This window comes from Perissodus microlepis, chromosome 12, assembly GCF_051167445.1.
Source record: "Perissodus microlepis isolate ML-2025 ecotype Zambia chromosome 12, ASM5116744v1, whole genome shotgun sequence".
NCBI classification, from domain to species: Eukaryota; Metazoa; Chordata; class Actinopteri; order Cichliformes; family Cichlidae; genus Perissodus; species Perissodus microlepis.
The window spans coordinates 27,313,337-27,385,425 of record NC_140472.1 but is presented as its reverse complement, the minus strand read 5'-3'; the positions used below and the strand labels follow the sequence as shown (position 1 = coordinate 27,385,425).

The window sequence follows — 72,089 nt, the reverse complement described above, 5'->3', positions numbered from 1 at the left end:
CATGGGCGGTCAAGTGAGTGAAAGAATGGCGTGTTTCTAATTTAACTGCCATTGTCTTTGACAGCCATTGACCTTTGGCAGACAGAGGTCCTTAAACACTATTACAGGGTTTGGGGGGAAATAGAAGTTGTTTAGCCTAATGCCTGGCACAGACACTTAGAAAATCCAATAAAGCAGAAGGTTACAGACTGTCCATTCAGCTCTACAACAGAGAATCTGAAGAACACTAGCTATGTGCTGTGTGTTATCATGCTAGGTGTCCTGCAATTCTAACTGATTTGACAGTTCAAAATCGAAGAACAGTCGTTTGATTTAATGTAAGAGAGCTTTGAAGCCCTAATAAGCTCAGAGGAAAGCCTATTTGTTATCCCTTTTCATAAAAAGAACTTATTAGGTGGGTAGTAAAACTGCAGAGCAAAGGCACAAAGGATTCCTAATGAAACCCTATGCCATCAACCCTACTAAACCATATCATTATGTTAAATTCACTGTAACCTCTTGAGAAACTCTTCCCCACACCACCGATGCTAGCTTCAGTTGCAATTACAATATTTTTTAACCTTGTCTTATTCCCATATAATATTCAAATACCTGATTCAGACTAAAGTGCTTTCTGAACTTCTTTAAGAGAAAATAACATCTCTTCTGATCGTCAACTGCAGCTTCCTATATGGCTCGCATAACCTTGATACCGTTTGTTTACTGATGAGGAGCACAGACATATATATACAGTGTATGTTATTCTTTGGCAAACATATTCTTTGTTCTCTGAAAGCAAATACATGCTGCAAGGCAACTGCAATTGTTTTTCACAGACTACTTGAACAGGAGTATCCTGGCCTCAAAACAAAACACGGTGAAGTGGAATATGTGCAAGCTGTCTATGAAAGAGTGTGTAGGAGGCGCTGTATATTTTTTAGAATTTCAAGTCTGGTTATGTGTGTAAATAAATGCAAAAAATATTTTCTATCAATACGAAATGGTAAGTGAATCAGACGGTGGCGGGGGTAAGACGTCAGTGATATTATTTAGTTAATACCAGTGGTATGTCTGTGGTAAACCTCCATACTGTAAATTATTCATCGTGTTGTTTTTATGCAGGGGCCTGAAGTATATCACCACTGGGCAGGCTGCCAGTTAATAACAGGGCTGGCAACAATAGACAGTCATTCAAACTCTCACTTTTGGACCAAATTGTATTTTCAGTACAAACGGCTTGCATGTGTTTGGACAAACTCCAAAAAGTATCCACACAAGTGAAAATATTAAAATGCAGCACAGCAATTGAGTCACTGTGTCTCCATTTTCCATATACTGCAAGTCAAACCTTTGAGAAGCATCTGTTTTAAGAAAGAAGAAGAAGAAGGACAGCATCAAGGTTAATGGCCTGGCCTTTATGACTTTGGAGGGTGATTACTTTTTGTGGTAATTTGCTGTTTATATAAATAGCAAAGCCTATTAATAATGGAGCCTTGCAGAGTAACAATGTGATTATGGCTTTGGCAACTCAAGATAAGCAAGCTGCGTTGCTCTAAGTAAAAGCTTTCCCAGGATTCACTTTCCTTGACCTAGAAAGTCCCGTCACTCCCACTCATCCACACACTTATTTTCCCAAGATGGTTTAAGAAGTCAGTTACGCTCCAAGGCACCAGGTACTTTATTGCCCAAAGTAACCTAACTCTTGAATTTTTTTTTTCCAACTACATGTAGCTCTCACACTAAGACTTCTACAAGGGTAATAAACATAAGAAACAATCTATAGTATTGAGACTGATTGAATTTTCTTTGAGTGAATTTCTAAATGGCTGTCATAAAGTCGTTGCCAAACAATAATCTAGACCAAATATCTCAGTGGGTGTTCTCTGTGATTGCCAGAAAGGATTATTAGTCAGATTTCTGAGAGAGTTATTCCTTAAATTATTAAAAACTGAAAATGTTTGATAATATTGTCCTTGAATAATGCAGCCAAACTGCTAACAGCATCTCTGTTGTTTTGTCTGTTAATTCCTTCCTAAATTAGTCAGGGCTGAAATACCTCAACAACCACTGGCTGGTGTGAGATTTAAGAAAGTCTGCAATTCTGTGAAAAAAAAAAAGACTAAAAAAGGAATACAAAGTTGAAGTTAGAATATGAATCCAAAAAGGTGAAAATGCAAGTTATTTAGTGGGATACAATTTTAAATAAGTAGGACACAAACTGGACTGCAACATAATTATTACAATTGCAGCATTGTGATGAAAACTGGCACACTTCCCAATACTTCACGACAAGCAATTAACATTGGTAAGCCAATCAGCACCAATAGGGGGTCAAAATTTTAATTTGTTAACATTTTGGTTTCTGAATAAATACCCAGTGTTAATGGTCTGTGCCTGTCTTGGTGAAAGGATCATGAATTCACAGAGCTGCTAGCACAGCATTAGGCTTACTCTTGTTAAATAATAGGTCTCCTATTAATTTACAGTCTAACATAAATGTAAGTACTTGCTACAGCCATTATTTCACTGCAGATAGTTACCCTGCAAATAACAAAAGGAGATGTGTTAGACACTTCTAATTTACAGTGTGTTCTTGCAGAATGGGGAAAATGGCATTTTGGATTAAAGTGTATGAAATTATTCCAGCAATTATGTTTCCGTATCATTAACTAAAATGACACAACTTTAAATTGACCGCACAACACTTTTAGGGACAATTTGTTGTGTCAGTGTGTTTTAATCTTTTGCACCGAGAAGAGATAACCTTGAATTACCTGACAATCAAGTGTATCTTGTATGCTGTAGCAAAAGCAGCAGAGCATTTGCCTCTTCTTTGCAAGATAAGCAGGCCTGGCCTTAATGACTCCTGATGGCCACTTTAATATTTTGTTGCCTTTTGAACCCCCTATTCCTGAAATGAATCCAGCACTCTTGTGTTCTCTTTCCAACCTGCCATTTACCTTGTCAAGCTTGAAGTTGTTATATATGTGTGAAAAGCAGTACTTTGGTCTGAAATTCTGGAGCAGCACTTTAAAAGGTTAGTTCCTGTGAAGAAAATGATTGACTTTTACTGATTTATTTATGACGAGCTGTGGAGCCACAATAGCTTGATTTGGCTCCATTACTCTTATGTAATGCAGCTTCTTGTGAAACATGCAATGTTTTTAGTTTCAAGCGAGTGATATATGTTTGCCTCTCAAGTGAAAAACCTGTGTGACTCATAGAAAAATCAGGGTTCAGTGTTCAACATTTACTTCTTATTAGTCATCTAACTAATAACAAATAAATGTACTGCATAAATTACACGCTGAACCTGCTTTTTTGAGAGCGATTTCGTCAATGCAATGTTTTTCAGCACAAGGACAGGCTCTGCCACTATTGATCATGTTTCCTAATTGTAGGCATCTAGTGATGTGAACTGGTTCGCATTTTGGGATCTGTCCATAATCTGTCTTTGCTTATTCTACAGGGGCTTCAGGGGCAGTGGAGTCTATCTGAGCTCAGTATTGAACTGACAACACCGAGCATTACATGAAAGAAGCTGGTTCAGGTTTTACAATCAACTTAGCACCTTAGGCAAGGAACACATTAAAAACTGCTCACAGTGGACTGAATCCATTGACTCAGCCACAGTGAAACATAATGAGCTGAAAGAAACTCTTCTCACTTTAAACGACAAAAAATAATTAAAAATGTACATACATGCAACAAACAGTGCTATATTACATCATTGTACTGCACTATATACACTATATATACTTTTTGGTATCACAGTGATGAAACAATAGTGTACTAAATTCAGTAGTCTCATTACAGTTACACTTATGTCACTACTTGTATTGGTAACATTGATTCTTCCATAAATTGTGGATAGAGAGAAAGAACCATCAAGCATTCGTTTTTTCTTGCTGTGGACTTGAGCTCCAATCAACGATTTTAGTTCATGTGCAGGAAGCATTGAAACCTTGAAAAAGTACAGTTCAAAGAAATCTAAAATGTAAAAAAAAAAAACCAAACTTACCGCAACATTCATGTCCATGATCAGAGTATTTAAAGGTTTGACCACAACTGTGTGTAATCATCAGGACAGGGATTCAGTGTGCCCGACTGCAGGCTAAGGTTTCTGTGGTTCACTGGTAACAAATTACAGAGTACTGCAAAAGTAATGTAAACAGTAGTGTAACAATTTACTTTTTCTTACGAGTAATTGAGTAGCATAATGCATTACTTAAAAAAAGCTACAAACAATGTGTATTACATGACTTTTCTGAGTAACCATCTTATTGTAGCTGTATATACCATATATCATATCTAGTGATATAAAATGATATGAAATAAAATGCCGCAATATATGCACACATGTGTGATTTACAAGGTTCAATCTTTACATTTTTTGCTCCTTTCTAAACACTTATGTTGACTTAAAAATAAGAAGAAATTAGGAAACACACAAGCAGGAAGACAAATATAAAATTAATCAAAAGCTTAAACTGTCCATAAATGGTAATAACTTGTTGTACTAAAGGAAAGAGGTGAAATAAATTTGAAACCCGGACAGCGTGGGAGTAAAGTGTTTTTAGCTGTGAGCAAAATACCTCCATTTCCAAGTAGCTTTTGCAGATTTAATATCTACCTGATGAGAGTGAGTGATCCGTCTGTCATCATGGTGGTTTTGCATCTGTCACAATCACTCGATCAGTACATAAATGACACCAACAGATGGAAAGTGTGTTTCAGAGCTGTTTAATGCGCCTGTTTTTAGCAACCTGCTCTATAGGCCTTCTGTTTTCAGCAGTATATCTTCTCACTAGGCTGTGATATGGAAATAATGATTGTCAGCACCATCTTCTTCAGTTTCTAAACTTTTTTGGAGTGGCTGCACATTAAAGACATGCAAGACTCTTTACGAGTGTCTTTTCTACTGGTTACCTTTAAGTCAGTAATGATTTGCTTCATCGTGTTTGCATTTAAATCAGCTTTATTTTCACTTCACTACCCTGTGAGTCACACAAACTCCTCAATGTAAAAGCGACTCATCATTATCTTGAATTCCCTGAATCAGTTTTGCTACTTGCAAATTTAATGATGTGGTCCCTATAATATTTTTCAGTGCAGTCATGGGTGAAATGTGAATAGAGAGGGGAAATAAGAATGCATCTCTGGGTCACACCTGCGTTCATTACCACTGCAGATGAAGTACAACGATCGACTCTGACTTCATGTTCTCTTATAATAAAACAGGGTCACAAAATTTATGCGTGCTGTGATGTACTGTCTGTTTTTTTGTTGTTGTTATTGGTAGCTACAGTTAATAAGAAGAATATGTGTTTTGTACTGGATGCGTGACCTTTTATAGAGTCTCATTCTGTTTTAATAACATGCTGATGTGCGCATCTGCACAAAGGAAATCAAAGTAAAGCACCAAAATGTTCTCTACCTGACGCTACTTCTTTTCATCAAATTGTTGTCTCTATAGCCAAAGGAGTCCACGCTGGAAAAACACATGCACATTTTTAAAGCAGTATTTCTTTTTGAAGCACATATTTTAACCCCAGAGTAAAACATTTTTGTCCATGCGAAAAGGCAACACAACTGTAAAATAGAATCAAGCATTTTTCTTATCAGCTTGACAACAAGACAGAGATAAAAACGAGTCTGTATATTTAATAATGACCCTTGCCTTTAAATGATTTCCACCCTGCAACTCAAATACTGAGTCTTTTTTGTCTCACACCACTGGTACAGAGAGGAGTACTTCTGCCTCATCATGCCCCCAGGGGGTCTTAAGACTAATCTGAAGGGTTACAAGTATAATACAGGCATGAAAGAAAATCTTTCAAGTTAAAATAAATCATATCAGGCTTAAACATTTATTGTAAGGATAATTGCAAAGGTCCCCTATCTTTAGTTGTGCTTTTTCTAACTTAAACCTTAAATTTAATACAATCTTCACACTGCCAGATCGCAGTGCAGATTTATTCTTCATTATTAATTTTCACCAGTTCTGAAAACAATGCCAAATTAAAAATGGCAAATTGTGCCATTCTGATAACAACATTCGAACATGCTGAAGGGGAGTTGCAAGTGATATTTTGCTGATTACTGTAAAGGACTTTGTTGGGATTTCCAGATAATTTTACATCTTACAAAGTCTGAAATGTATTCAAAAGACTCAGTCTGGGAAACGTAGATAACTCAAAGGATTTGAGTAGAGAGGAACTCTGTCAGATTTGATTTTACAGATACAAATACGGGTTAAATAAAAGGAAGTTTTGTGTTATGTTCACATATGTAAACCGAAGTGTTTGAAGCCAAAGGGAATCGTTGTGTACAGGGTGGCTAACACATTTTCCTTGGCTTTTGTCACCCACAGTAGTTTAAGTTTACTGTTTGCTTCACCTCACTCAGTTATTAATGAACACATTCAGGCTTCATTTTTAACCCTGCCAACCACTTACCTTGTTCTGGATTGTTTCCGACTTAATTTCCCCTCGCTTATCCTAAGCAGATGTCACCCTCTCAGCAAATGACTTTGCTGAAAAACAACATCAATATCCCTGAGAGCTAATTCCAGGTGAACAAGATGATCGAGGCCTGTGTGAGATAACACTGGGAAATGGAGCCAGAGTTTTATATACTGCTGTCTTAATTTCAAAAGAGATCCATGTTGCAGCTTAAGCAGATGTTGGTACTACCCCATCATTTGCACTTTTCCACATCTAAAAAATAAAATAAAATAAATGCGATTCTCTACTGTGTGAGTCTCTTTGATTTCCAAAACAGCTGCACACTGTCAAAGATGATGAAATTTGCCTCACAGAACACTTGCACATTTCATTTCCACACTACTGTAGAACAATAACACATCATCTTCTCCACTGAGCGGCCCACAGAAACAAGCAACAAGCTATACAGAGCTGACCAGCCTCAACCCAGTGATTGACCCAACCTCCTGTGCTCCCTGTCCCTCACCTCCTACTGCAATACTCTGAGCGCCTAATTGGGAAGACTGTGGGCTTATAGCAAAGAATGAGCCAATCAGAATGTCTTCTTCTCCACAGGAGTGGAACTGCATGCTGGCTGTGGAGCTTGTTAAGCCATAGTTACTGGTAGCATCATGGGAGCAGGAGCACACAAACACACACCAGACGTACAGCACAGTTACTCAAATCACTGTCTATACACCATTAAAAATCACTGAGTGTAAATTTTATGTGGCACATTTGAGAAAAGTACATAACATCACAGTGAAAGAGTCTGTGGTTAATCATAGTAGGCTACCTCTCCAACCTTACAAATGAACAGGGGGTCAAATCAAACAAGGATTTCAGGGTGACAGATTTACAATAAAGGAAGGCAGCATTTAACAGCACAATTAGGGATTTCATTTTAAAACATGGAGCTAATGCAGTGTTTACACTAAGCAGCTACACTTCTCTGGTGTTTAAAGGCCTGTAAAAATGAGACTTTTGGAACCATCACTGACCTAGTTTTAGTTTGAAAACTCTGTGTTTTAGACTTTTTTTTTTTGGGGGGGGGGGGGGGGGGAATGATGCAGCCACTTACATTTACTTTTTGACTGGATCTTATCAGTCACAAAAATTAAGCCAAAACATTACATCTAGGCTCACATATCTTTTGTGGTTTCATCTATCTTGTCTGGGTACTCTTTTTCCAATCTAGTGGCTTTCTTCTCTCGCTCATATCTCTCTCTCCCTTTGCTTCCCAGTGACTACCAATCTATTTTTTTCCGCCAGAGAGCCTGTTTTATACTCATGTATTACTTGTAAACAGACCTTATAGGTCTAAGCTAAGAAATCTCTGGTCTTACTGTTTGTCATTGTATTTCCTCATCCATAGTGTTTTCTATAAACCCCAAATCCTTTGTTTGCACGCATGTTAGTGTTGAGAGATCTTAATTCTGAAATTGTACTAAAAGTCTGACAGAGATCATCATTGGATTAATTTGGCCTTTAATCTAATCATTTAATCATTGGGATATACAAAGTCAGAAAACTGCAATCAAGCTGCAGTTTTCAGAAATTGTACATCACTGAATTCATACACAGATATTTGGACGAAAGTGGTCAGTCAACTGACAGATTTAAAGTGTGTAAAAGATCCACCTTTTGTTGAAATCAGTCTAAAAACAAAATTATAAGAAAACCTAAAATATCAAGTCATTTGAAGGAATGTGACCTCACATTTCAAAAGCTGTGAAACAATCCAAACCCCCCAGAAATACTGAGGGTGCGAGAGACAAAAAAAAACCCCATATCTGTCATACTAATTTTAATCTTCTCATTTTTATGATTCCTGTACGAGTCAACCCATCCACCAGGCCGGATTTTAAACACTAAATAATAAATTGTCTTCTATGACTCAAGAAATAAAAGATGAGTCAAATAATGCCGATGTATGTGATCACAGTTTCCAAAAACAGGACATAGTTTAGCATGAAGGGGTTAATTACACCTGTCGACTTTGAAAAGAAAAGAAAAAAAAAACATGTACAACAAGCACTAATGAATGACAGCCTCACAGGTACAAAGTTTGTTAGCAAAGTTTAGTTCTTTTAATCATGTAATTTAGAGTGATTTTCATAATTTCACAACACTCAACAGCTGGCACAGCCAGCATGTGGTGTGCTGATACTATTTAGCATAATGCATAACACCTCTGGAAGCTACAGGGAGGACAGATGTCTCTCATGATATGAAATAACTCCCAAAAACCAGAGGGATATTTGTGGCTCCACTGCAATTATAACGCTGCAGAACTTTTAGGGAAAGCTGGAGTCTAGCAGCAACATGCTTTTAAAAATGGAAATGAAAGCAGTGGGCTAAATGATATCAGAGTGTACAAAAGTTGCAGCAATGTGAGAGCTGGTTGATATATTTGGGAATGAAAGTTCATTTTTGGTGGCATGTGCAACACAATAATCTCAGCTCAGGGGTCCACTAAGCAATTTTGGATATTTATATTGTAATGTGTATCTCACAAGAACATTTTAAACTGTGCATTTAGGTGCGATTTCATTCAGGTCTTCATCTGTTCTATAAATGGTGCTGTCTAAAAGTACACTGACACCACAAAAGAATTTCAGCTACTTTCAATATTAAAATTTGAGATCAAAACATGACAGGGAGATCACACTTTTACAGCATCTATTTGTGCAAAGTTTGTCATTGCTCGAGGAGAAATTTTAATGTCCTCTTTTTTGATATGCACAAGTAAGGGAACACATGAAAGGAACACAAATAAAAAGGAATGGAGTCTAATATTTTGTCCCTCGATGCAATGACAACACAAGTCTGTGGTGCACTGTCTTCACTAAAAGTTTACTAAATGCTGCTGTTTTTAGTTGATGTTTGCTGCATCCCTATTTTTGCATCCACTGGTAAGATGCTCAGTTGGCTTTAATTATGATGACTGCCTTGGTCTGTCTACCACTTTCCAGTTTAGATCAACAGTAAAATATGTTTTGCACGGGATGCAGATTTTGGACCATTGTTTTTGTTATAAGACGCAATCAATAATGATAAATGAGCCTCTTCCAAATGTAGCCATGTGCAAACCACGACATTAAATCTTTCCATATTTCACTTATAAGATGGAACGGTTTGAACATGGGCAGCCCCCACTAAGAAAAAAAAAAATCACCAGATTTACAGAATTGCAAATATTTTTGAATAAAAACTTTCCCTGAAAAAAACATTAATTTGACCTATTCAACCCAGACTACGAATTCATGAATTTATCCATTTTTATCCATTTTTTCATCTTTGAATATATGATCAATTCATTAATGAATCAGTCTTTTTATTTCTTATATGTTTGTTAATATTATTCTGCATAAACAGTTGCGGCAGATGACTGTCTCTCCCTGAGCCTGGTTCAGCTGGAGGTTTCCTCCTGTGAAAAGGGAGCTTTTCCTTCCCACTATGACCTAAGTGCTTGCTCACAGGCGACTGTCTGATTATTGGGATTTCTCTGTCATATTGTAGGGACCTTAGAATATTAAGTGCCTTGAGGGGACTGTTGCTGTGATTGGGTGCTATATAAATAAAATTGAATTGAATTGAAAGTGTTTGTTTTGATAAAATACCAGAAATCAACCTTATGTTTGGTTCAGCATTGCACAATTTAATAATCAAAGGAAGTATTACATTGTTGTAAAATGTGGAAAGGGCAAACAATTTAAGATATTTACAAAATTTTTCACATGACTGTCAGCCATTTGTTTGTCAATAGAATCCAGAGAAGCATTTCCTGAAATATAATGCAGATCTATACTTGGCTTTGGTTAGTTTTAGGCATACCAGAACTGTATTTTAAAGGTAAAAGGTCAGCATTTATGCTCAAATTGGAGCCAAACAGTACAAACCACAACTACAATGGTTTAAAAACCAACTATTTATCGTGCTCTTTTCTCTGTGTAGACTTTAATGTTAATTCCGTAATGTTTCCTGTCATTAACTATCATGGCTGCTATAACCAGTGTTGGGACTAACGCGTTATTAAGTAACGCGTTACAGTAACTACGTTATTATTGTGGTAACGAGCACGGTAACTAGTTATTATGCCAAAACCGGGAACGCGTTACTCGTTACTGGGATTTAAATAGGCTCGTTATTCGTTACTTCGTGTGGTGTCTATCGCGGAGCTTCCACAGATTCAATAACATTAGCAAGTGGTGGAGGCCAGCAGGTGGATGAAGGAAAAGGGAGGCAAGAGGAGAGACCCGAAGCGGCCGGTGGTCCGAGAGTGTCAGGTGAACTGAACTTCATGTAAGAAGTTATAACCTGCAGTCCATCTGAGTCAGATATGAACCAAGTTTAGGTGGAGTTTATTTTCGTTATGCTGACTTTTTCGTACTGCGTGCTAGCTAGCATGACGGAGTTTCTATACAGCTGGGTGGGTGCTATGTTACTGATGTTGAACCTTATTTTGTTCATAAGGTTAATTATTAGAGTTGCCAACCGTCCCGTAAAAAACGGAATCGTCTCGTATTCAGAGAAACTATTACGGGTTTCGTATTGAGGTGAAAAGGAACACAGTTTGTCCCGGACTTCAGCTACAATGAAAAAGACACAAAGCTGGAGTTATTCTGTGTTTACGCTGCACAGCTGCCTCTTCTTCTCTCATTCTCTCCTCTCCTGTTTCTACTTCAATCATGAAACTGATCAATGATCAGCTGATCGGCTTTTCTCTCTTGTTTATTTATCGCCCACTTTGCGCCAGAAAGAGGAAACCGCCGGATGTCGCGGTAAACAACAGCAGCACTTTTAAGCTTGATCAGCTGTTGTTAGAATTTATTTAATATTAATTTCTAGTATCAGCTGATGTTTGCTGGAGCCACAGCTGTAAAGCTGCTGGTCATGATATCGGTTTGGTTATGTGGTGAGAGGGAAACATGCAGATGAAACCAGGAGATGTCCTTACTGAATCATCAGAGCTGTGATGGAGAAACAGGTTTACCTTTTAGGTGACATGAATGAGTTGAAGGGAAGTTATGAACTGTTTCTGAGAGACAAATAACACCAGGATCCTTTTCTAAGTAGCTGACAGCTGGTAACTGTGCAGGGGCGGGTCTAGCAAAGTGTTGCCAGGGGTCCATGTCCAGGCATTAAAAGGGAAAGGGGGGCACAAGGAAATACTTTCTTATTCTCATTTAAAATGTCTCACTTTTAAAAAAATAATTATCTGAGTCTTACAACAAACAATTGATAGATTGATACATATATACCATCAGAACAGTGTACATCACTGTCACAACAGTGTTTGTTTTCATTCAAAGGCTTTATGATTTTTCCTATAATGGTGCTAATAGTCAAAATGCCGATTTTTTTGTCCCAGTCCAGCTCTGTAAGCAGCTCATCTTCAGTCTGGTGTTACCTATATCTTCCTATTCAGAAGGCAGAATTTCCGAGTTCTGAGTACAATCGAAAGCACCACGACTGCAGTTTTTGTGTTGGATGTAAAAAGCAGGCTAGAATAGAATCAGGCGTGGGATTTCTCTCGTGGAAATGTGCACATTATTTTTTCCTTTCTATTGGTAGGTGGCACAGTGCACTTGTGGCAAGTAAGAAAGCTAGAAGACTGGCAATCTTGCTGGGTATCCAGTTACGGAAGCAACACATTAACAAGAGAATTCTGAGTAAAACCAAAGTTACTTTCCCTAGTAACTAGTTACTCTGAAAGTAACGAGTAACTTGAAGTAACTGAGTTACTTTTGATAGAAGTAACTAGTAATGTAACTAAGTTACTAATTTAAAGTAACTTACCCAACACTGGCTATAACCCACAGTCACATAAACTGCTGGCATTTAAATTATTTGTCAGAGGACAAACAGTAATTTTGCAGGCTAGAAAGCTAATCTATGACTAGAAAAAAAAAACTCAATAAAGCTGAGGGAGTGAAGCAATAATGCTCTATTGATCATTTGCACGTTGTTTTTACTTTGTCATTTCATACACTGTTATTATGAAAATATTGATGATCACTACTTAAAAAAATCTCAATAATTTCCACCACTGCAAACCCATACTTGATGTTTTACAGGACATCAAGTATGAATACTGATTATATGAAGACTCCATTTTTAGCTGTTAATTTGGATAAAAATGTGATAAACTTTGAAACTCATTGAAAGAGTTGGCATCTTAACAGAAACCACAGAGTGCTGACTATGAAGAGTTATATTTCTTTCTGACTAGCAGCAGTCAAGGTTGAGACTCCTAATTCACAACTCCTAATATTATTGCTTGTTAAACTACAAGCATCATAAGGACTCTAACAACCCCGGGCTTTTTACTGTTTCAAAAGACAGTCATCATTTAGTTTTTTATGACAGACATCTGTGTGGGGCTGCACATTGCCTATACCACAACAGACTTTATTAAATCTCACAGCGCCAACATTCAGCCGATCCCTTTCTACACAGCATCTGAAATGTAGCATGACCTTTCTGGTCCCATCAGACTGCCAGGCTGTCTGCTTGATGTGTTTGGGTCCAGTGTGTGCTGACAGGAATCTGGAGGAGGAGCAGAGCGGAGCCAAATCAGAGATGTGAAGCTACTTATTCAGAGCAACCCTGTTTTGACAGTTTTCTCCCCCTTCTATATCCCTGTATTAAGGACACCCTTTAAATCCTCCTTGCTTTAAATTTAAAGTGACATTGACTGATCAGTATGTAAAAGATTCAGACCACTCAGAAACATAGACTCTATAAGGAACCCAAGATGTCTTTATGATGATCCATCAGCTTTCACTTTTATCTCAGGGTAACATGGCCTAAGTGTTCATGGGACACAGATTTGAGATTATCTGTATTCAATGCGCATAGATGTCATTAAATACTCCATAATTAGACCCCTACTTCCTTTTTAAGTGTCAGCAACGGATGAATGCACACTCTCATGCATGTTCAATTTGTCTCATTTCAGTTTAGTACTTGAGGCTGATGGCTTGCAGGCAATTTCCAAATCTTGTGTACCAGGCTAATCATGGATTATGGAATAAAAAAAAATGATAGGAAATAGGCAACAGGTCTTTAAAAAGCATTTATGCCAAATCATAATGACGCCACACTTTTTCTCATATAGATTTAATTAATATTACCAAGTATAATCATAGCAGTGACATAATTAAGTAGAGTTTATATTAAGAATACACACTATGATTCAAATCGATGCAAGTCGAAATTTACCTTACACTGTTGCATGTGTGCACAATCATGTGCGCCTATTGTAGCAAATTATTTCATAAATCTCAACCTGAAGTTTCAGAGAACACTGCGTGCTTCACTGGACTCACCTGGAGATATGAAATATGATGATATTTAAAAACGCACTCTCTGCCATCAGAGTTAAAATACAAAAAAAGTTCTAGTTATAATTTATAATAAGCCAGAAGAGTTATCAATATTAGGTGATATTAGCTAATAATTTTACTTGCAAAACAAACCATACCTTTGTTTTGCACATTTATTTACATGCATATAACTAATTACATTTTATTTTCACTAGTTTCAAAAAATGCACTAGTAGCTCAAGATGTAGCATTGACTAAACAAAGCTGTGTGAGAATGTTATGAAAAACTGTTACACTATAATTCAGTATTTTTGGAGTAAGCACAAGGAAACATGGGAATCTAAAGGATTAAGTTTAGTCTATTAATTTAGTAACATTGTGATAATTTCCTCAGGCTTCACTATTATTTTGAATGTGTGATGTGGTTTTCAGTTCTATAGTTTAGGTAGCAGTTGGCCACCGTGACTGTGACTCCTATAGTGATCAATCACACCCAGCCAGCATTGTTTAGGCTGTTTATTAAAATGTTGAATACAGCAGTCTCTTATAACCATGAGCAGCAGGGGAATAACCATGACAGGGGAATTGCAACAAAGCTGATAACACTCAATCAAGACAAGAAATGAATTCAAGCTGCATGGTCGAGGATATTAAGCTACAATAAAGTAATAAACTATTTACAGTAGCAAATGACAATAATGGCTGGCAACCAAACCACTGACAATATCATACTCTAAAAAATCATATATTTTATAATGTATGTTATCAGTAATAAAACAGTTGTTGTAGATTACAGATGGCAGTACTTGTATGTGCATGCGGTATTGTAATATCACGATAGGGAACCGGGCGGAAACACCAAATATTAAAACCCGATTCTTTGATCCCCATGATAGAACAGAGAAAACCCGACTCAGGAGTGGTCAAAACATTTATAATTCTTTATTCAATCATCTTCCGGAAGAGAGAGCCCTGTACAGCCCAAAGCCAGTTGCAGAATCTTTAACATTAGAAGCTAAAAATGTGTCTCATATAGGTGTTATTTTGGTACTTTACACGTCACACATAGTTTCGATACAAACAACTCCTTATATGTTACTAGTTCCTCTTTTTGTCTGGTTTCCTGTTTTTATTTATATGCTTGTATAGCTCTACACTAACTTCCTGTTTTCCAGTCTGGCTGAGCACTTAGTTTATGAGTCAAAAGTGGCCTTGCTTTACAAGCCTTTATTACTAAAATACATAAAACAATATAATCAGAAAATAAGCACTAAGAATGTATGTTTATTCCTTAACACTACATTGTATAAAAACAAAAATAAATCCAGATTTCTAACAAGACAATACAAATCTGATGTGTTGAGTCTCCTGTCATTCCCCACTGAATTAATGGACATTTGTTTGGAAGTAATACAACCTACCATAAAATATGGATAAGCTGTGGACTGATTAATATAGCTACACTCACTGGACACTACCCAGTGCTACCGAGGTACACCTTGGTAAACCTTGCTAGCTCCATTTAGTCTACAGTACTGAATAGTTTCAACAAACTCCTACAAACATTCAGTGATTTTTGTCTGTATTGACACAATAGCATCACACAATTGCTGCACATCCACAATGCAAATCTCCTGTTGTCCCACATCCCAAAGGTGCTCAATTGGATTGAGATCTGGTGACCGTGGAGACCATTTGAGGACAATGAACTCACTGTCTTGTTCAGGAAACCAGTTTGAGATGATCTGAGCTTTTTGATGTGCTGTGTTTTCCTGGTGGAAGCAGCCAACAGAAGACTCATGTTGTTTACAGTTCTCACCCTACCACCTGGAAGTTGCAGCAGAAATTTAGAGTCATCAGACCAAGCAACATTTTTTCAGTCTTCTTTTGTCAAGTTTTGGTTAGCCTGTGCAAACGGTAGCCTTACTCTGCTGTTCTTAGCTGAAAGGAGTGGCATCTGGTGTGGTTCTGCTGCTGTAGCTCATCTGCTTTATGGTTTGATGCATTGCATCTTCAGAGATTCTCTTCTGCATGGATGCAGGCATTACTTGAGTTCTGACAGACTGAAGTAATCTGGCCGTTCTCCTCTGACATCTGGCACCAACAAGGCATTTTTTCTCAGAGCATTGACATTAACTTTGGTTTCTGAAATACTCAAACCAGTGCATTTTGCACCGAGAACCATACCACGTTTAATGTAACTTAAATCACCTTTCTTTCCTATTGTGGTGAGTGTATGTGAATAACAACATGTAATATCTAATACAGCAGAAACAAACACTTTGGGACTTGGCATGGGTGTTTCTATATGTAATATTGATTGCCTGCACACTGAGAGCAGGTGGCCAGTAGGCAGTAGCGGTAAAATGGGCTGCCAATAGGGACTGGACAAAATAGTGTCAAACAGTGTTCCTTTAAGAGGTCTGAAACTCTGTTGACTTCTTTTCCCTCCACCTAATACTGTGGACTTGTTCCCCAGTTCAGTATTTAACCTGCTGCCCCGAGGTCAGTAGCTGAGATAAAACTCAAGACTCTCAACTTTCCCTGCAGTCTCCGTACTGTTTGCTCCTGCAGTGAAAGAAGAGCCTCTCTTCCTCCTCCAACTGATAGAGTAGCTGTAACAAATTAATCACTAGTTCTGCTCTCTTTCCTAACTTTTAATCTCCCTCATGGACATACACTAATCTCTCATTTATATTTAAATCACAACTTTATGCAGAATGTGTGGCTCATGAGGAAAATGAAGCTCATTACTGTTTCAAGCTCAATTTAAGTGAGTGATACAGTGATGAGGATGCTGGAAAAGTCAGTGTTTCCCCCCCCCCAATGGTTACACAGGAACACTAGCTTTGACCTCAATGAAAAGGTCAGTGAAACATAGAAATAAGAATAAAAATGAGAAAGAATAACATTTTCTTTGTGTATTTTCACTGTAATTGAATTCGTCTGTTCAAAATGTAATACATTCTTTATTAATAAACTAACATCATTACGAGCTAGCATTTGCACCCCAGAGTGCATCTGGTTCTGTAAAATGGGCTCATTTCCTGGTTGCTATGCAGTCATGGAGAACAGACACTGGACCTAATGACCCCTACCCAATGGACATCTTAACCACTGGAGACTGACCAACATGACGTTGTGGGTTAACTCGCTCTTTTCACTTTTTTTCAAATTTAAACCCTTCTGAACGAAAAGCTACTTAGTCACGAGCCCTCCGGCATTTCAACTGCTTCGACCACATTATGCATCTTTGTGTTGACCTTGTATATAAACTGTGCTCAGACTGCCTTTCTGTTCCTACTTTGGGATGCTCACAATGTGCAGCTCTGTTGACACCGAGGTCAAAATTTCTAACATGAGTAAAGTTGAAGGCTAAACTGTTGTTATTGCTGGGGCATTCAAAACACATAAAAATGTGCTTTGAATAAGTTTAATCGTTTCAGCAGTGTTCCCTGAAGGAGTTCTTCTTCGTTCCTTCAAATATGCATATTCTTCGTGTTATTGACTCATGCTATTAGCTCTGTGTAATGTTTTTATGTTCACATTTTCTGCACTGCTGTGCTGTTTGCATGATTCATTTTTATTTTTAATGTTTTAACACATTATTTAAATTTATGCTCTCCATATGATTTGTGCATCTGTTATAATTTATAGTTGGAAAAGTGCTCATTATAGTGAAACTATTGTCGATTTCCTACAAATGAAAATCCAATAGAATCAACTTGATGGAGAGCCTACAGACATGCTGATGCTTCATAGGGTATATGTTAAAAAAATCACAGTTTGTGTGTGTGCCACCATCATCTACCAATTAACACACCCTGTGAACTCCATATTTTTAAAACGTTTATGTATATTTGGGGGAAAAGTGAGATAACTGGCACCTTTGGGTTTAGGTTGCATTGCTTTGGAAAATATGAAATAACACAGCAGGCAATCATTTGTCAGTCAGTCCAAATCACAACATTGCTGCATGTGCACTTTATTCATTTAATTTTTGTTTGGAATCATTTGTATGAGATTCTCTCTGGATATACTCCAAAAACCGTGTAGTCCAAAAACATACTTATCAAGTTAATTGGTGAATCTAAATTGGCCGTAGGACTGAACATGAGCATGAAAGATTGTCTTCTTCTCTGCGTTCGCCCTGCAGTACACTGGAGACCTGTCCAAGGTGTACCCTGCCTCTCCACCGTGACAGCTGGGACAGGTTCCATCCTCTCATGACCTTGAATCAGAAAGCGGCTAAGAAAATGAATGGATCATTTTGAAAACATGACTCTGTTAGCCAAATAGCAAGCAGAGATATTTGGCATGATCGCTAGATCTTATTTTTTTCGTCAAATTTCCTAGTACTTTGTCTTTGCATCACATACCTCCTCAAACTGCAGAAACTAACCTTGGAACAGCCATGTAAATAAGTGAAGACTAAATAGCTCTCCCACTGTAGGTTATGGAGATGTTTTAAAGTAATAATAACCCTCTTATGTTAGCCAAGAATCTATGAATACAAAGATGCCTCTTGCAGCTTTGATTTCATGTGTGATGGAAGTAAAAGAATATCCAGTGTTTGAAATTTCAATATCTAAGACCTTGTCATTTTGGTCTAATTTGTCTCATTAAGTATAGTCTGAGGCTTTTTATTCCCGCCAAGGGGTGCACTCTGCACTTGGAATATTGAGTCTCTTATTACATGAATTTCCATTTCTTGGCTTTTCATTGATGTGGCAAGGGAGTGACTGAGAAAATGCCCTGAAATATACACAGCTTCACAAAGTTTCGTGTTAACTTAACCATTCTTTCATTTTGAATTTAAAAGGCACTTTATTTTCCTGTTCAGTGCCAACAAGATTTTTTAAGAATAGTGCCTCTTAAATTCTTAAAACTAATAATAATAATACAGAAAAAGAAAAAAAAGGATGCTTTGATGTTTTGATGAGATGACGAGTGCAGCAAAGGCTATAGGTTGTCTAGGTTGTGTGGAATATGTGGGCTGTACCTTTGTGCATTTAAAAATCCCTAATGAAATCTATATAAAGAATATGAATATAAATATGATTCAACAAACATTTTAAGCATAAATAACTGTATGAGTCATTTTGATACTGTTTCTTATTTAATAGCACCGTAGCAACACAGTGTAGACATTGTGCTCCTGCGCCTTTTCCCCTTCGAACAAAGAGAAGAAAATTCAATGTAAGGACTTTATATAGCCTTCAGAGACCTCATTCTGTTATATTTTAAAGCTCAATAGTCTCTCTCAGACACACACACACAAACATGTGTTTTTATGATTTTTTGGAGGTCTTATTTGGACATATCCTGACACAACTCTGTTAATGGGCACAATCGTGCCTCAGTTTGTGAGAGAATAATGTAACTGTATGCCATGAAATTCTGCATGGACCTTCCCAGGGGACAAATTGCCATGTTTGCTGATTTCCTTGCACTATATGCTAGTCTTGTTATTTAGCTGGAACATAAAAACATACACAAACACACACACACACACACACACACACACACACTTGAGACATAATTAGCTGCAGTAGTGGAGGCTTTAGTAGAATCTTCTATCTTGAGCTGTAAATAAAGACTTTGCTTTTAAAGGTAGAATTTAAAAAAAGACTTGTTATTCAATTATAAGTGTTGTTAATAAGGTGAGTTAACATTTTAAAACAATAGAAGAGGTCATGTGTAGGAAGTAGCCATAAAAAATAACAAAAAAGAAAACATCAGGTGGCAGGTTTTCTTTAGAAATATTAGTTTCCAGTTGCTGTGAAAGTCTCCTTTGGTAAGTTCTGGGAATCCTCCGTTCACACATACTGTAGGTGGAGTTAAGCAACAGAGACAGGCATGCTTATAGAATTCATCTCATACATTTTGCATGCCGGGCACATGTACTGTACATAAAAGATGGACATATCCACAGTGACATCATCTAATAGACTTTAGAGATTCTTTTGAAACCTTTTCTTTGACATTTTGGCTGTTGGCATTTGTTTGTTTGTTTTCTAAAAATTCAACACAACCATATTTGGATCACGAGGTAGTACCGAGGACCTAATGCTAGTACTAGCTTAGTTTCCAAAAAATCTAATGTGTGACTCTGTTGACTGATGATAAATGTTTTAGCTGCCCAGTAACAGTCTTAATCTTGTTTGGTGTTCAGGTGTTGGACCTGTTTCCAATGCTTACCAAAAGAAACATTATGTGATTTGATATCATTTCAACCTCAGACACCTTGTCTCATTTATGGCAAAGGACATATAAATTATAATATAAGCACATATACAACGTGTGTTTTTCTTGTGTGTCTGTGTTCCAACCCTCCAACTCTCTGCTCCTGCATTACTGCACATTTTACACTCTGTTTTGTGAGAACTACTCTGTATTGTTTCACATTCTGTCACAACTGTAAATCAGGGACAGGAAACAACAAGTAGCTGTGCCTGTGCCTGCTTTTCAATCAAAATGGTGAAAATATTCTCTAAGAGAACTTTGCGATTTCAGACAAAAGAGAAAGTCTGGAAGAAGATTTTTCAGTACAGAGTCCTTTTGCCTTTGTTGGATCCCAACCCTTCTTTATTGGACAGCAGGGTTGGGAGAGGAGGGGTTTAAAATACAGGAAACAGTCTGGGGCAAACTCAAACTCGGCCCCTGTGGTAAGGACTCTAATGTTCAATATATGGCTCACCTACTCAATCAAGTGATCTACAGCAGGACCATTAATTCAGAGTATAACAGTGAGTTTGAAGACGCGGATGAGACTGACCATAATTTTGCTCCCAAACAGTCCCATCAGCAGCCATCAAGGGGGGGAAATGGATGTCAAAAATGGTGAGAGCGAATGGTCTTCATGCCCAAGAAATAAGCCATCCCGCATGACTGCCCCCATGATGCAACCAGCTCCAGCACAAATGGTGTGACGTGAAATCTTTAACTTTACATCCAAGATGTCATCTAGAAAATCATCCTGACCGTGAGATGTTGCTTGATATAAATTCTCCTCCTTATCAAGGAGCAACAGAAGCATGTAAGAGGTGTGTGGGTCCAAGATAGACAGAAAGATAGATAAAGTGCATGAACTAACTATGCAACACACAGAGCAAAACTCTGTCCTTTGTGTGGTTTATATGCTGGCACCAACAGGCTATTTATTTAATGGGAGCTGAACTATAGACTGAGATGAATTGTTTGGAATTGGGACAAAGTAAACATATGTTAAGTATTTTTACAGACTGTTATGACTAAATTGAATAAAAAAGACCCAAAATGCAAAAGTTGGCCAGGTATCAAAATGTGAACATCACATAAGGGTTAAAGGAAAATGCAATCAGTAGAGAAATTGAACTGATAACTGCATGGTCTCACAATGTCTTCTGACTGAGTAACAGGCTCATAATCATGAGATAGCCTTCACTCTAAAGCATTCCCTTCTTTATCATATATTTTATTCTAAATGAGGATCATAATGTACAAAATGAGGATCAGGCTGCACTGATGAAGCCTTGAAACTGGCAATGGTGATTATAAGCTCATCAGGAAAAGTGTTTACTGAGGCCACAAATCAAGTGAAAACTAGGATCATTTTGTTATAGACTTCTTTACAATTGGACTTATGTTTTTATACAGCTAGCTCTCTGCCTCCCCACAGGTTATATTTATCTTTATATAAAGTCTAAGGTCCAAAGACATGAAAGTGTATAACGGTAAACAGATATTTTGTGTGAGGGCAACAGCAGTGAGAATAACCTAATATACTATATAACTGCTTTGCTTTTAAACTCTCAGCTGACTGCATTTACATGTAAAAAACATCTGATACTGTATGTTATCAAGCTAAGACTCAAAGAACTCTTATATTTGGTTATTTAATATGATGTAAAACAGTTTTTCCAGGTTTTCTGTCTTTTTTGCTGTAGCTAACAGCTTCATCACCTTCTTGCTTTATACCTACGGGGATGCTGTATCAGTCAAAGGATTAAATGAGCGTACTTTCAAAATGTCTCTCACTCTGAGCACTGTGATCATATCTTATTGGAGGGCTATCAAGGCCAGGTACAATTTTCACTTGTACACCTGCCAAAACAATAAATTATTTAATCTATTCTGAAATAAAAAGAACAAAAACCTGAAACCACCCAGAACGATAAATATTGAAGAACGACTGATGGATCATACCTAAAAGGAATACAGCAAACAGTAATAAAACTTTCACAGCTTTTCTTTTCCTTATATAAGAAGCGAGTCTACATATAAACAGTATGGACTGAAGAGGCATTCATGCTCTCGCTCTGTAGGAGAATTATTTATCTTTAGCTCTATTCCTGGGAGGATGCTTTTGACAACATCTCATCTCACTGTCTGAAAACCACTGCCATCCATTAGGGCCAGGAATTGCACTACGATGTCTTTGTGGGAGGCTTTGCCAGTTGCACTACGTTTAAAAGCTTCGAAAGAAGCAAAGCAATACTGAGGCAAAGAAAGAAAACATTTATTGTTCATGAATGTGGTGTCACACAGGTCCTGTCAGAAAAGAGCAGGGAGGTGAGGTCTTGGTTTGAGGTCTCTGAAGTAATCCTGCCTCCCCTTCTTCTCTAAGCACAGGAAACTGGACTTTGGAACTGTTCTTTTTCAAGAACAATCAGCACATTCGTGTAAAAGCAGTACATTGCAAAAGACAGTCTAACATTCCACATGACAGCTAGGTTTTACATTTGTGATGCCCACTGTAATTTATATCCTTATAAAAATTTACAGAATAACATTTTTGTGTCTCAGTGCAAAAGATATATATTCCAAAAGAATTTCAGAAAAGCCGTGCCCTTGTTAAATGTCCGTCCATATCCCTCCCCTTATCTGTACCCCTACAATAGTATAATTGGCCTGTTTACTGTACAAGACCACCAATAAATAACTAACAGAAGCAGTTTTACAGTCACTGTCAGGTAGCAGCAGTGTTTCAGCTTAGACTTTAAATACATATTCACAAACAACAGTGTGTCACTGTACACCCACAATTCATCAGAACTTTAACTATAGATATTAATAATAATAATAATTACATTTGTATTGATAGTAATTACCATGACAATAACAACAGAAAAAAAGAAATACATAGTGTCACATCGGCATTAAAGTATTTACATTGTTTTTTCAAGTTCTGTGGCTTAATTTCCCGTGTGTGAATTTCCCAAGTAAAAGAAGGCAATGAAGTGTCTCTAAGGTAAAAGGTTGACAGTGGGGAGTTTATCAGCTGGTGCAGATGCTATTGATGGAAATGATGCCTGGGTCCACCAGGCCAAGCTCCTCATGCTCATTCACGCACAGCTGATAGCCACAGCCCCGCCTACGCTTCAGTGGGGTCACCTTGGCATCAGGCTTGGCTCGAGGTGGCAGGAGAAAGCCCACACTCCCTGCAATCAGCATGTGCCAGATGCTGTGTATGTAGAAGTAGTTCTCCTCCGTCTCCACAAAGGCGTAGAGCGCCACGGCAGATGTGGCAATCATGGTGCCCGGGAAAAGGAAGAACACCCAGCGCTTCCAGGTGGGCGGGTAGCAACGTCGACGCCGGATGGTGCGCACAGTCTGACAAGGTCCACAGACACATAAAAAAAAAGATTATCAATATCACTATTTACACCAGTTTTTTTCTGAAAGCTCACAAAGTAACATTTTCCAATGGGAACAGTTTAATACCCACTCATAATTTCATACAGGAAATGACAGCTTCCAAAGAAATTCCATGAAAAGAAAAACACAGCGCCAATCCTTTACTGAGATCCATTTACAGACCAAGAAAAAGACTTAATTTATTCCCATATGTGCTGTGGTGCCTGCAACCAATATAACCCTAGTAACAACCACTAAGAACCTGAAAAAATCTATTTTTGTATTCATGTGTATCTGACCTCATCACCACAGACTAGAAAGCAGAGTTATAATGTGCGCTTCCCAGGGCTGTGTGTAAACACATGTTTGAACACATTGTCATGTGTGTTTCTTTTATGCTCACATGTTAACAGCATGATGTGTGTCAAAGGCAGCAGAGTCTCGCGTAGCAAACCACAAAGTGTTTTATATAGTGAAGTTTATTTTCATAGTTCATAGTTTGTTTTCCACATGAATTGATCTCCAAGGCCTTGTGTTTAACGGTCTTACTAATTTAATTTAATGAACTTTTTTATGTAGAAAGAGCATATTGAAGTGGGAGATCACACAGGGAGAGTCATTAAAGAACTGAGACCAGTGGGATTTCAGCGAGGGACCACTAGACATCTCTATTTTATTGCAGGTGAAGAGGGATGGTATTCTCCGTGAATCTCTTGTGGTTTTATTGTATGAAATTTTGTATTCATGCCTAGCGCCGCAGAAAAAGTCTATCATCTGGATCAGCTGATGGATTAGTGACGTGCCTGTCAATGCTTTATCTGCTTTTTTATGTTTCTTTGCTGGAGCTGGATACGAAATCTATTTTTGAGAATATGTGCTAATGCTTTCTGTAAGTGTCCCATGATTGCCTCTATTACAGCGCAAAGAGAAATGAACATTTAATTTCATTCAGTCTCTATTTTCATCGCTTCATAAACACTGATTGCTTGAATGATTTTTTTTCTTTCTCAAAAGGTTATTATGAAGAATTTGACACAATATAAGGGGAAATGTAAGCTGGTCGTGAATGACAAAAGTAATTACATGCACGAAATGGCTCTGTATGCATTTAACAATGAAGAATGCAAAATCCTTGCATACTTTTGTGGTTAAGCCAAATAATTCTAGACCAGGATTGTGTTTTTATGTATGAGGCAGGGACCTCATTTAGTTTGAAGAATTAGGGATATTTGGCATTGACAGAGTTGAACTTCCCCCCTTCCTCTTGCTGCTAATGACACCCCTGCACAGCAGTAGACGCTCTGTGCCCTCCGCTTGACTGATCTAATTCGGTTGTGTCTGAGAACATTCAGAATGCCAAGCTTTGCAGAAACATGACAAGCTGAAATGAAAGGGCTCTTGTAGAAAATGTGCAGTGCTCAGACTCGGAGTTGGAGTACGGAGCGGAGAATGTTGAAATGCAGATATACGCTGTTGAACCGCTGATAAATTATTAAGTGTCAGGTAATCAAAGCAGAATCCCGGGTTTATCTTTAAAAACTGCAACATTAGCATGAGATTCAACTGCCTTTTATGGAAAGGTTGCTGCGAGGAGTTTATTCCTATGCAGTCTGTTGTTTCATTTGCCAAGGGAGGATGAGATTATCTGTCTCTGTTTATACTTCCAGTCCGTAGACACTGTCACAGTATATCATTTGCCACTCGTCAAATAACATATGTCAACAAACCATCTATAATTGAATTACAAATCAGCCAAAGACTAAAGAAAATCAGCCAAATATTGAAAGCCGGTAGCTTTACATACATTTGCAGTGATTTATTTTAAAGCATTTAGAAAGAAGACATTTTTGACAATAGTAAAAAATACACTTTCCTACTTATTGTGCTAAAGCCTGCAGGGTTTACATGGTGGAATTAAACAGTACTTCGTCTTCCAATATTTCTGTAGGATCCTCCAGCTCGCAGATAGATAACTCTCAGAGCTACAACTCCCACACTTTATTCAGCACAAAGCTTTCTCCAAGGAAACCACAAACCTTGTTTTCAAACTCATGTCAGAGGTTTGGTGTTAAAGGCTTTTTTTCCACAAGAACCTTGCCTGAAAGACTATTATTTTTTATCTTCTCAGTTCAGGGAGCACATTATGACTCGAAGAAGAGTCAGTGAAAGTACAAGCTGAGTTATAATGGAACTACAACCCATGACTAATACCCACAGGCTGCAAAACTTTTAAAGCCCCTTCAATACTAATGTAAAATAGCTTCATTGGTCAGAAAACCACCAGTTTTTTATGCATGCACATGTTCCAAGCCTATGTTAGCTTACATGACAGATTTAATCCTTTTATACTTACTATCATCAGGGACTAGAGGGACTGTGGAGACGCATTTTATTTGCATGTCTGAACCAGCGTGAATGTTAAACACAAATTATGTATTAAAGTAACAGTTTCATGTTGTGCACAAATATAAAATAAAAAATCTCCTATTGCACAATAATTTTACACCCTATAAATACATGCAGAAATGCTTTTACACCTGATTTATACGGGTTTAATTTAATTTTAATAAGCATACATATAATGTAATAAAATACATTTTGGCACAAGAAAAAATTTTTACCCAGCCCACTATAAATTTTTAAAGGTTATATATATATTGGATAAAGATTTTTGTAATATCCACATTTTTATTTTACTTTATATGTTCTTACCTTATATCATATCATATTTTTATTTTTACTTATTTATCACTTTAGACTGTTTCTCTACAGTTCCTATAAATAAGGAGATCATTTTTCTCTTACCCATGCCACGGCCATGATGCCCAGAGCAAACAGGCTGGGTCCCAGCAGGTTCCACAGACCATGACGGTCCAGCTGCAATGCCATGGACAGAGACATCGCCCCCAGCAGATACAGAACCTGACAAAAAAAACGTGGATCAATAACTGCCCTCCATAAACACAGTCAGCATTGTTACATGAACAAGCAAGAACATATTTGTGCGGTCAGGCGATAGCACAACTCTACCTTTGGAGAGGTAAAGACTATTGTCAGTGTGGCAAAGCTGTAATCTTTTTTCCATACATATAGGAAAAATGGCTTTGCATCAAATCTCTAAACCATCAGGTGATTCATGTGTGGACTATACTTTCACGTTTTCTCTGTTTTGAGCTGGCATCCTGTTATTTGGCTCTCAGAGTTATACTTTTCTTAACACACGTGGTTTTTTGCCATCAAGTTCTATTGGAGAACATAGATGTGATGCTGCACAGAAATAAGTGCCTTACTAAAAGAAATGTTGTTGTGCTTTGTCAACAAGTTCAACAAGGCTTTGGATGTTGTTATTTTCTACTAGTCACCACAATAATATATTACAAATTTTAGTTTTCAGTTAATAGTCTGCTGTTGCATGTTTACATGTAATATTGAGCTATTATTAAAGATGTCCATGTTATGAAAGAACAAACAGGTTCGTGGTTGAGAATCATAGACAGTTTGACAGTATTGACAGATGGTTTTAAGGCACTATAGAAGTATTTGTTCATGTTATCTATTCAAAACAAGAAAATATAAAATAATGGCAGCTATTTACTGCATTGTTAACTGCCACAACAAGCTACCTTTAGCACACAGCATGCAAGTCTGTGCTCCAAAAGGTAAAAGCCTCTCATTATGTAAATATACAAGCACTTTAATGTAGCTGTAGGGAAAATAACTGCAGATTTCAGGTGAAATCAAAATGGGTATTTTAAAGTGCTTATAGAAAAATACACTAGACCTCTTTTGAAACAGCTGAAAGCCCCAATAAAACAGTGAAAACAAAATGCTAACAATAGAGCCACATGATATATAAAATCAGTTATTTTATTTTATTTCATTGCCAAGCTCACAACTGGACATAAAGCCACAGGATATAAAAGAGATAAAGTGAGAATGAAAAAAATCAATAAGCTGTGCTACACAAGCTCGGGGAGAACTTGAGCCCATCCAGAATGCCTAGGGTCTAGTAGGCAATGTGAGGAGGAATCGGGGATTTTTGAGCTGGTAAGAGATGACCTGTCTGCAGGAGAATAGAACTAATTGGCACACACCAAGGAGGAAAGGAGCAGCATGGTGCAGCCTGAGGACTCTTTGCAGCAACAGTCATCAGTCATGCTGCTCTGGTGGATCACACAGTGGCACAGAAACAAGCATGCATTGCATGCATAGTGACAAATGAGCCTGCAGGAATTCTAAAAACAAAAAAAAACAAAAAAAATCTATTTTTATCTGCAACTTATATTTTCATGCTTAATAAGATATACAGTGTGTCAGATTTAATGTATATAGTATTGGTGCATGTCTAATGACCGTACCACACTGAGGTGTCATATAACGGCCAAGGAAACAGTATGTGATGAAGTGGAGCTAAGTAAAGGTCAACTTATCATCTTTCAAATAAGAATTTCATAATTAAATAATGCTGGAACCAGTAATATATTAACATATGTCTATATAAAACATTTTTACAAGGTTGTACAGACATTTGATGTACTAAGATTCCTGTGGATTACTGCTAATAACTGCTAAATTATTAGCAAGGTTACATACTCATTCATTCTATAGTATATTTTCAAATTTGCAAATTATTTGTGAAGTCACTTTACAAATATTAGGAATAATATCGGTTTAATTTCATATCATGAAAAGCAAACGGAAACAGAAAATTTGGAGCATCAAACACTGAAAGAGAAACCAGCGCTTCTATTTGCAGCAGATATTTCAGGCATAGCTATTTAGCTACTAGTAATTAAAATCATGTGGCTATTTTTTTTCTGATTGACTGAACAAACATGTTTGATGTCCTACAGTGCAATTACATTGGTGAGAACAATGTTGTCAGAACTGTTCAGTAAGGAAGGGGCAAAATTACAAAGATGTGATGAAGTGTAATTATCTTCATAATTGTGATCCAGAACTTTGTTCAATCTTTATGTGAACTAGCATAAAATGATTTTCAGCCAACATTTTTGTGAGACATTAAGAGCTTTGGGGGTCCAAAAGTCGCATACTACACAGCGAGACAAACAATATTCCATGCTCTTAGGTCCTTTATCCTCTAGTACTAGTGTAACATACAAACAAACACACACATACACACGCTCAGTGTCTCTTTCAAGTACACAAACGCACAAAGTCCCACTTGCCAGTCCTGACATGTGCGATTTGATTAGTGACTGCGTACTGCAGCGCTAAGCAAAAATGAAAACTCTAGAGGACAGCAGATGTTCATGCACTCCCCACCCTCCTCCTACCTCACACCCTCTCTCCACTCTCCCCCCTCTCTCTGTCTCATTTATGGACATGAACACACATTTACACATACGCACACACTTTCCCTCAGACTGCTCCATCTTGGTATGCAGCCAGGGAGTGACCCATGGAGAAGGTGCACCTGTTAGTGTTTACCATTACCCACGCAATATGTCAGCAACCAGAGAATTTAGTGCCATGCAATGCTGATTTTAACACATTGATCTTTTCATTTATAACTGAAAATTGAGGCATATGAGGTACTCGTTTATAGCGCTACAGCCTCTCAGTCCTTTAATCTAATCTAATCTAATCTCTCTTTGTTCATGGTCTGGGAGAGTGCAAAGGCATCAGGGTCTGGAAATGTCTGTTTCCGGATGTCTGAATCTACTGACATCTACCTACGACTAACATTTTATTAAGTAGCAAATGTGACAGGCTGAGTTGTTTTTCTAAATGGCTGTTTATCCATTTAGAGACATAATCTCCACATAAAAGGGTATGACCTAAGCTGCACTTCATGTGTCCAGGCTGAAGTGCTGCTTATTACTTTGCAGCTAGAGTGGGGAAAATTAGTGTGTTTATAAATATGCACTGTTAATGATTACATGCATTTTCTCAATTAATTTGTGTTGAAATCAATGTATCGAAGAACTGTTGATATCACCATGCAAGCCTTACATTTTCATCTTTATAAAAGGAAAAGTTCCTATTACAAAGGGACTTTTCAGTTTTATAGAAAGACAACGAATATCCAGTCTGAGTATCAGTAGAAACAGGCTTCGCTCCAAATTACACATACCTGTTTGATGATGGATTTTAGCCTAGCCATTGCAATGACGGTGACCCACACTGACATGAGTGAGCCGAGGAAGTCACAAAACTGCAGAACATCATACTCCATGATGCAAAACACCACAATACCTGGCTGGTCACATGCATGGTAGAACTGTGAGAAAAGAAGAGAAAGGCACAAAGGTTACAAAAACACGCAGATGTGTCAGAACAATAGACGGCACAACAGCACAAAAGTATTGATTCTGTAAAAAGCACGAGCTGAATGATAAGCTGAATAAAATAAGCAATACCCGCATACAGGTTATTGCTGGTTACTGACAAAGAAGCTATACAGACCATTCTTTTAGAAACTCATCTCAGATTCATTGCAACACAGTGGCATGCACATACTGGCCAACTCTATTTATGTATGAAATCCCACTAGCATATGTTTGCAGCTATATTTCTTGCAATTTTATTTTTACAGCTTTGTTGAAAGAAGAAAAAAAAAATCCGGTACGAATACATTATCTATAAAATGTCTACTCACTACTGTATACACTATCAATAAAAAAGCGATAATGATTATATATATCACATTATCGTAGTAAGACATCATTCATTTTAAGGAGAACTGGGGTTTTTTTTGTCATTTTATAAAGGAGGATTTCTTTTGTTAAATAATATTTCAGAAAATTACACAATAGGCACTTTCTCAACAAAAGCATGTGAAACCTTTTCTTCAAGGAGAAATATTAAATTAGTCCCCTGAGATATGAAAAAGCATGGTCTGCTTTTAAATGTAGTTTTCTTTCACTCTATAAAACGCACTCTTCTTGGTTAGGAGGCGGATAAAATGCAGCAGATTATTAAAAAATAATGATGCCATATTGAGCATTGTTTCTGGCTCCAGCAAGATTTCATCCTTAGCATCAATAGTAACGTTTATTGTCAGTCAGTATTTCTTAATTGTAATTCTGTGCTAATATACTAGATGTAGCTTTTTAAAAGGTAGCTGAAAGAAACAAAACAAAAACAAAAAACTTCATTTGATTCTAACAGTACTAGTTGCCAAACAGTACTTTTGGTGGGGGTGAAATAATTTACCCAAACTTAATTTAGTCGTCATTTTTGCAGTGAAAATGTTTTCTAAAACTCGCTGTTGCCTGGGGGAAGTTCCTGTAGTGGAAAAGTAATAAAGTTATGGCTCTGAGCAGGGGAACCTAGTAGGGATACTGGAGCATTTTTGTTTTAATGAAGGACATTCATTTTAATGCTTCCAATGCAGAATAGAATTGTAAGCATAAGTATTTCTGACTGTGGTGTAGTTTGAGAAATAGGAGTATGTCATCTGCATACACGGGGATTTGATGCAGAATGTGTTTCCTATTAAAGCTAGCCTTGCCACAATCTGATGACTTACAGAAAACATCTGCTTTTGTGATTCTTTCTAAATTGTTGTTTCAAATTCAAATTTTTTTTTTTTTGATTTAGCACCATGATTGTTTTCTTTATGCTTACTTTTGTGCATTACTGATACCAACTGCTTATTAGCAAAATACCATGCTTAAATAAAAGGAAAATATACTTTAGGTTATCACTTTTCACTCACAGTGGAGAAAAACATGGTGAAGATGTAGACCGAAGCCTCCAGGAGGTAGTGGCTTCGGATGGCGATGGCCACGGGCGGGACAAACATCAGGTTACTGAGACAGAGCAGCAGGGTGGAGAGGAGCTGGAAACTGTACGAATAGGCTTCTGAGTTGTCTGTGCACCCCCATCCATCCCAGCCTAAAATACCAACACACACAGACCACCTTAGTAAATCTGGTACTTTCACCTAAAAAACTAAAGCTCTAAGACAGGTTTTTGTTTTGTTTTTGTTTTTTAACAGGCTTTACATGTTGGGAAAAGCATAAATGGTGCCTGACTTCCTTAAACCCTCAATCAACTCCAGGAAAAACATGGTTTTGGTTTATGAATGAGAAGAGTTTCCCCAGCAGGTGAAACTGTTTGTTTCAAACCCTTAATCTCTTAAAATGTATGAAATATTTATTATCTCTTGACAAGAATAATGCCTTAGCAGCCTTTTGCTATGAACAGACATTTCTCTGCAAAAATAATCAAAAACAGATATGTTTATCCTGCATAATAGAGCCTCCTGGTGTGAACTCACTTCTATTTTAAAACACCCCCGCTTTGGTACATTGGATCTTTATCAAGTGGTTGATTGAATAAGACAGTGTGAATTAAATATTCGTGAGCACTGTTGAACAGAGGTTTTGCAGTCTGAGATGGGCCAAGGGCAAGTGCTGAATGCAAAGCGTCTGCCAGGAAGCAGTCACACATGTGAAGTATGACAATGAATTTAACTGAGGAGAAACCAACTCTGATAAAAGAAGATCAAAGGCAGGATTTAAAAAAGCCTCAGAGGACATGCTTTGTTTAGTTTCATAAGCTCATCTTTTATTGAAAAGCTGTTGGTAATTAAGACTGTGTTTTATTGTCTTATCAAAATGCCTTATATTAGAAGATTAATACCAGCCTGCTGAATGAGTCACTGAAAAGTGGCACATACAATTTAATTGCAGAATTGTCAGCTCAATTCTGGAAAATGACCTGTGCCATCCCACCTGGCTCTCTCTCATTTTCTTGTCACTCCGCATGATGTATTTTCCAACAAATTAGAAATTCTTTTCAGCAGTGATGACCTATTTTCTCAAAGAAAAGTTCTGTCTTATCTTTCATATGCAAAAGAATCTTTTGACAGACAAAAATCAAGTGTAATTATACATTCAGGGTTGCACTTGCTTGCTGTTTATTAATTACTAATTAATTACTGATAAATATTTAAGGAGGTTGTTAAATATATACAGTACTAATTATTTTTCCCTTACATAAAACAACTTCCGCTCTTTTATTACTAACTGCATGACTTAGATATTAAAACAGAATCAAAAAAGACTTTACCAGACCACCTCGTTTCAATTTAATTGACAGTGTGCACTACAAGTTCAAATAAATAACCAAGGATTTAACAAAGCTGTCCATTTAAGCTGGAAAACGTAAGACCCTGTGATGGACTGCAATAGATTTTAAAGTAAAATGTTACCTGCTTTGCATTCACATGCAGCATAAAGGTAATTGTTGGTGCGCAGAAGCTTGCACTGTCCATACGTCCCACAGTCATTGATGCACGGAGTCAGGTATGCACGCATATAAACCTCTGCAGTTACATTGCTGCATTGCTCAAATCTGGAAAAGGCAAAAATATATGATTGCAGGTGATGCCTTCACTGTTTTTCATCTGCATAATGACTTTTGTTTATGGCCAAATGTGTCAGATCTATAGACTGCATAGCTGTGCACACTTTTTAGCATTCCAAATTAAGCTGGTAAACATTATACTTACTAAATACAAATATAACAGCATTGTTATTGTGAGCATGTTATCAGCTGACATTCACATATCACTCCAAGCTCTTTTAGAGCTTTGTCTCACAAAGCCGCTCATGCGCCTGCAGGGTTTTGTCTAGTTTTCTTGTGTCCTCCAGAAGCCCTCATCACCACAAAACACTGGAGATCAAAAGGTTGTTTCGGCATTGCTAGATGTCAGACAACTTCATTCTATTAGGCCTCGGAAATCTCCAACTTTATAACGCAATTACAAAACTAATTTTCTGTAAATTATGTCTATTCCACCAAGGGTTCTAGTTTAACCTTCATTAATTATTTTGAATAGGTAACTCAGCTGTAATTTCTCACAAAACTCAGTCTAGAGGTGACTGCATATTCACAGACAGAGGTTACTTACTTAATTTGCTCATCTTTAACACTACAAAAACAAAAACTGCTAATCAATCAGTTAAAGAGAATGAAACTTCAAATATGTTTCTTTATGTGTTTCTGCAATAATTTATTTATTTTGTTTTTATTTAGTTGTATACATCAGCTTCACTGTATATTTGAAGGGCACCTGTCATTTACCATCTAATGACACCTGATTGGTTTAGTATATGCAAATGCGTGGAAATCTAGCACATAACACTCTGATCTTTGTCTGCATTTTCACACATCAGCTAAGTGTTCGTGTGAGGATGAGTCCACGTCCCACACCATCTGTTATTATCTGTTATTCAAATTCAATTGGAACTCCCAAGTGGGACGGGAAAAATCTGCTTAATTTCATTCTGTTCACATTTTTGTGCCATAAAGGCTTCGCCAGAACAGCTCAATCTGCTGAATTGCTAATACTTACGAACTCGTATATAACATTACAACAACAAAACTTAATGAAAACATTCGCTCTAACTTCTCTCTCTGACATGATTCGCACCGACTTTAAATAACCCTCAGAGAAAAATACTTTACTTCTTGAATTCACAGGTTAAGTAACACTTACATAAACATGGAGAGAAAAACAGAAAGAGAGGGACACTGGTGTGGCCTTTGCAGTAGGCCAAAGCTTTATTGGTACCTACAAAGTATACTATTAATATCCAAATACCACTACCAATAAAACAGCGTTGCAATAGCATTTTTTAAAAAAAAAGCTTTTTGCAAACTTTTGTTGGACCCCTTGAATTAAAACTGAATGTGTGCATTTTGATTACAACTTGATTGTTTGATTTAAAATTCACTATGACGTGGGCAAAAAAACATTTCCTAATTGGTAAGTGTGAAAATATGGATAAACCTCAAAATCTAACCCTCCTCTATGTCATATGCTTGGTGTGCACCATACACACATTTATGAAGCCAGCGCCAAATCAGTCTGCTGGGTGACAGATGGCAGAGGATGTGGTTCAATGAGGGAGGCTTCGTCATTCAAACAGAAAGCATGGTGTCTTCATTATGGCAATGAATTATTTATTTTGGTAAACAAACTAGTGATTGTGTTATGCTGACAAATTCAGAAGATATGAAATGTCCTATTTTGCAATTGTCTTTGTGTAATTGACAGCAAATATTGTCTCATAGAGGTTGCTGTGGAGCATTGGGACCAGGCCGAAGAACTGATTATGAGAATGTCGTAAATTTATGTCAAAATGTATGACGTTCAGCTTGTTTCGTTGAATTCCTGCTTGTAAAAGATGTTTTTGAGACTTTCTAGGTTGAGCACTCAGGAGATTATAGTTTACACAATTTTAAAGGAATAGTTTGAAGAAGGCATAGCTGTAAGGATTCTTACCATTGGACCCAATTTATCAAGCCTTTTTGCCAAGTTTTTCAACCTCCTGTTTGACAGGAGGTTCATATTTAGTCTATAACCATAAAAGCAAGTATCACAATTTTAACAGAGCAAATATTAATTTCCAAAACTGTAATAATGTCTCTTTATAGGCATAAAAACACATTCTAAAACTTGGTTTAATTCAGCGGTCCCCAACCTTTTTTGCGCCACGGACTTAACGATAAAAACGATAAAAAAAAATAACGATAAAAACCAATAAAAACTCTGAAAACCAGAAATTTCACACCCTGGGGGTTGGGGACCGCTGGTTTAATTGATATATATTTAGGATAAGATGAGATGAGAAAGTTACAGCAGTTACAACACTATATGTAAAGCACAGATAATATATAGCAAATATGGAGACTGGTATGAAGCTCTATAAAATAGAATACATAACCAACAAACAGGTAAAGTTCTCAAGGGAAGCAGTGCTTTCTGTCTTACCCATGTTCAGTAGCACACAGAGAGCGCAGACTGAGGTACCAGGTGCCTGTTTGTGGGTAGGGAATCCTCAGTTTGGTGATATTAGTGGAGGTGTTCACAGAGAGGAAAAACCCTGCCACTGATTCTGAAGAAAAAGGTAACACAATAAAACACAGTCCAAGCTGTGACAGAGAAGGTCCATAACTGAATAAGCTTTGCGCATACACGGCAAAAATATCGATTACTTGTGCTGTTCTCACAATCCTACTAATAAACTTGCTTAGATTCAAAATCACACACTATGTGGTTGTTTTGTTTAAGCAAAATTAGGCATACCTGATTCACATTTCAGTGATGTGTTTTCACGTAAGAAAAGTGGCATCCCGTGGTTGAGGCAGCCAAACACTGTGAGATTAGCTCCTTTCAGCGTAGACTGCAGGAAAAACACATAATCAAACGTCATTCATCCGTCCAACCATCAACCATCTGCTGCTATCATTCTGGTGAGCTAACACTGTTCATGATTACCTTTAGGTCTATTTTCTGCACAGCCATGAGATAGTAAACTTTAAAACTAACAAATCAAGTAAAGTGCTCTCTCTCTGTCTGCCAGAGGCACCTACAGTAAATGAAGATGTTGGCAGTTTATCGCCTTGAAGCATCAATTATACATTAACATGCTCATGCATTGAAAGAAATCCAGGAGAATTATTCAAGCGTCGGGAACTGCATATGCTTATACAAATTGGTTCATTCTGCAGAGAGGTGAAGGGAGGCCACAGCTGTCCAAATTGGTCTACTGGTAAACAATAAATAGCAGCAAACTGGATGTGTCAATTTGCACTCAAGCACCAAACTTGACACTTTATTAGTTTTAAAATTCCCCTCCATTATTTACCCAGTCTCCATCTTTTGTTTCTGTGTGTGTGGGTGGGTACAGCGATGGGTCAGTTACTAAACCACAAAGTATGCTAAAAATCAGAAGGCTTTCTGACGAAAACTTTACATTCAGAAATTCACCACATTATATACATTTGTGGGATAACTTTAGATAATTATTTCTTAAATACATAAGATTTCTATCGCCCCCTTAGTACAAAATGGGCATAATGTATATATAGGGAGTTGGCAAAGTTGTTGATTAATGCAATGACTAACAAACACTTTGCCAGGTGCTGAGATTTCAGGCTTCCTAAACTCACCATCTGGCCTCTATTCTCTTGGTGGGAAGACTAAATCACACCCAGTGGCATTTTGAGAGAGTCCCACACCCTCTCCCTCCTTCATCCTGGCTCTCCTCTACAGTTTGAGGATAAAGGATTAAGCAACAAATATCAAAGTGGCTCACCAGATGCAAACACGGGGAGAGCAAAGCAGGCAAGAGCCACCCCAAAGCCAGATAATATGATTCTAATTGGCAGGTCAAAGAGCTCCATCAAAGTAGAGATGTTTGTAGTCAATGTAGCTAGATTAGGTTGGTGTGCCAATTGACCAGTCAAGCACTATTAGAGGGATTATTATAAAATTTTAAACAGAAATTCAAAGTATCTACACATTGATTTTTTTGTGATTTCTTTCCTCTGACTTTTTCTTTTGTAACAAAGGTTTATCCAGCCATTCATGTCTGCAAAGGATGATTCCTGGTGAATCTTATTCAATAATTTTCTCCCTTGCTCTTAAACACCACTAAACGGTTAAATTTATACTTTTACTGTGATGTATACCCTGTGATAAACTGGCAACTTGTCCAGGTTGTACCACCACCTCTCATCCTGTGACAGCTGGAATAGGATCTCCCCCTCAACCTGAATTGAGGATGGACTGACGAAAGGATAGATGGATAAGCAAAAAGTTCGGTATAGTCTGATACCTTAATGAGGACACATTTCAGTGACACTGATTTCCTAACTTTTCATTCAGAACAACAAAGCTGTCGGCTGTTCTTGTACACTAGAGCAGCGGTCCCCAACCACCGGGCCTCGGACCGGTACCGGTCCGTAAGTCGTTTGGTACCGGGCCGTGAGAGTTGAGGCTCAGGTGTGAAATGTATGGTTTTCAAGGTTTTTAGCGGTTTTCAGCGTTATTTTGTTATTGTTTTTATCGTTAACTCGGTTTTCCTGGGTCTTTTCACGTGTGTTATGAATAAATCTTATTTTTTTCGGTACCGGTACTAGTTTTATTTTGTTGTATTTATCCGCCACACCTTAAAGGCCGGTCCGTGAAAATATTGTCGGGCATAAACCGGTCCGTGGCGCAAAAAAGGTTGGGGACCGCTGCACTAGAAAGCTCCACAAAGCTCAGTGTAAAAGTCAAAAGAGACATATTTTTTAATTGAGCAAAATGAGAGTGTGTGAAGCGTTAATGATGCAAAGGAAATAACAGAAAACATACTTTAATTATTAGACATTTGTTTTTCAATTAGGACAATTGTAAGGAAGAGGACTCCCTTACTGCATTTATTTATATTATATTATCTGTATAGCACTTTAGAGCACACCTTTCACTTTATTAAAAGCACTTTATCAAGCACTTTATTTAGCATTGCACTTTAAGCATGGATTTGCACACAAGAAGTTTAAATATTTATTGACTATTTATTGGGAATTTTAAAATCAGTTGGTAGCCTTATTTCAGATCCTGCACAGCTGCTCCTCATCAAGGAATGTGGTGGTTGTCTGTCAGGAGAGAAGAATGTGATTGAGATTGTGATTAAGGTTTACCGGTAAGGAAAACTAATGCAAATGTGTGTGTGAAATCTAGGGATAAAAGTGGTGCAAATAAGTGTTTGTAAGATAATGATTACTCACCTTTCTTGCCTGTGTCCTCTTCAAGGTGTTTGGGCAAATGTTTCCCCGAGTCCAGACACCATTTAAAGGTTCCGGGAGAGACCATTGGTAAAGAGAGTGTGGTGAATCTTGTTGTGCTTGGGTTTCTGGGTTTTTATAATATTGGGTTTGGTGTAACATTAAAGTGTGAAATATTTATTAATATGTAAATGTGAAAATGTATTTATGTATTTATTTATTCTAATTGATATATTGTATACTGTGGTGGAAGGTTGGGATTTAAGAATTTACCTGAGAGTGGAATAATGGTTTAGTCTGTGACAGCTGAACATATTTAAGGCTGCCAGTTGTCATTAGAGGGTGGATTTTTGTGCTGTGAAGAAGCTCGACAAGTTGTTGTAAGGAGAGCTGTATAGGAAATAAATGCTTTTTTTGTTTCACTACACTTGCCTTGGTCCATCTCACTGTGTTTCCAGCCGCTAAGGGCCGCCCTGTTACAAGTGGTGTCAGAAGTGTGTCACTCATGCCACAGTGAGAAGATGATGACAAGAGGTGGAAGAAAGCCAGGCCAAGAGGAGCAGCCTGATGAAGGAGTTGGAGCTTCATCTGAGCTAGAGGCCATGGCAGCAACAAGCCCTGAGGACAAATTGGAGGAGTTGACAGGGTTGGTGAAATCTCTTATGCGGTCTCAAGCAGCCAGAGACCAAAAGTGGGAGAAGGATTTGTCACGTCAGGAGCAAAGGTGGAAAGGCATGCAGCATCAATTTCAGCAAATCCAGCTACAAGTTAACGCTGTAATTGATAAGCCTGATCCACCAGAGGCGCCAGCGCCCCCTACAACATCTGAAGAACAAGAACTTGGATTCAATGGTGAAGACATTCCAGTGGCCAGTGGGTCCAGGTCATTAATTGAACCAAAACTTTTTCCTCTGTCAACAGAAGATGACATTGAACATTTTCTGACTACGTTTGAAAGAATGGCAAACGTGTGTCGATGGCCCAGAGATGAGTGGGCTATTCGTCTGGTTCCCCTGTTGACAGGTAAAGCCCGCACAGCCTACATTCTTATGGATTTAACAGACTCTGAGAATTATGATAAGGTGAAAGAGGCAATTCTGGCAAAATATGAGATCACTGCTGACACCTACAGACGCCGCTTCAGATCTCTGAAAGTTGAACCAGGTGAGACGCCACGTGAACTTTATGTAAGATTGAAAGACCTGTTTCCAAGATGGATTAAACCTGAAAAATCAACTGTAGAATAAATATCTGAGCAGATAATTCTGGAGCAGTTTTTGAGAATGGTTAACCCAGAGCTGGAGATCTGGATACATGAGCATGACCCGAAGACGGCAAAGGAAGCAGCTAGCCTCGCAGAGGTTTTCACTTCAGCCAGAAAAGGAAGCAAGAGCACCTACTTCAGCCGGGAGACCCACTACACCCAACCAAGTAAGTCCATTGGGGGTGAACAGGGTTCTGGTCAAGTTCAGGCTAGAAATCTTTCTAGTTCTAGGCAGCTCCCTTCTCATAGACCTCACAATGTGAAGAAATCCTTTAATTCTTCAGTTCAGGATATTAAATGTTATCACTGTCATAACTTTGGCCATACACAACAATTTTGCCCTGCTCTTAAGTCAAAACCATCTCTTTTGTGTGCAGTTCCAAGACCAGCCACAGAGCCGGTAGGAAAGGCAGCTTGTACTGTCCCTGTTTTAATTAATGGGCGTAAAGAGGAAGCTTTGCTTGACTCTGGGTGCTTCCAAACTCTTGTACATTCTAGCATAATTTCAGGAGAAAAGCTAAGTGGGGTTGGGGCTACAATAAGTTGTGTGCATGGAGACGAACACAGGTACCCCACTGCTGAGGTTTACCTGACAGTGGGAGGTCAAACCTACTTGTTAGTGGTAGCTGTGGTTCCCAGTTTGCCATATTCAGTGATACTTGGTAATGACATCCCCACTCTTTTTGATCTAATACATCAGTCAGATTATGACCCTGAAGTGAGTGCTGAGAAAGACATTCAAGGCTTAGGTGATGAATCTGGAAGCTCACTTCCTCTAGATATGACAGTTGAACCATTTAAACCCTGTCATGTAGTCACAAGAGCACAAAGTGCAAAGGAAATGATGCAAGAACTACCCTTTTTTGAGGAGTCTCTTGAAACGGAGCCAGGGAAGATTAGGAAGTCTAGGGCTCAGAAAAGAAGAGAAAAGTTCAAAGGCTCAGGGGAAAAAGGTACAGCATTGTTCCCTAAGCCAAATAACCAACTTGAGTTTGATGTTCCCTCAGATTTAGGTGCACTCCAAAGAAGCGACCCTACTCTAAAACCCTGGTTTGAGAAGGTAACAGAGGTAGAGGGGGCTAGTCAAGGTCAGGTAAGCTGTCTTGCAGACACTGTTTACTTGATTAAAGGAGGCATCTTGTACCAGAGAAAGGGGAAGTGCGAAGCTGTAGCACTCCCACAACAGTTCAGAAACAAAGTTATGGATTTGGGTCATTCAATTCCATGGGCAGGTCATATGGCTTTTCACAAAACACTGAATAGGATCAGCAGCCGTTTTGTTTGGCCAGGGATGTATGTCCAGGTTTCTGAGTTTTACCGTTCCTGTGAAAAATGTCAGTTGACCTCAGGCAAAGGAGTAGCGCGAGCCCAGTTGCAACCTCTGCCAATTATTGAAACACCATTTGAGAGGCTAGGCATGGATATTGTGGGCCCTTTAGAGAGGAGCTCCACAGGTCATCGCTACATATTAGTCATATGTGACTATGCAACACGGTTTCCTGAGGCCTTCCCACTCAGATCAATTAAAGCTCGTCACATTGCTAATTGTCTTCTGCAGCTTTTCTCTAGGGTAGGCATACCAAGAGAAATTCTGACGGATTGTGGAACGAACTTTCTATCCAAGTTGTTGCAGCAGGTTTATAAGCTGTTAGGGATAAAGGGACTTAAGACCACCCCGTATCACCCCCAAACGGACGGGCTAGTGGAGAGATACAACCAGACTCTCAAAAGTATGCTGCGCAAGTTTGTCTCCGACACAGGTGCTGACTAGGATCAATGGCTGCCATACCTTCTGTTTGCCTACCGGGAGGTCCCGCAGGTTTCCACTGGCTTCTCGCCTTTTGAACTTTTATACGGTCGCCAAGTGAGAGGCCCCCTGGATCTGCTTAAGGACTGCTGGGAGGAATCCAAAGCAGAGGGCGAAAACATTGCAGCCTACGTCATCACCATGAGAGAGAGGTTGGAGAAAATGGCATCATTGATGCAAGACAACATGAAAGCTGCACAAAAACATCAAAAGACTTGGTATGATCAGAAGGCCAGGGATAGGGTCTTCCTTCCAGGTCAGAAAGTACTGTTATTGCTTCCCACCAGCGATAACAAATTGCTGACAAAATGGCATGGACCATACGAGATCGTCAGACAAGTGAGTAAAGTCACTTATGAGCTGAATATGCCAGAAAGAGTTAAAAAATATCAGACATTTCACGTGAACTTGTTGAAGGAATTCCACAGCCGACAAGAGCCGGTCTATCAGTTACTGGTGCGTTCAGTTAAGGATGAGGAGGTGACTGAGAAGTTCTTTCCAACTAACATTCAAGTTTGTGCTTCAGTTGACCTTTCTCATTTGTCTCCTACTGAGCAGGCTGATATAAAACCACTCGTGGACCCACAGCTCTTTCGAGAAACACCAGGCTTCACATCACTGGTTCAGCACAAGATACGGGTGAAGGAGGATGCACCCGTTCGACAAAAGAGCTACAGAATTCCAGAACTGTTGGTGCCAGTGCTGCAGAAAGAAATAAAATTGATGTTGGACCTGGGAATCATTGAGGTGTCAAGTAGTGAGTGGTGCAGCCCGATTATTTTGGTACCAAAGAAAGATGACACCCTGAGATTCTGTATTGATTTCAAATACTTGAATGCAGTATCCAAGTTTGATCCCTACCCAATGCCCAGGGTGGATGACCTGCTGGAGAGAGTTGGATCAGCAAGGTACATTACAACACTCGATCTGTGTAAAGGATACTGGCAAGTGGCTTTGGCACCAGAAGCGAAAGAGCTGACAGCCTTCAAAACTCCTTTTGGTATGTACCAATTTAAAGTCATGCCATTTGGGCTTCAAGGTGTACCAGCGACATTCCAACGATTAATGGACCATGTACTGAGAGATGTGTCAGCATTCTCTGCAGCATATCTGGATGACGTGGTGGTGTACAGCCAGTCCTGGGAAGAGCATGTCATTCACCTACAGAAGGTGCTACACTCCATCAGAATGGCTGGACTGACTATCAATCCCAAGAAGTGCTCCATAGCCAAGAGAGAAGTGGAGTACTTGGGCTTCGTGGTTGGCTCTGGGAAGATAAAGCCGCAGGTTGGAAAGATTGAAGCAATTCAGTCCTTCCCAGTTCCGACAACAAAAAGGAAGTTGAGAGGTTTTCTGGGTCTAGTAGGCTGGTACAGGAAATTCATACCTTCTTTTGCAGAGCGATCCACTGTACTGAATGACCTCACAAAAGGCTCAGCCCCCAACAAAGTGCGTTGGACAGGAGACTGTAAGCAAGCATTCAGAGACCTCAAGGAAGCAGTTTGCACACATCCAGTTCTACACAGTCCAGACTTCAACAAGCCATTCATCTTGCAAACTGATGCTTCAGGAGTTGGCCTTGGAGCTGTCCTTCAGCAAGAGGTGGATGGTGAAAGAAGGCCTGTGGTGTTTCTGAGTCGGAAACTACTCGACAGGGAGACAAGGTATTCGACGGTGGAGAAAGAGTGCTTGGCCATGAAATGGGCTATTGAGGCCTTGAGGTATTATCTTCTGGGACGTCACTTCACTCTAGAGACTGATCATCGTGCCCTCCAGTGGTTGAACCGCATGAGGGATGCGAATGCCCGCATTGCAGGATGGTACCTGTCTCTGCAGCCTTGTGACTTTACGGTCCAGTATAGGCCGGGGAAGTCAAATGTGGTTGCTGATTGTTTATCTAGGATGACAGAGGACTGAAGCACTTCGCACTTAAGAGAGGGAGGAGGAAATGTAAGGAAGAGGACTCCCTTACTGCATTTATTTATATTATATTATCTGTATAGCACTTTAGAGCACACCTTTCACTTTATTAAAAGCACTTTATCAAGCACTTTATTTAGCATTGCACTTTAAGCATGGATTTGCACACAAGAAGTTTAAATATTTATTGACTATTTATTGGGAATTTTAAAATCAGTTGGTAGCCTTATTTCAGATCCTGCACAGCTGCTCCTCATCAAGGAATGTGGTGGTTGTCTGTCAGGAGAGAAGAATGGTGATTGATATTGTGATTAAGGTTTACCAGTAAGGAAAACTAATGCAAATGTGTGTGTGAAATCTAGGGATAAAAGTGGTGCAAATAAGTGTTTGTAAGATAATGATTACTCACCTTTCTTGCCTGTGTCCTCTTCAAGGTGTTTGGGCAAATGTTTTCCCGGGGGTCCAGACACCATTTAAAGGTTCCGGGAGAGACCATTGGTAAAGAGTGTGGTGAATCTTGTTGTGCTTGGGTTTCTGGGTTTTTGTAATATTGGGTTTGGTGTAACATTAAAGTGTGAAATATTTATTAATATGTAAATGTGAAAATGTATTTATGTATTTATTTATTCTAATTGATATATTGTATACTGTGGTGGAAGGTTGGGATTTAAGAATTTACCTGAGAGTGGAATAATGGTTTAGTCTGTGACAGCTGAACATATTTAAGGCTGCCAGTTGTCATTAGAGGGTGGATTTTTGTGCTGTGAAGAAGCTCGACAAGTTGTTGTAAGGAGAGCTGTATAGGAAATAAATGCTTTTTTTGTTCCACTACACTTGCCTTGGTCCATCTCACTGTGTTTCCAGCCGCTAAGGGCCGCCCTGTTACAACAATTAAGATAAAGGAATTAAAATAAATAAATAAACATCCATATTACTTTATTATTATTTTAAGCATGTATGGGAAATTACGGCATCCCTACAGAGGACAAACAAAAAAAAAAAAAAGAGGTAACTGTAAATTCTTAGCATCTTGAACTGTTGTGATTACAGTCCCAGTCTTTTCTCAAAGTTAACTTTTTTGGAATTCACTCTTAAAAACTGAGTTACCAATCTTAACTTCCTTTTTGGCTGGCCTCATATGCATTCCTGAGCATCCGTTGATTCAGTAATACTGCAGTATTAAAGCGGTTTAAACTGACAGAATCGTGAGGTTTTGCACTGTCACACAAAATATACTTTGTCAAGGTTTAGCAAGGATTCAACTGTATGCTGTCGCATATGAAATCCCACTATGGAGTGCTCGACCTACCCCAGCCTGCAATTCAAGCTGCTATGAAAATTGTTACAAGGTTAAAGCTTACATGAAGCCAAAATGTGACGATGTCCATCCTGTTTTTGGTGTATTTACTCAAAATAACATGACAGACACATGTGTGTAAATTATTTGCAAGCTAAAAAAGCACATCTATAATATAAGTGCACCCAACCTGGTTAGCCAAGAAAGCTAAAGATGTTCAAAAATCAATAGAGCATGGGTAGCTTGTTTTCATTTTTTACAAATTATATCCCCTTTTGAAATATAAAAAACTATAAGACTATTTCAGAATCAATGTACTTTTTAAATATGATTTATTATTCCACCAGTAATGAATCTCAGTGATTCATTTATTCATTTCATTATCTGCCCATAAACATCCTGGTTCCCCAGGAAACACATGCAATTAAGGAAGAAAGATTATCTCAAGATACAGAAGATTATGTGATATATGTGATCACTCTCAAATCTATCATCCAAACCGTTCATGCACTCGAAACAACGATATTCCCTTGCTTCTTTGATATTTCACTGATAACTTTTGAGGCTCATTCTGTCTCTCAAATCTGTCTGAAATAATTTCCCTTCAGCGTCGATGCTGGCTTTCTCAGCACACTGCATCATTTCTGTCCAGAACCCAGAATTTCTAAAAGGATTTCAATCACTTCTTAAAATAGCTTTAGCTGTCAGGGCATTATGTGATGTGTTGTTAATAATATTCGATTCTTGTTCTGCTTTAAGAACACATTCATGTCTGGAATTCTAATGTTGATTTTGTATGTTTTTTTTATTTACTGGCTTTACTCGTAAAGCCTTTTGTAATATGATTGTGAGCATTGCTATATTAATCATGTTTAATGTTAGGATTTATATGCCATATCCATTATGCAGATGTTAGTTATGATTGGTGAATGTGAGTGGCAGACCTATAATTCAATCAGGGGTGCTATCTACCAGCAAAGTAAGGCTCAAGGTTAAAGACTGAAGAAAACTACTGTGGAAAATCTTTAAAAGGATCACTTCGACAGCCCTGATGCATCAACTCTGATTGCTAAAATAGAGGAGAAAAAAAGGTTTGATGAATGCCAGTTTGTCTGTGTTGTATACTGACATGTTTTTGCTTTGCTGAGTTTAATAGAAGTTATGCTGATGACATGTGCCAGGCAGTACATAATGCCAACTGATGCAAGAACATGGACAAGCTGTCATGTGCTGTATATACTGCCTCCATATCCCAGTGCCCAAACTAATTAAACCAAACCCCAATCTCTGTGATGGGTTTTAATTTTAATCAATAATATATCTGCTATCTGGATATCTTTTAAAGCACATGTTTCAGCCTCTGACCACATGAATGCTGCTTAGCAAAAACAAAATAAGTTTTATTAGTTTGGGTTTTTTTCTTTTTGCAATTTTATTTTTGGTATCAATCCAAGTTTATTATTTTAAATAAAAGATACACGTAGTGCAGAATTAAGATGTGAAAAATATTACATTTCTTTAGATTTATTATTTATTGTGCATATGTTTAATTATATATTTATGAAGATTTTTAGAATGATTGTTTTAATCAATATTTATTTTAGCATTCAATTTCACACCTCTCCTGTGTGATAATGACAGATGGTGTTGCACAACTCTGCCATAAAAGCGCCTAGTTTTCACTGGCTGATTAAAAATATGAAAATAAATGGCCGTGGAAATACTGGATGTGAACATAAACTTACAAATAGAATACGATAAATGAACATAAGAAATTAATATAGTTTTAAAAAAACATATTTATTGTTTGTCCCTGGCTGTTTAGCTATTATGACCTAGTATATTATGTAAGCATTATTTTTCATGTATCACACTTATTTATTTTTTAATCTACTCCCCCAAACACTTTTATGCTGCCAAAACAGTTTATTACTGTGACAAAAGTACTAGTGCATAAGGGTTAGCCAAAGCATTCATGAATATGCGCTCATTACACTGTTTCTAATTTCTTTTCTGCGTGAGCCTTACCAAAGGTAAACTTAAACTGATCAACTGCCAGGTGAGGCATCAGTGGGAATAAAAGCCATATGCATTCCTTTCACACTTTTGCACAGAGAGTGATGCAAGGCAGACAAGCAGGTCCAGCTATTGTCTCCTAAAGCCCTGCAAATCTGCCAGAGTCCCCCACAGGCAGCGGCTGACTGGATTCTGCGCCTGTGACAAGCAAGTGACAGATCATCGCCGAGGGGGGTTAAATCTGTTCATAGAATAATATAGCTTGACAGTCTCTCTGAAGAATACATCTAACGGCTCATACAACTATCACACCAACCAGGTTTCATCCCAGCATACTGTCTTTGTGACATCTGCAGTGCGTACCCAGTTAAAATTAACCAACAGCACACACTTGGGAGTATACCGGGGTGTTGAATGGAGGGTGAAAGGGGTCAGGGAAAACACTTTGCTACTGCAAAGATAGCACCGATAAATACAAAGAGAGGTTCTGCTGCAAGATAAAGGACAGATACAGTAAACAGGTGAAAATGGGCACACCATGGAGAAAGCCAAGGGGCTCACGTAGCCTTTGTGGGTGGTGACAGCAGCCACAGCAATCCCAAACTCCATTGATACACTGTTAAATGAATTACCGTCAATTATTTTCATTTCCTTCATTTCCTTTTCTCTGACAATCTTGGAAAGAAGGCTGTTTGCTTTCTTACCGGGGGTTAGATGAGAAGATCGATCATTAATTTCATCTGTGTGTGTGTTCAGTAGAGATGATGGATGTGCAGTCTGGCTTATTATAAAGTCTTGAAGCGGTGAGAAACAGTATATAAGCTGCATTTGGACAATTTCAAACCTGTGAGGACAGGATTGTACGGGGGGGGGGCACTACACGTAGGGTTTACTTTCATTTATGATTAATCTGACATTAATTTCCTCATTAATTGACTTATCTTGTCTATTAAACCTAGAGCGTAATAGATTTAGTGTTAATTTCAAGTCTGCTGCTGCAAATGCTCTTTTTCATCTTTTTTAATGTCTGACATTTCCTACTGTTTATATCTTTTGTGCTAAATCACTGGTACTGTGGGCAACAAATTTCATTTACCAGTATTTTTACTCTATCTTTAAATGTGGGGAGATAGACCCGATATTTTAAGCAATACTTCCCAAACTGTCAGGATGTTCCTTAGAAGTAAACAATCAAAGTTATCTGTTAGTGTTTTGTGCTTCATCTTGTTGCTGTCTCAACACTGGCTGGCTTTCTCTCCATTAGAAGTAAAATGTTTAAAAGTCCATCTGCCAGCCTGTAGCTCTCCAGTTTCTGGCTCCCTGTAGACCTCCAGAGCCAATGCAGGTGCATTCCTAATGCCATTACTATCTGAAGGACAGATCAACACAGACATATTAAATCCTGCTTGGCTGATTTTTGCATTTTGTTTGCTCTCAATTAGAGACATATGCCACAAGCCCAAACACTGGCGCCTGTTTCATTGTGAACTTTTTCAGTTCCCACAGCAAAGTCTATGACCATACGTGCATCCATATTTAGCAGGCGCGCTCAGCCAGGCACTTTGTGAGCCCAGTTATTCACCCTTGCTAGCTGCTGATTTTCTCCTCTATGACTGTTGTAAATTTACTTTTCTGATAACATTCTGATCTCTGCACAGGATACAGCAAGCGAAGGGTGAGAGTGGTGCCAGGGCACTGTCCAGCATCTTGGGCCAAATCCCTTCCTTGGACCAGGATGATAATACTGATTTGATGAGCTAACAGTGCCTCGAAATTTTACAAATACTGCGAGAAATTATGAAAGAAACAATAGTTGTATCATCTGTAAACCTCACCATGTTGAGTTTGAGCTCCATGTTTAGGACTCCTCCACTGTCTAAAACGGGCATTAGGTTGACGGCGAACACGGCAGCCCTGTCCGGTGGAATCGATATATTTGGACCGAAGAAGACGTAGAAGTGCACAGAAAAGGTGTCCAGCTCATTGCGCAGAGTAGGACGGATCGGCCAGCACTTGTTAGTGTCTGCAGTCGGTGCAAGGTAAATGATGCTGTCTTCTGAGGTGTGCAGGTGACTGCTGTTCTGGGACAGGCTTGGCAGGGCTGCCATTAACAGTGTATCAGATAAGGAGAAACCCATCGCTGTTCCAAAAGACTGAGGCATGTTCATCGAGGAGCTGGGTTGTGCTTGGTCTTTCAACAAACTGGGTTTGGAGCAATCTGTTCAGGAAAAAAAAAGTCAAAACAATGCTGTTATTTAATCTGCACTTATATGCACTATAAGCAACAGAGTCTCTATAAATGTTTGAGCTGGAGCTCTGTGTTTTAGATCCGTGCTTACAGGCAGTGTTTATTGTTTGCTATTGTTCCTCAATATCATTTATTCTCTCTCTGCTCTCTTGTGACCCCCGACTGATCACCAAGGCAGCCACCCTGCCTGTTAAAAACTCTGTCTGTTAGAAGGTGTTTTTTCTCACAGAAAGCATTTCATTAATGGGGATTAATGGGTTTTCTATAAGGTCTTGACATATATGTAAAGCACCCAGAGTGAACCATGTTGTTGTTTGGCACTATATTAATGGAACTGAAACCTAATTATTTAGTTCAGCTGGCTTCCAGAACATATACACCAAGATTCAGTGCTGTGGATTGCCTCTAACTTGATTGTAGACTGTATGTTTTCCACCAACACATAGAAAATCAATGCAAAATGGTCACTGATGTCGAATGGCAAAGTATCATCCAATACCAACAGTCCCCAAGGGGAAAGGATTTCAAAGGCTTTTTAGCTCAACCTCGTTTGCATATTATTGTCTCGAAAGGGTTTGAAGTATTTTGATGTCTGTACAGGCAGGTGGAGAACGCCTAAAAATACTGAATACTGCAGCTGCAGGTAACATTTGTGTAAAATCTGTAAAGCCTCGTAGACGGAGGACAAAGATGGAGCACTTGAAGAATCCTGAAAAAAATCTATAGAAAAATCTATAGAAGAAGAGGCAAATGTCACCCATCTGTCAACCAAAAGAGCCAACCAGTAATTAAACCAGAAGACATGTTAACCAATCACATCATACATAATACAGATCATGATACGTTCGGCTGTGTGGTGGCAGACATATTAACTTATTTCTGTGATGATATAGATAAGTCCACCTTTTGTTTTTCTTGGCTTTCTGTATCTAAGATGTGCATTTGCATTGTATTTATTCAGTCCTGAAATCGAGTAGGTTTTTAAATTAAGCTGTAAATCTTCTATATTGATGTATATTTAGGTCTTGGTGACCACTATAATTAAAGTAAAAGTCTCTTATTAAAGTCTCTTTTCATTCATTTAGATGGGCAGTTGCTCTTATCCAACAAAAATGGCTGCTGAGTGGCAAGACTAAATGTATATACACAATAAGTACTTTACTGTATTTGTGTGCCCCCCCCCCCCCCCCCCCTTTTATTTAGAGCATAACACATGAACCCTGTTCAGTTGTCTGCTGAGGATAGAAAAGCTGCAGTGATGAAATGCTTTATAAACAGCAACAATAAATAATAAAGTGCAACCTAGTTTTATCACACTTTGTATTACTAGCGACCGTGACACCTGTAAATTGGACCAAATTCAACTATGGGCACATATTTCTGAGACAGCTCATAACAACAATAACCAATAACAGAAAGAAAGGTGAGGACTCCAGATGGTCTCCTCCCTCAACCTGAGCTGTTCTCCAATTTAAATCCACAAAAGGTCAAGTAAGATCTGCCTGGCAGACAGGAGGAGAGACAGAGTGTGAATAATTAGTGTCTGTGTTGCCATAGTAACAAAGTGCACTGTACAGTGCCGAGCAGAGGGAGGGGATCGCTACATGAAAGTGGACGTCCCACAGATTTGTGAGCTATCCCCATTGAGGGAGCATAAAGAGTATCTCGGTTCTCCACAACCCAAAAACAGCATGTAGCACTTAAGTATGGTATCATTTGCCTCTTAGCAATCCTGCACGAATCACCTCAGTTTGGGTTCCAGTCTTTTCTTGAAGAAGCCTCTTGATGATCTGACTGTGTCTGGCATCCCTTATCCCATCAAACATAAACTGTCAGATGCATGAGCATTTTGGACAGTCTTTGAAAAACATTTTCCGATTTGTGCTTAGATAAGAGTAGAACACCCAAGAGTTAGTCTTTTATGTGCATCTGAAAGCCATAATCCTCTATACTTTGACTGCATACCTTTGAATACTTGATATGGCATGCTGCAGAGATCCACTCTGAGCTTTTGTTTGGCCTAATTTATGAGGTAAACCACCCAAGCTTGGTCTTTTAAAGCAGCAGGAAGAAAAATAAATAAAATTGCAGACAAACTGCTCATGGATAAACACCGCAATTTATCTGCAGATAATAAGAAAAAAGAGAAATCCAACAGATAAACATCTAGTAAAGCAGTAAAATACTTTAATTGGCAAAATTGGTAAAATAGTTGAATTCAAAAAACCTCACAGTGTGAAAAACCTTCAGTTCATTTCAGTTTTATTTATAGAGCTCCAAATCACAATCACAACAGGCGCTGAATATGCCGAGTCACTAAACATTAAAGGGTAATTTAAATCAAGCTATAACACCAATGCACAAAGCTGTCTTCACTTTAAAATGTAAATGTAAATTTAAACAGAATACATTTTTTATTTATTAATTTTAAATCTCCATATCTATAAAGGTCAAATCATGAAATTTAGGGAAAACAGAAGGTAAGGGGGTTTGTTTTTTTGGTTTTTTTTAATCAGCATCTCGATTTTTAGTTTACTCTAACTCAATAATTTTTTTTTATGGCATTTACAGCGCACTTTTTTTATTCTTTGCAATTGCTTTTCCAGCACTTGTCCAATTAAACACAATAGATAAACCAGGTTATTAAATATAAAACTAATATTGGTTTGCAATATTTTACTTTCATGAGTTTAAAATCCAGATAAAAAATACAGCTTAATGATGAAATTCTCAAAAAGAAGAAAGAATATATATGTTTTGTTATAACCATTTTATACATTTTTTGATCTTTTAATATCTAAATTAATATAATGACAGACATTAAAGACTTTATTCAAATTTAGATGGAAATAATTTATTATTGATGAATGTACTGAATCTGAAACCGAGGAGGAACTATGCTACACCTGTGCATGTTCCCTCTTAAGTGGACCTGAAAAAGGTATAACAGGAACAACTACTCTGTCTGCAGCTGTCTGTGTCTCCATTCACAGCTGAGCACCATCCCCATCTTCAGATGCTTCATTAGAGCTGCTTTTGTAGTCCTTTCTGCCATCTGTTGTCTTTACTTAAAAGCATGTTCAACTTGGGCTGAAATCAGGGGAATGTTACGGCTATTTAAGAACATTACATTTCTTTGCTTTTAGAAGCTCTTGGGTTAGTTTGCAGTATGTTCTGAGTCAATATCCCTCTGTGGATCACTTCAGTTTTGCAGCATTTGACTGAATCCCATGGAAAAACAAAACAAAAGCTATATCACTATACACTTCAGAATTTGTTCGACTACTTCTCGTCATCAAAATACTGCACTGACCCAGTTCCACTGGCACCCATGCATGCCTATGCCATCAAATTGGCTCTACCATACTTGACAGATGATGCGGCATGCTTTGATCATAAGCGCTCCCTTTCCTTCTCCATACTCTTCTCCTGCCATCACTCCGCTAGTAGTTTGATTTGTATAAAGAACACTGGTCCCGAACTGGACTGGCTTTTTAAGATATCTTTGAGTTAAGTCTATTGTGGCTTTTCTATTCTTGAGCGTTCCCATACTGAGATAAACTATCTTTTGAAGTTGCTGACTACTTCAACATGTCTTTGGATCACATAAGGAGCACTGTGAGCACCTACCAAATGCAAATACCAATTCAAGTACAGACCTTGTATCTTCTTAATTTACAGGGAATTAATGCGGATTTGGGTTTCACCTGGCCATGACACTGCTTATCAGTCAGCTGTCCAATTATTTTTAAATCCATAAAAAGGAGTGACTACGCAAAGGAATATTCATTTAAAAAATGTCTATATGGTCATTCGTTTATGGTTAATGCAGTGTTATTATTAAAACCCCTGATTTAAAACGAAAAGTCTAATCTCAGTCAAACCTCAGTTGCGACATTATAAACGGTCACTGTCTAAAGGCAGATTTCTCCCAGACGTCTGTGGGAAATCTGCCTTGTAACTTATGACGTAACAGGAAACGCTTCTTAACCCTGCGATGTAACCTACCAAGCCATTTAGTTGTTGTGAGATGTATTGACCTGATGCGTACCATAATATACACATGTAGTTACATTTTTCATAAGATTAAAAGGGGTTTGTAAGTTACAACAGATTTCCTGCAGAAGTCTAAATCAGGCTTTACTGAAGGACCAGAAGCAAATAGCAGTGAAAGTTATGTAATATTAACCAACAAAGTCCATATTCTGACTTTATGACTTTTTTACTTCAGGTCTGAAGCTTATTGAAATGATTGTAATTGAAATGATTATTTATGTGTTTATAATGTGTTTATTCTGATATAAATAAAGAACACAAATTTGCTACAAACAACTGAAATTAACATTAGCCAGAAAATATGGCAAAAAAGCATGACACTCACCTGTGACCTGCACCCCGATGCGGAAGTAGACGTCAGAGTTACTTAGATATCTCTCCACCAGGATATAATACCATTGCTCCCAGGCAGGTACAAGGGTGACTAATTCACAAGGGTTCCACTCCCTGCAGTCGAGGGCACTTGAGTTATGCACTGGCGGTGCCCGCGCTCTTATCTTCAGCACCACGGGACAACTGTCACTACTCTTGTTCTTGGTGCTGCAGTTTACCAGCTGAACCTTCACCTTTGATATATAATTGGGGATGAACACTCTGCACAGGCACACATAAACACATGTTTTAGGCATTATACCACACAATAAAATGTTGACCTCTACTGAGTAAACATAATGTAAGTCAGCTTCATTGAAATAACTGTCTTTTAGATTTGTTGAATGTTGTGCATCACATCTATTCTGCAAAGGCTTCTATGTTAAATCTATATACTATATATTTTATCATGAGAAAATTAAGATAAGGCTTCAATAAATATATATATATAGTATTATAGTCCCTTCACATCATTTATGCAGCACTCATAATAGCAGCTCTCCTTCCTTTAGGCACCATAGCAAAGACCATGAAAAAAATGAAGATTAACCTTGGAAGCAAATTCTTATTATTCCACTCAAAAGACTCAAAGTAGGTGAAGTTAATAAAGGTGTGCAAACTAATCACACACAGGAATTGCATCTTTTAAAATGAAATTGCAAGATACATTAAAAAAACAAAAAAAACTCATAACTTAAGAGGCAGATGAAGGATTAGGCTGGGGAAGTGTTATGCTGCAAAAAATAAAAATAAAACGCAATTTTCTCCTGGTGTCTTTTCTCAAAGTCAAGCCCCTGTCAGGTTTCTAGGAGCCCACGTAGGTGACTTACTTATAAAGTGCAGATCTATTATGGACTGGGATCATCTGGTCAATGAAGTATCCAGGGTAAAGTACTGAAATCCCAATCAGCCTCTGAACAATGAGCTGAGGCTGGAATAGATACTGGCATTCCTCAGACAGACCCTACAAAGATAAAGCAGCAGTTGTTCAGATTGTATTTTTGTGGTTAACTCACCAATTTTTTTAAAAGCTGGTAAAGAGGAGATTAGATATCATTCAGACCGACTGAAAATTCCTAATGGACTGTGTGCATTAAGCCTGTCAGCCTCCTGGATTAATATCATTCCGTCCTCCCCCTCCCTGCCACACAGCGTAACATGCACCCACTATTTCACTTGTGTTGTTCTGAACCATTAATGCTTGATGTGCATTACTTTGTGAGATGAGCCGAGTAGACAGACTGATTTAGAGCCAAGAGACCGTGCATTAGTTTCTACACATGATGTGCTGTAAAATTTGTTTGTAAAATGAAGAGAAGCCTTTTGCACCTGATTCAACAGGACAGGTGTGAATGCCAAATTAGGCCCTTCGTTTCTGTCAACTGATCATTGACCCCTCCTGCTCTCGAGTCACAATTACTGTGGCATGTCATTAGTCTGGAAGCTGCTGGGGTGACCCTTTGATTTATTACAGCCTGTCGCTTGGACATGCACATGCACCTTGTGCTTGAATAAAAGCTCAACCAATGTGGGCTTTTGAGAGCAAATGGTTTTACACTGTGAGCCCAAACGGTTTTGATGTTCAATAGCTTTACATTTGACCTTCTTCATACCAAAAGCGATGTGGGCATTCATTCATTTTCCACAGAATTTCACTCTTGGCAAGGTGTTAAAGCCTCTAAAACTCCATTAGAGCCATAAAGCACTAAACCTCCCTAATGAAACCCTGTCTAAATGCATTATTTTAGCTCCTTCAGTCACAGTTGCCCACCGAGACGATGTAATTTTAAGGTTCGCTTTGGTATATATAGTATGTCAAAGTTTATCAGGTATACATGGAGAGCTGCAAAAAAATAAAAACCTTTTAGAGCTTGTGTTCTCAACTCTGTTCAATTGTATGCTATTGTATTTGAGTCAGCAGTAAGTATTGTTGTATTGCTGCTGCACTGAATTGACAGGACATAGTACCTGTCAACACATTCTGATCCCAAGGTGTCAAATACAACAGTTTGCCACTGGCATCACAGAGATAAGCAGAAAGCTGTCCCCTCTCTTGGAAAAGGTGTAGCATTGGCCTAGAGGTTTGTTAGCACGTAGACCGTGGCTTGTACCTTATTAGGGAACTTTTGCTGACTTGTTTTCTTTTCATTTTTTTTTTCATTTGCACTCACGTTTTTATCTTGTATAGGTACCACAACTACCTGTTTAAGTTTAGAAGAACATTTTACAAATGTACCTCTTCACAATATTAGCCCTTCGTTTATAAAAATGCTCAAGGGCATCCAGTGCGCTCTACAGGGACATATAAAAAGGGTATTACAGAACTCCAATTTTGCTCTGTAAAGAGTAGCATATTCTATTTGCAATAAAGGACATTTCAGCAAATGCAGTTATTCTCTTTGACTCTGTTTTCAGATGCTAAATCCTTACTTACTCTTAAGATTGGTATTAAACTGAGATTGTTATAAATGCGTCGCACATCTCCCTTTTCTGCTTGCATTGCTTCCAATTGTGTCTATTTTCTAAAGGAAAAACATCTTGGTTGCTAGAAAATTGCTTCAGAAAGCAAAATTTTAAAAGGTTTGTTATTTCCATCTATAGAGTGTGTCATTGGAAGCTGGTCACATTTGAGCCATGGTGGCTTATATCCCCAAATCCCCCAAAACAAACCAATTCTTCTGTATATGTGATGCTGCTGGCAAGTTCTGATTATATTTTTGATTGTTGTGTATTTCAGGTGCACTTTTGCCAGTCAGTGGAAACCACAAAGCACAAGTGAACACCATGCCAGTGACACATAAATTCCCTGAAATGGAAATCAGCAGGTGTTTATGCAGCCAAATAGGAGAACACAATGAGATGAAGAAAAACTCTCTGACACTGTTCAGCCTCTTTAGGTTCTGCAGCACATACTGGAATACTAATGCCAAGGATCACTTACATCATTTTTATTTAATTTTTTTTTTTCCCGTCACAAAGGGGAGTTAAGCAAGCATGAAGAAAATGATTTAGATATCATTAGAGTTATGATACATAACGCTCTGACACAAATAAGCTTACATTTTACCAGTCATAAGTGGTGAATGATGTGTAACACAAACATGATGCAGTCTTTTCATTTACTGCTCTAAACAACTGATGCTGGGTGCAGAGGGGTTTCTATTTTTCACAGCGTGGATGTAACGCTGGCAATATTGGTCTAGTGGTTCAGTACTAAGAAAGATTCATTCCGAGTATTTGTTTTCAGTAAAGCTGTAGGAATTCTGGTGTTTATTTGTGATAAATGTGCAGGCTCACCTTGACTGAGATCTTGCCTTCATCCTTAGGTAAATGTGCCGCCAGGAACCAGTCTCCAGGGAGAGGGCTGGTCACGTTGAATGCTCCTGTTGTACGGTTTGGAAGAGTCCAGGTCAGAGTCACAGCAAAGGACCCTGGGATGACTGTATCCCGAGGGAAGCGGGTGTACAGGGGGTTGATTACTGGAGGAGCCCCGGACCTGAAGTACCTATTAATCACAAAGCCACAGTTCAGCCTCCTTAGGCCTAATACTGTCATAAACAACAGGAACATCTGCTAAATATTAAAGTTATCCATGGGAACAGCTAACAGCAGAAGTACAGCTGGCATCCTATACACAAATAAGAATCACAGCAACAAGTTCTCAGACCACACGTCTTCAAAAATATTATATATTTATACACCAGACAAAGATGTTTCAAGCAAGGAGTTAATTTATTCAGCACATATCCATCTTTGACCTTTCTTTTGATCTCAGCTATGCACCTGTAGAGCATTGACTGTATCGCGCACAGTTATGACACCACCACACTGACAATCCAGACAGACAGGCAGATAAACACCTGCCAAAGCACTCAAAATGGTCTTTGTTCTGGTTTCTGCTAGAGCAAGTGATTCCAAGGCCATGTTTCTGTATGACAAACACACACACAAACACACAGCTGGTACCGTTTCAGATACAGAACATTAATAATAAGCTCTTCATATCTGAATGGAACAAGCGCGTATATTATTTCAGATGCTATATCACTGAGACACAGGAGACTGACAAAAATACATAAAGCTTCATACAGCTAACGGCTTTACAGTTTCTCCTTGCGTGTAGGCTATAACCCCTTATTTTTCTAAATGTATTTAAGATGCTTATAATCAGCTGGAGAAGAAGAACACTTCAGTTGGAGAACAACAACAGAACTGTGTTAAGCCAAACTCGGTGTCTTACACAGTCACATTGCGGTTCGGGCAGCTGTCTCCAAACGTGCCCCCTTGCTCCTTGAAGGTGATGAGATTCCATACGGCCATCATGGTGTCGTCAGGCACATTGAAGTGGAACAGTTCCACACTGGCGAAGGAGTTGAAAGCACTCAGCTTACGAGGCGTACGGGTGAAGTATTCAGTCACAAAAAGGCAATCTGCAGGGAAGAGAATAAGAGGAATGTGTCCCAAAAATATTTGTGATGGTGGATAGCCTTTAAGCCTTATCAAGCCATTACTCTGCTTTGTCACAACTGAAAGTCACTTTCAACATACTGATGTGCGCATCATGTTTGGCATGTTACCAGATTAGTTTAGAATGTTACCAATTTAATTTGGTAACATTTCTTTTCAATGCATACAAACTATAGCTGAGGTTAATGGAAGTTGCAAGAAAATAAAAACGTGACCTAATAATGGTATTATATGAAAAGTCAGGTGATCAAAGTGATGTAGTGTCCAATGCAGGGCACTATATCACAGGGTGGAAAACAGTTTTACTGCCACTATTACTTTAAAGTAACAACGTCCTATAAATCTTGAAGCAAAGTTGCAATGAAAAGATAGACAAGACAGGCGGGTGCTTTGCTTTACTCTGAAGTGCAATGGTTGGTTTGAGGAAGAGAAACTTTGACTCAACTGACTGAACATCCCATATGCTTTGACTCATGGTTGTAGCTGGGAAACTTAAAACTTAAAAAAAATGACATCCATACTGCATGCTACATACTACAGAAGGACTGCAGAGTGTACTATTATAATCTATTAAATGTGTTGCACAGTGTAGTATGACCGCTAAGCTGGAAACGACCCTGGATTTATTTGTATGTTCATGTATTCAATGTATCTATAGCTCCACGGACGTTTATGGTAGCCCATAAAATAACTGTCAGCACATCTCAATTAGGAAAGCTGTGTGCTTGGAACAACTATCTCACTAACAGACCAATATCAACATTGTTGAAAGCATTGAATCATGATTAAAGCTGTTGCTTACAAAGAATAAATATTTAATTATGAACATTTCCCAATATGCCTGTACTATCACTGCTGTGACTAGAGAGCAGTTTTAAGGTGACTCTCTGTAATGACTTACAGAGTTTCACCTCAGAGGCAGCAAATTATTTCTTTAAGAGGTAAATAATCAAAATATGTGATCAAAGACTTTTGACTCCTTTAAAAGAAGCTGCGGGAGACGGATATATGCAGGCTCACTCACGTCCTGCATAATGTCAAATCCTTGGATTACACCCACCAAAGCCTCTCCATATAAATGCAGCAGACAAGCAGCAGGTGTAATCTGCCACATTACCTACATGAGCTGGGCTGGCATCAAGCACAGCCAGCAGGTGGGCAAAATCTGGGGGAAATTGTGTGCAAGTCACTTAATTGCTACACTAGAACATAAAGCGTCTTTTAGGCGAGGCGTTATCATAAATATAAACTCAAGTAGGTAGAAAAGAAGGCAGCAGATTATTACGGGAATAATGCGGTGGCACTTTGATGTTTCACTGGAGGAAAATGCTTCCACTTGTGGCGCATTCGCTTTCTGCGTGTCAGCCATTAAAATTGCAATACCTGTGGTGACATTGTTTGGGTTTTCTTTTTGTCTCACCTACAATTTGTACAAAAATATAAATAATTTCACACCACTGTTTTCAGAATACAGTGAATAGGAGCCCGGACCTCTAAAATGATGACAGTAAACTAACAAAACAAAACAAAACAAAAAATGATAAATAAAACGAGTGAAAAGGCAATGAGGTGCAGACGTGTAAAGAAATAGGTTTTCTTGAATGCGCAATACTTTCTTATGTTTGCGTAAAAGGAGCAAAATAGCTCTTTTCTGGTCTTTTCTTCCCCCACGACATTATCCACTCACCTATGGAGGCAACCTTGAATACTAAAGATGTACTACGGAAGCAGAAACTGAGAAGAATGAAGTGGTTTGCTGTCAAGAGTGAAATCCTAATCCCATACAAAGCTCCAGGTCTTTATTTGAGCCTCATTCCAGCCTTTTGCTGGACTGTTATCTCTGGTATATGTGAGCCTTCTTTACATTAAGGTTCTTCTTTGCCCTTTCATTAACAGACTGTGACTGGGGTCACAGCCTGAAGTGCTATAACTCAAAAGGGTGAGTTTGGCGCTAACAGTGCTGGAGTCTGCAGTAAGCCTACAGTCACTGCTTGGCTGATTAGAAAGAAACAGACATGATTTTTTCTTTCCATTTACAGATTGCAGCTAAGCCCACAAAAAGTGTAGTTACAGTGGATCGGTCAGAAAGAGGTTTAAAAAAAGAAGAACCCGCCGATTTTGCACATCTAGAAGTAGGACTGTGAATGGTGATTACGCTATTCAAGAGGAATCCTTAAATCAGAATTAATTGCTAATCGTCACTTTTTCCAGGTGTCATAATCTAAGGTACATGAAAGCCACCATTCATCATCAAAAATACACCTTCACACAATCTCTAGATCACTAACAGAGGGTCAGGGCTGTCACAGCGGTCAAGAGATGGTAGAGGGAACTAAGAAAATCAAACTCTTCCTTTTTTAAAACCTTTGCTTATTGTCATTTTGCCTCTTTACTGGCACAAACTAAAATCTTAGAGGGGTTTATAGCCAAAGGATTTTAAAAAATCATTTTTCCTAAGCATAGCTTTTAATCATCATTTTTATCACAAGTTAATATTTAAGGCTTGATTTTGCTTGTACATGTTAATTGCATCAGTGTCTTGCAAGTACTGAATATCCTGAAACAGGGTGCGTTTCTTTGGCAACTGTCACAGCCTCGCGTTTACATTTTTATAGTTGTGATTTCCAATGCTCTCTAATGTGCAAGCTATACAGAGGTGGTTACCGTCACACTTAATTGACAAGACAGGCTACGTGTCAAACGCGTCGAGATCTCAAGATCTGAGGTTGTTGTGACAAAATGAATACAGAAAATTAGAATAATGAACTGACATATCTATTTTCAAGCTACGCGTGAAAAGCTCCGGGCTCGGTGACACTCCAGCAGCCACGCACAGAGACTTCACTTAAGTCTGAAGGTGTAAACATGCCAAAATATCTAAATATGCTTGTTTGCTTGCCAGCCAAATAAAGACGTTTCATTTGAAGATAAAGGCAGCCGAGTGCTTACAGGCTTTCTCATAGTGCGGTTCTGGATTCAATAATCTCTTCAATGAGCACCTCCCTACCACTGTTTTACTCTGTTAGAGGCTTAATATAGACATAATCCTGCTTTTTGTCATCTCAACATGGGATTTATCCATTAATACTTAGCCGGGCTGTCTTTAAACTTTATTTTTTGGAACAGCAAAAAGTAATTGCTGCTTTTCGAAATTCCTCCTCCTCTAGCAGATTTTAAAATCTCTCTCTCAAAAAAAAAAAAACAGCTGCTAAAAATCAACCATCTGGAACAAGAGCCACTAAATGACACCAAATTTAATACTGGCCAGCGATAAAGTCAAATTTTGAGTCAACACTATTCTCTCCTCCATCCTCCTCACATCCACCTACAGAAACAAACGCCTCGAAGATAACACGCAGCCGTAAAGATTACTGGACCTTCCACTTCCACAATGGGAGATGCAGGCACCAGAGATATTAAACATTAACAATTCATACACATCTAAACATGCAGAATCTGCCTGGCAATCAAGTGGGTTAACATAAATTATTTTATGGTAAAGAATAAGCTCTAATTCTCTGTTTTCTCTGTTTTACTGAGATATATCCAAGAAAGCAGGGGAGGAAGGGTAAAGTGGGTAAACTGGGCTTTCTGTCTAAAGCCAAATATGTCGAATGAGTTACTAGAATTCATAAAGCAAAACAGCAACAAGTCAGACAGACCTGTATGGTCCTTAGTGGCCACAGCCAGTACAGTCTGTGCTGTAGGTATGGATTCATTGTTATCACACAGGGAGATTTTTGTTGCACACCTCAGTCTTGAAGCAGCAAAGAAATTTTCGTGGATAGACATTTAAAAAAAGAAAAAAAATCAAGGAGGATACTCTTAGGTTCTTCTGTTTTTTAAGGAAACAGATAGAGAGAAATAATAAGAGCATGCTGCACTTTTCATACATTTAAAAACCTAAAAACAACTTGATTTTACAAAAGTCAACTTCAAAATTGTCCCATTTCCCAGTTAAACCAGTTTAGTCCTCATCTCCTATCAAAGCAGGCTAAATTTAAGACGGGAAACAAGAAGGTTTGACTTAACCTTTCCCTTTATCCCATTACTATGGTCACATTTTGTAGTCAGCCGTGCCAGCGTGCACTAACTTGGCTTTGAGCCTTCGCGTCTCCGCAAAACGAGAACAAATGAAAGGTAACAAGAGTCAACACATCCGGACTGATCTGTTTTCTTGTGACCACATTTAGACCTCCGTATCGTAGCCTACGACCTATAGGAGCTTCACTCAGTGCATTGTGAGCCATAATTAGCAGCATCCTTCCCCATACGTCACGTAACCGAAGCAGGTCTGTGTTCGTGAAAACCGTTTTGTCAGTGGCCGAGACTGAAAGCAGCAGCTGTGGATGTTTCGGAGACTGAATTGAAGCCAGAGACAGGATGAGATGCTGCCGCCGCTGCTGGGAGGATTTCAGCACCTCGACAAAAGGAACAGCTCTCCGCGAATCAAAAGCAACACTCACTGAATGGAAACTCACCTCCAACAGCGCAGAGATAGGTGTAAACAAGCAAGAGGAGCCTCGGAGGGCTACATCCTGAGCCCAGGCGCTCCAGTTGCCACATCGTTAAAAGCAGAATATTTTGTGAGGGGCTCCAGCCCGAGTGCAGTTCTCAGACGCTCTGCTGGTCTACATTTTTTCAGATATTTGCCAACGACCAGCTGTTTGTGCATGACGTCATTCAGACGACGACGGGACAGCGCCTCCTCTTTGGCTTTGATTTGACAACCTCAATATGTCGACTTATTTCATTGGACCTCCGGCCCTGTCAGTCCGGCGATAGTGCAGACGTAGATTGCACCACAAGGATTCACACTTCGCCGTCCGGGCCACCCGACACGGGCACGAGTGAGGTGTGAGGCTGCAGCTGCCCCTCGAGCCTGCAGCCTCTTCTGCCAGGACCCAGGACACAAAGTTGGTACTTTGGAGGAATGGAAGACTTCATCTTATGTGGTCGTGCACAAGCCTCAAAACTAATAAAATGCGATTTCCAGCGATTAATAAATTCAAAGCAACTAATTTGGGTTTCTGTTAGACTAAAAAAAAAGTAAAAGTGCAGCAACTCCACGTGTCTGTCTAGTTTAAAAAAAAACTAGCAATATACATGCTCCTTAAAATATAACATATTACGTGAGCATAAATAAAATGAAAGGCTAAAAGGATTTATTTTAATGATTCATAGTGGGCTCAATTTGGGCCTCAAATATAAAAGACAATGAGTTTCAACTGAACTGGAAAATGGTCATTACATTTATCCAGTGAAAATTATTTAAAAGTGAATGAATACACAAAATATACTTGAGGAGTTTGAATTTTTCATTTTAAGGATCACGTGGTCATCGGGTGACGTGTTTGTCAGACAATCATCACGCTACCACCAGGACACCAGCATTAAGAATGACTCAGATTTTTATTTCTAGGCCATGGGGTGACATGAATCATAAGTGTCCCAGCTGATTTATTGGGATTGAGTATAATTGATCTGTCATCAATGAAACATTAAACTAAAGCATTAGAGCTGAGCTAAAAGAAAATGTGTGGAGGGTAAGAATGTCAAAAGAATGTTACTGATGTGCCCAACAAGATGTAACTCTACTCATCTAACACTAACTCACAAAGACTTTAATAAATCCAACACACAGGATGGGTGCCAGTCAAATTGCCTAGGGTTTCGTTTAAGCAGCAAACTATAGAGTACAGAGTAGTTGAATTTTGTTTAAAGTCATTTATGACTAGTACACAAAACAAATATTTGCTTTTTTACATCAGGTAGCTGGCATAGTTTGACATTTCACTGATCTAAGACAGAGAAATCCACTTTCTTCTTATCCTTGACCAAATAAAAGTCAAAGGTTTGACTATGTTACAGAACAAGGTGGGCGAGAAACAAACAAATTCAACACTGGAACCTGAAGTAATAGTGATTGTGGAGGAGCGGAGAGCTAAATAGTTACATATTCTTTAGTTGAAGATTGTATTCAAACTACAATCTAAGTAAAAACTGAGTGCAGAGCTGTAAGATATGCAATGCAAATGTGGTTTCTTATAATTACTTTCATGTGGCGACGGAACAATGCAGCAAATAATAAATAAAAACGAAAATTTAAATCTTTGGTTTGTTGCTATGATTCAGTGCAGTGTCTGCTGCAGCCATAGTTTACTCTGAAGCCTTCCTCAAAGTTCGAAAGATTGCCAGACTCCCTAGATACCACGACCCACGCATGGCAACCCACTGTGTATGGCCGGCCTCTCTATGAGGTACCACAATATTCAACTAAGGTACTGTTCTGTTTCACTGTGACTGACTGAAACTGCCTCCCGGCCTTTTCTTCTTTAGCCCTTCAATGCATTTTGTTTGTGAATGCGCTCTATACACAGACTCGATTTAGCACACGGGCACAAACAAGATGCACAGCACTCACACAAAAGAGACACAGGAAAGTATATGCTTATGGTTATCTAAATCAGTGCTGCCAGTGGCCAGGTCATGAAAAATCTGCCACTGTCTTGGAAATTATCCCAACTACCTCTTATTCCTGTAAATCCTAAGAGAAGCTCACATCCTCAGAGGCAAAACGTTTCATAAGTTTAATTGCTACTGTAATTAAAAGTAGTTCAAGTCAGTAGGAAAGATCACTAAGGCTGTAAATAAACAGCTTCAACAAAAGCGAGTGCACACCTGTACCACTTATGTATCACTTACATCTGAAATGAGTCAAAACTGTATCACCTTGCAGTAACTGCATTAACAGACCTCACAGTACGAATTCAATCCAACAAAAGTCACTACACCTTTCATTGTGGAAATTTAAAGCTCATACTTATTTATTTTTTAATAACACTCTCAATCCTTTTTATTGTGAAAGACACAAACATTATAGAAGCTCCGCGAGAGAAATAGTTGAGTCTGTCTTTTCCGGAGAGAATTGTTAATTTACATTTCTCTACTTTCTACTACAGAGGTATTCTGATCCAGGCCAGGCACATACTTGAGCATTTCATAGTTTTTATTTTTTAAGAACACTTGTGTGAAACTCTTTTGCTGTGCGCTTTGAATTGTTGTCATGTTACACTATTCTTCTTCTGCCAGGCTTCTGGGGACAGGGAATTATCTAGTTCATGAGAATTCATGGTGCAATCTACAAATGTCACCTCTCAAACACCTTTTGCATTCACCAATAACATCGAACTTTGCTTCACTGTCAGGACAATGATTTCAGTCATTGTTCCAGGCCAACATCAGGCCAAACATGCCGGAATCGATCTGAGCCAAACAAAGCTCTCTAGGTCTCATGTGACTAAAGAATTTGCTGCCAATATTCAAGCTACTCTTTATGCTCTATAGCAAAGTTTTATATTGCAGTCTTGTGTCCTTTGTACTAAGCTTTTCAATGGAGACAGATTTCCATTGAAAACCCCTGTGCCAAGGCTGAAGCACTTGACCATCTGTGCTTCAGTGCTAGATTGTAAGTGGTGCATTATCTGTGGAATCATTCTAGGATGACGGCTACTGCACCTCTGATTAGAGTTATTATGCCCCACTCTTATCTTCCTGATTACTGTCACAATTGTGTTTCAACTGATTTTTAGTTGGTCACTGAATCAGATTTTTAAAATTCCATCAGGTGGTTCTTCCCATGAGGAACCATGGTGCAGACATGGAGATAGACAAATGATATGTCCAAGAGTCGACTTACACATGAGTACTCACCTTCATTTCAGTATTTTCTTTTTAACGTTTGTGTCGGCGATTGCAAGGATAGTCACTTTTGTTGCATTGCATTTCTCCTTTGCCGGATCTACTTTCAGTACAGTTCTTCTACGGTGTATGCTTTTGATTGTTTGAATCACTTTCTTTGAATTGTTTGTATCTGTCCTTCAGCTGGATTAGTGCTTTGTTGTCCTGTAGACTCATCTGCTGGCATCCTGTTATTTAACTATTCTTGGTCTGCTCCCATCTTACTTACTGACCTACATCAGTCAAAAATGCGTAGGAAGTTACTGTCTTCCCTCCCAAGACTTCGTTCTTTTATCCATCCCCAAAGCCTCTACTGAATTTGAGAGAGAAAAAAAAGTGTTTTCAAATATGCTGCTCCATCTGCTTGAAATCTGCTGCAAAACCAACTAAATCTTAGGAAGCTGAGCTCACTAAATATGACTAATCTGAAATGACTTGAAGGCTGTCACACCTGTCTAACTAGAACTGCCACATTGACCTACAGTGAAACACATTTTTCAGGTATTTCCATAGTGATATTTTTAATCTCAATACTTCATTTCTTTAATGTATTATGCGTGTGTTGTTCTGTGACTGTTGATTTCTATCTTGTGGAGGACGCTCTTCCAAAAAGGATTCTAGATCTCACGTGCATATCTCCTGGTTAAATAAAAAAAATGGAACAAAAATAAATTTGACATTTAAGTGATATTTCACTCTCTGATGTATACTCTATGTTAAAACATTCTTAAGATAGGACTTTTCTGAATCATTATGGCTTTTTTACTTCAGTAAAAACTTTGAAGAAGGGTCCATTGTGCTCGGTAAGTCCTCCCACAGTGACATTTGGTGGAACACGAAGGAAGAAATAACCAGCAAACCAGTTTTAAAAAGTGTGTGTGTGGGTGGCATACACATGCATACACACACACACCTTCCACACATATCATGGCCTGAGTATTTTTGCTCTCCCCAAAGTGAGGCTCTCACAGCCTCAGTATACCAGGCACACAGTCATACACAGAGGAGCATGAAGGGCTTCCAGTTAAGCATTTTAACCACCTGGCTTCATATAAACATTCAAATCTACTCCTGCACCAAATCCCTGGCCTCTGAAAATCCTTCGGAGGAAAACCTAACTTGTTGCAAGGGGGAATTCAGATGGTCTATACCAATATGTGAACATATCAACTGTGTGCAACATGTTCAATTAAAAAGATAAATTGACAAAATGAAAAAGCGGGAGGGCGGGAAAGAGAGGCTGGCCAGCTGGTAAAGTGAAGAACTCGTTCTGAGGCTTAGCTTCGGCACACAGCACACTCTGTCTGCAGCATGAGATATAAGACCACATCCTATTTGTGCCTTTGACACAATAGTAGCACAGCACCTTTCCACAGCAGACATCACAAAGTGCTTTACAATAAAAGAATAAACAAGCAGAAGCCCCAGAAAGCCAGACAAGAATAAACCTTCCAGTGTCTCTAAATAATAAATAATTACACTAAACTTGGAAATCTTCAAAATACTTTTTCTCCTTTTATATACGCAGGTCCTTCTGTGCGTGCTTGTACGCTTCCTCTACACTACCTCAGATATTTATAGCTAAACAGTGCCCCCTTATGAAGATTTCTTTCGTTCTGGCCATTCACGATTGATGAAAAGGCAGCAATTTGAACTTTTCACATTTTTTTTTTTTAATTGTTTGCATTTACAGTACTTGAGCCAACAAATGAAACAGATTTAAGAAAACGTGCATTTACACTGGAATAAAAACAGTTAAGGCACAACTTAACAGGGGAAGTGTCTCACAACAGTTCCATCATCCAGTCACAGCTCAAGGTATCCAAAGTCGAGCGATCCCAACTCTGTGAGAGTTTTTACTCAATCTGGTAAACTACGAGAAATACTATACAAACAGTAAATCTATACTAAGTCTCGTGTCTCTATATGTACAAACTAAACGAGCATTACATCCGGAAAACTCCAAAACGTGTCTTCGTTGTTGGTGCATTGAGTGCTGCACTGAGGCTCAGACCCAAAACCATACGAGTTTCAGCAGGATCAATAATCCCGTCATCCCACAGCCTGTAAAAATAATAAAGTGCTCCACATTATTAGATGGCACATTACTCCTCACTCATGCGATACTTCTTGCGGTGCTTGTGCAGGACTATAATCAATTACTTTAATAGAGTGTCAAGGTTTTGTCTTCCTCTCTTTGGATGACTCCCTCCCTTATAGTCTAGGTTTAAAGATTTGCATTTTTTTCCTTTCTGCAAGGTATCAGATTTGTATTCTTTTCAGAGTCGGACCTATATTTCATTAAAGAGCAAACAATATGGCTGTTGTTAATATAATATAGTATATGTATATTATAAGCGTATCATCAGATAAATGATTATAATAGACAAGCAAGTCCTGATATTTAAGAAACTAATACCAGCTCCTGCTTAAGTCGTAAATAAATGAAGAGACAAATCAGTTTTCATAATTCTTACTCTTTTGCAGTTAGCTAATTTTTTTTATTCATTAACTGACGCTTCCACAGCAAGCAATTCTGATACAAGTGGTTTCAAGCATTAATGACACACATAAATTTGCTTTCAGGGTAGCAGTGATTAATTAGTGTGTAATGGGGCCTTGATTGCCCCTTGGCCTTTCTCTTTCTTTATATTTTATACAATTAACTGCAAAAATAAGCACCAGCATGCTCTGAAATGTCTGTTTAACCTTCATAACTATATTGGTTTTTAATGTCAGTGAGGCAGTTTCCAGTTAGATAAATATGTACATTATACTATCCATCTCATTTTAAGACACACATGTAATCACCGCATGAGGATTTGTACTCTACGCTTACAAACACACAATGAAAACAGCTCAGGGACTAAATGAAAAGAACACGGCTCTTATTATTTAAACAACAGGACATCTGATGCTAAAGAAAAACATCACAGCATCACTGGTCCTGCATGAATAGTCTTGTGGTTTCTTAGTTCTTGGAAAATAAGGCTAATGTGAGATTACTGAAAAGAGTGTTATAAACACATGCTGGTGGCCTGTTGATAGTTCATTTGTGGCCAGTGCTGCCATTCGAGAAACAACATTTTATCTTAGCAACAGTAGTTAAACCAATTTTGGAAATTCAAAGACTCAGTTATGTGTAGTCCTTCATTTTATCACACACACATCCCTAAAATACAACATATTGGATGAGCAGATCTCACCTAGCACTGGAGTAATACGGACTGCCTTCCTCTTCAAACCGCCGCACGATTGGCTCCTTCATGGCAGCCTCTTGCTCTGCTGTGAACTGTGAATATATTGAGAAAATAGAATTAGGCGGTAAGGAGCTGCGCCAGAGGCGTTTTAAAGGTTGTCTGAATTATTGAAGGTGTAGTGAAATGTAAAGCTGAAAGCACACAGCCATTTCATTTGCCATGAAGGTCAATTTCCCCAGCTTGAAAACACCAAGCCAATCTTTGTGAACACAATAAAAACAGATCAAACACTGGATAAATAACGCAAAGCTAATCTTTACTGATTTAAATGGGCCAAACTGTTGTAAATATCAGAAACAATTTTTTTTAAAAAGGGGGAAAAATACAAATTAAACAGCAACAAAAATATAAGAAATGGTATGAAGAAAAACTGAATTCATTAGACTGTAATTAATTTCAAGGTCTCTATATTGGACTGCTTTAATTTTAACCAGGAAGACGTGTTTTCACACATAAACTCATCGCCCTAAGTTATCCTTTCTCACATGAAGCACATAATCGAAGATAAAATGCTTCAGATGCATTCTCTCTACTGGAAACACTTCATTTGAGGGGTACCTAGTGTAGAGCCTGCAGGAGGCACGACACATGACACCATACTTGCTGGGAATTCACTGCACAATTACCCCTGCTGCACTCACATGGCTGCAATCGGACACTGCAATTGCACTAGGAAGATGACAAGGAAAAGACCATGATGTGCTCTAAATGACTGAACCAGATATTTGAGTTCTCACGTAAAGTTCGACTTATGTTGGTTAATCACAAAGTAAGTTCTTATTTTGGTGGAAGTGATGAGTGGTGCAGGCTCAGAATACTATCAATTGTGTTTTCGTGGGGCAAACAACTGTAGTACTGACTGTACACGTAATACATGTTTAACATGTAAGCTGTATTATACTGTATAATTTAATAAGCTCTCGGTAGATCAACCTGTGTTCCACTGTGAAGGCAAGTAGAATAAAAGCAGAAAAAAATAAGAATATTTGATACCTGTTCAAAAATTGACCCAATGATTAGTTTTTACAACCTTTTTGAGTTGAAACATTTTAAACATCATCAAAACGGCTGTCAGCAGGGCGCTGATGTGAGGTGTCATTCTGAAGCTATTAATGCACTGGTTAATAGCCCCATAACAGCATACCTGACACAGTTTAATGACAGCCATTTGATGGCTACACTATTCAGGATAAGTCATCACAGTCACACTTAACACTGAAATTATTTCACTGTGCCATGTCAAACCATTATTGAAAGAAAAGTGTCTTTCATAATGTTTATGCTGTTGGCAGGAAACCCACTAAAGTCAATTCAAGCCTTTCCAGCAGAGCACAGATTTTAGTCTGCCGTGTCAAGCGATTAACATGAATCATTACCTCCTTTCCCTCACGTGCCCTCTGATCCTTAGTGATGGTAGCCAAGACAGTGGCAGCTTGCTCACCACCCATTACAGAGATTCGGGAATTTGGCCACATGTACAGGAAACGTGGGCTGTGAGACAAGAAACAGTGTCAATTTGAGTATGTTTCGAGAGCCAGAATAGTCACCTAGGTCACAACCAATAGGATAACAAAAGAAACCTTGAACATCAAAAATATGATTTGAGAGACTAGGAGGGCTTAACCTGGGGGAAAGTACTTCTTTGATATTTCATAGAAAGACTAAGGGAGGGTGAGTATCAGCTCCAACTTTCCAAAACACTAAATCATTTATGCTTATTTCAATTTACATGAGGACGCTTATTACAGCTCAAATAACCTGATAGGAATTAAACATGAGTGTGCCCACAATAACATTATCATTCCACTGACTTCTTACATGCTTAAAGCTATTTGAATGGTAATTTTAATACTGTTAAAGCCATTTTTTTCTATCCAGAGGGAGCTGTGCAAAATCTGATAAACTTCCTCAAGTGATTTCAAGACTTCCACCCATCAATCTATCTACCTATACAAATACACTGCACTCTGTTGTAGAGTGCTCTTCACTAAGGATGCTACGCATCAATAATTCAGCTTCTTATCACTCCTAGTCTTTGAAAAATAGCTGACAAAAATTAAAAAGACAAAATAATGACACATCCTCGAGTAATAAATGTCACTCCATTTTGATTAAAATAGATTTTTTTTTATTTTTAAATACTTCTCAGCTTTGAAAGGGTTTCACTTAGAAAGTCTCTTTTACTGTTACAAAAGGTCACTACCACCTACACGCAAGAAGTCCAAGGCTATCTAATGCACAAAATGAAAGGCAATTGCATTTTGTACATTTTGTACACTTGAATTTTGCAGAGAAGCAGCTAATGTGTTTCGCAATAGTTCACAATGAATTAATTTACTTTAGCTGTTACCAGGGCTGCGTTTTTATTCCAACAAACCTCTAATCTCTCTACAGAGAATTTCTTCATACCTGTAGGCTCTGCCACACATGCCATAGTTTCCCGCACCATAGGAGCCGCCAATGATAACAGTAATCTTGGGTACACTGGCACAGGCAACCGCAGTAACCATCTTGGCTCCATCCTTGGCAATTCCTCCTGCTTCATACTCCCTACCCACCATGAAGCCTGAGATGAAGATGAAGACAAGAGATAGCCTAAGCCTGTGTTGTTATTTCAAGGAAGAAAGTCTGGCTGTGTTAATCTTAAACACTAAATAAGTCAAACTGGGAGATTAATGAAACAGATTTGTACATCATATAATAAGATTTGGTTATGATGTAAATTATAAAATTATCCGTATGATCACAGATCACATTGCAATTAAAGTAAATAATATTCAGAATTGTTTGCCGAGTAACAAATAACATCTAAACCCCACAACAGAACAAAATTACAGATGTAAATAAAGCCCAAAACGCTGAAGAATTCCCACCGACCTGTTATGTTTTGGAGGAAAACAAGTGGAATGTTTCGTTGGCAGCATAATTCAATGAAATGCGTCCCCTGAAAAGAATTTCATATATTCATTACATGTAGTACATTCTCAGACCTAAAGAACAACAGCCCAGAGTTCAAACATCTATTACCTTAAAATAGTACAAGATGGTAATGATTTACTTTTTGGGCCTCTCAAGAAATAACCAAGAGACCATAAACTTTAAATGAACTGCCAAAGGAAAGAGATGTGTAAATTTTTAAGAAAATATATTCAAAGCACACAAGTTTATCCAGTGAAGTGAAATCTGGGTAATAACCCACTGAAAAGTTTGGATTACATCTGGAGTTTGTATTTTCACAAGAAGATGTAAACTGTCACAATGTTGCCTGAGGTGATGCTTTTGAATCTTGCATTACATCTGTTCATGGCCTCCCCTCAATCCATCCAGAAATAACAGAAACCAGTTACTTTGGGAGCGAGCTCACCTGCCGCTACACTGACTTTGTATTTACTGTATTCTAGTTTAAATATGAAGGCGGTGAATGGCCTTCAGTTATGTCAGAAAAAATCACTGCATAACACAGAGCTGCCAGGAAATATTGAACAGACAAACACATACAAAAGACTGTGTGGAGACAACTCATTTCCATATATTTGTATTGCTGAATTACTCAGGTGTTTTCTTTATTTTGGCAGTTTCCTCCACTGGCTCTCTTTCAGTGAAGCATTTTGTTGTGTGTTGCAAAGTGCAAACAACAGTTGGAAACAATGTGAAATATGACTGCTTCTCTGTGAAATTATTCAATTTCAATTCA

The 72,089-nt window shown here is 38.4% G+C and overlaps 2 protein-coding genes across 2 annotated transcripts in view; both read right to left on the bottom strand.

Annotated features, from left to right (window-relative positions):
* Positions 1-22,274: 22,274 nt before the first annotated feature.
* tmem8b (transmembrane protein 8B) lies at positions 22,275-62,083 on the bottom strand. Its single transcript, XM_084947555.1, has 13 exons — positions 61,877-62,083; positions 57,169-57,358; positions 56,226-56,433; positions 53,759-53,892; positions 52,882-53,150; positions 48,088-48,470; positions 35,481-35,577; positions 35,166-35,289; positions 32,598-32,740; positions 31,098-31,276; positions 29,511-29,657; positions 26,219-26,335; positions 22,275-23,389 (listed from the first exon to the last, which is right to left on the bottom strand). Exons 1-13 carry the CDS (start codon positions 61,959-61,961, stop codon positions 23,054-23,056), a joined length of 2,412 nt encoding a protein of 803 aa, XP_084803681.1. The 5' UTR covers positions 61,962-62,083; the 3' UTR covers positions 22,275-23,053.
* A 4,700-nt stretch (positions 62,084-66,783) lies between these two features.
* The window catches only part of mccc2 (methylcrotonyl-CoA carboxylase subunit 2), a 17,600-nt gene continuing 12,294 nt past the window's right edge, over positions 66,784-72,089 (bottom strand). The window contains exons 13-17 of the mRNA XM_084947556.1: positions 71,273-71,339; positions 70,805-70,961; positions 69,772-69,886; positions 68,342-68,427; positions 66,784-67,199 (exon numbers count right to left, since the gene is read on the bottom strand). Coding sequence (XP_084803682.1) covers positions 67,082-67,199; positions 68,342-68,427; positions 69,772-69,886; positions 70,805-70,961; positions 71,273-71,339 — 543 coding nt within the window. The 3' untranslated portion in view covers positions 66,784-67,081. The remainder of the gene's footprint in view (positions 67,200-68,341; positions 68,428-69,771; positions 69,887-70,804; positions 70,962-71,272; positions 71,340-72,089) is intronic.

Bases quoted from the DNA above. Each gene is read 5' to 3' on its own strand.
- tmem8b (XM_084947555.1), bottom strand. From the start codon at position 61,961: ATGTGGCAACTGGAGCGCCTGGGCTCAGGATGTAGCCCTCCGAGGCTC. The intron at 53,893-56,225 runs GTGAGCCTGCAC...TTATCTTTGTAG, and splicing joins AAGGCAAGATCTCAGTCAAG to GGTCTGTCTGAGGAATGCCA. The intron at 29,658-31,097 runs GTGAGTGAAAAG...CTTTTCTCACAG, and splicing joins TCACCATGTTTTTCTCCACT to TTCTACCATGCATGTGACCA.